This window comes from Carettochelys insculpta, chromosome 2 (assembly GCF_033958435.1).
Source record: "Carettochelys insculpta isolate YL-2023 chromosome 2, ASM3395843v1, whole genome shotgun sequence".
In the NCBI taxonomy this organism is placed as follows: domain Eukaryota; kingdom Metazoa; phylum Chordata; order Testudines; family Carettochelyidae; genus Carettochelys; species Carettochelys insculpta.
In genome coordinates this window covers 216,733,781-216,805,869 of record NC_134138.1, presented here as the reverse complement: position 1 = coordinate 216,805,869, position 72,089 = coordinate 216,733,781, and positions in this window count along the sequence as shown.

Genomic DNA, 72,089 nt, shown 5'->3' with positions numbered 1-72,089 from the left:
TCACAACACAAGAACTGGGGGTCAGCAAATGAAATTAATAGGCAGCAGGTTTAAAACAAACAATAGGAAATATTTTTTCACACAACACATGCTTAACGTGTGGAACTCCTTGCTAGAGGATGTTGTGAAGGCCAAGACTATAGCAGATTTTAAAAAAGAACTAGATAAATTCATGGAGGATAGGTCCAGCAATGGCTGTTAACCAGGATGGGCATGGAGGGTTTTTCTAGCCTCTGTTTGCTAGAGGCTGGAAATGGGCGACAGGGAATTGATCACTTGATGATTACCTGTTCTGTTCATTCCCTCTGGGGCACCTGGCATTGGCCACTGTCAGAAGATAGGCTACTGGACTTGACAGACCTATGTTATGACCCAGTATGGCTGTTCTTATGTTTTTATGTAGCAGTCTGAGACTTACAGATGGCAACACGTCTGGAGATGATGTTTGGTTTATTGTATTTGCTCAGGAAGTTGATGTTGCTGTTAAGATTTCCTTCCTTTTTCTACATGTGGTAGACTTTCCATTTCTGACAGTAAAAGTGGATGGCCATGTCTACACTAGCCAAAAACTTTGAAATGGCCATGCAAATGGCCATTTCAAAGTTTACTAATGAAGCGCTGAAATACATATTCAGTGCTTCATTAGCATGCAGGCGGCAGCGGCACTTCGAAATTGACATGGCTCGCCGCCGCACGGCTCATCCAGAAGGGGCTCCTTTTTGAAAGGAGCCCGCCTACTTCGAAGTCCCCTTATTCCTACCTGCTCATAGGAATAAGGGGACTTCGAAGTAGGTGGGGTCCTTTTGAAAAGGAGCCCCATTGGGACGAGCCGCGTGGCGGTGAGCCGCGTCAATTTCGAAGTGCCGCAGCCACCCACATGCTAATGAAGCGCTGAATATGTATTTCAGCGCTTCATTAGTAAACTTCGAAATGGCCATTTGCATGGCCATTTCGAAGTTTTTGGCTAGTGTAGACATAGCCATTATCTTCCATTGTTGTAAGCAGTGTTGGTGTATCCATGTTGTTCCTGAGGTAGCAGAAAGACAAGATGGGTGAGATAATAGCTTTTATTGGACCACCTTTATTTGACATTTCTATTCATACTCTAGTTTGGTTTTGTTTGTTTGCTTTCTCCTTGTCCTTCCATGACACAGACACATACTGCATGATGGGGTCAAATACACGTACTGCATGATGGGGTCAAATTTAGCTACGACAGATCAGGAAAGGGATCTTGGAGTTATAGTGGATAGTTCTCTGAAGACATCCACGCAGTGTGCAGCGGCAGTTAGGAAGGCAAATAGGATGTTAGGAATTATTAAAAAAGGGATCGATAATAAGACAAAAGATATCATACTTCCCCTATATAAAACTATGGTACGCCCACATCTCGAGTACTGCGTGCAGATGTGGTCTCCTCACCTCAAAAAAGATATATTGGCATTAGAAAAGGTTCAGAAAAGGGCGACTAAGATGATTAGGGGCTTGGAAAGGGTCCCATATGGGGAGAGGCTAGAGAGACTGGGACTTTTCAGTTTGGAAAAAAGGCGATTGAGGGGCGATATGATAGAGGTATATAAAATCATGAATGGTGTGGAGAAAGTGAATATAGAAAAATTATTTACCTTTTCCCATAATACAAGAACTAGGGGACACCAAATGAAATTGATGGGTAGTAGGTTCAAAACTAATAAAAGGAAATTTTTCTTCACACAGCGCACAGTCAACCTGTGGAACTCCTTGCCCGAGGAGGCTGTGAAGGCCAGGACTCTATTAGGGTTTAAAAAAGAGCTTGATAAATTTTTGCAGGTTAGGTCCATAAATGGCTATTAGCCAGGGATAAAGTATGGTGCCCTAGCCTTCATAACAAGGGCAGGAGATGGGTGGCAGTAGATAAATCACTTGATCATTGTCTTCTGTTCTCCTTCTCTGGGGCACCTGGCATTGGCCACCGTCGGCAGATGGGATGCTGGGCTTGATGGACCTTTGGTCTGACCCAGTATGGCCATTCTTATGTTCTTATGTTCTTATGTTCATAAAGAGTAAAGTCACAATTAACTTATTGGGAAAGTTAATTCTGTATTTCATGATATCTGCAAAATTTTAAATCTCAAGTTTTAATTAATATAGGGATTATTTTTCCACTATTTGTATAACATTTGCATGTCGTATTCCACAATTTATTCACTCAGGGGACTAGCTTTTATACATTCCTTGAGATTCCACTTCCTGTAAGCATCCAGATCATTTTGTTACCAATGGAAACAAACTGTAGTGCATTACTGCCTGCTGTTTCACGTTCAGTGAATAACTATCCTCTTCACACTAACGATGCACTCTGAGGGTATGTCTGCAAATCAATGTGGAATCTATGTAGGAAGAGTAGGCCAGGTTGTTTTCTCTTGGTTACAATGTTTGTTTCTGTCTACTTTCTAATGTGATATAAAATTATTAACATTGAGATGACTGTACAGAATCCAGAACCCCATGCCAATTAAAGAAGAATGATGTAAGACTGACAATTTACAGTTACCACAACACCTGCGGTACTTATAAATATTACCTCATAAAATTCCTGTGTCCTTAGGTAAATCCTTAGATTTCAGCCTTATAAAATTAATCACATATGTTGCCTGTTGTTGCGTCTTGACAATCATCATTCTATAAAGCAAGCCATTTTAAACTACTGCAGTATGTAAGGCATTTGTCATGCGCAAGTGTTCCCTACCATTTACCACTGAAAAGCTACCGAACTCATGGTCAGCCAAGGATTATAAGAAGAAATAGGCATATTTGCACCCACCAATGCAATGGGACAGAATTGTATCATCTCAGGGACTATGGAGGAAGATAAATAAATATGACCCTCCATAATTATATTATTATTTCATTCTAGTGCTCTTCAGAGAGTTCAGCAGATCAGTTGGGAACTGATTCCCCCGATATCCAGGTTTGCTCTCAATGTACTCTAACCTCTTGTTATTTGAAGTCCCAGCCAGGAGAATATAACTGAAACGAGTGCTGCAACAGGCAGTATCTGATACCATACTGCAGCAGCAGTGAATGGAATTCATCTTGTCTGAACCTTACCACATGCCAGTAGAGACACATGCTGAGACATCTGCTTTAGAGCTGATACCTGAGAACTTGACTACCTGCCAACACCACTCCCTCCCCTTCAGGGCCCCATTCCACCAGGTACTGAGTAACCCCTGCCACATACTGAGCGTCATGCATTCTATTCCTCATTGACAGCGGTGGGAGGCTTGCCCTTGTATTGAGGTGAGGGTAAGGTTGTGCTCCAGTTGAACTGGACACCTTCTGAAACCCACTTCTTTCCCTTCTTGCTACACTGTGATCCAAGTCATATCACAGCATGTCACATCAGGTAACCTTATGTTAACAGTGTGGGGTGCACCTTGAAACAAGAGCAGCAGGGAAGATAAGAAACCTGATGAGAGCATGTTGCTTAGTCTACATTCTGATCACTGCAGCAAAACAGATGAGCTGCCTGCTTTAGAATCTTCTCCTGAGTGCCCTATGTTAGCTATTGAATGGGGAACAGAAGACATACAGACTGCACAGGGAGGCTAAATACAGAGGCTATTTGTTTTCTTCTTTGTGCTTTGGCTTTAAAATTCTCAACCAAACAGGCATAAAGGTGACTATCAAACAGATATTCTGCTGTTGAGCTCAGTGGAGCTTTGCTTGTTCACACTCACTGGCTTACACTACAGTGGTCCTTTGAAAGAAGTTCTTTTGGAAGATCTCTTCTGAAACAACGTTTTTCAAAAGATCGCAACCACTCTATAGAGAGCAGCCACATCCAGGAGAGGAAGAGGGCCACTGGAAAAAATGTCATGTCCTTCGGATTTGTTATGGAAAGAATGCACTTTTTGTGTAGTTGCTCTGCAGGATTCTTTGAAAGAGCCCTGGCTTTTTCAAAAAAACTAGTTAATGTAGAGGTAGCCACTGAAAATCTTGCCCTCTGAGTTCAGTTGCACTGGGGTACATGCAGAACAACTTCACTTAAGTTATTTGAGATTTATCTCAAGATAGTTAGAACTGAATCCAGTCCACTGTCTCAAAATTCTTTCTTTCTTTGGCTATATCTAGATTACAATGATTTGTCGACAGAAGTTTCTATTAGAAGATATGTTCCGACAAAACTTCTCTTGACAGATCATGGACAAATTGCCAAGAGGATCTGTTGACAGAGGGCCCCCGGCACATCCAGACCAGCTTTCTGTCGACAGATTTCTGTTAACAGAGACATCATGCCTCATGGGGAGCAGGATAAGACTGTCAACAAAAGTGCTGCATTCTGTCGATTTACTGCTCACAGAACACCCTTGGAATCTAGATGCTCCACAGGTTTCATTGACAGTTTTGTACATTACCCTCCAGTATAGCCATAGCCTTTCCCTCTTTCTCACAATAAAATTTCTCTTGTTTTGGTTCTTTTCTCTGCCTCTAACCTATACATTGTGCAACTGCTAATATAATTGGGTACAAGTGGCCATGCCATCTAAAATTATGAGATATGGCCAAGTTGCCTTTTCTGAAGTATTTTGATGATGTACATCCTTGAAAAAGCTGTTAGTCTCATGGTATTTCCACTTCTGTATTTAAACACAAATCAGTTCTGGTGTTCATTTCCATGAATATTGGTACGAAAGGGACAAATCTGAATTTGGCAGTGATTAAACAACTTTACTGGAGTTACTTATGAGTTGTATTATGTAGTGATAGTCATATATAACCAAGACAAAAACCAAATGTAACAAACCGACCAACCAAAAGCCAAATTCTGCCTCACCTAAACTCCATGCAATAAAAGGTTCTTAGGGGTAAGGACTTTATTTTCATTACATGTTTGTACAGGGCCTAGCACAGTGAATCTAATCCCAGATTGCGTCCGGGACACTACTGAAATACAGATCACTGCTTCAATCCTTTTGAATGTTCCCTATGTAAAGAACGTAGATTCAGACACCAAGATATGACACATAGTTACAGTGCAAATGTCACCAAGGCCAATGGGCAGTTCCTTTCCTGGGGGGAAACTTCATCCCTAAAGTTATTCCTAGGTTTCTAATACAATTTCCAGTATCTCTAGTTAAAGGCAGCACCTCTTTAGTAGACTTGTGACTTATGCATAAGATACATTCCTGGGCTACCACACATAAGTCAAATTTCATGTGTCAGGACCAGGTGTGGGAGGGGCTGTACTACCTTCAGGTCCCCCAGTCCTGTCTGCACTGGGCTCCCTGCTCCCATTAATGGCAGGGAGCCCAGAGCCAGGCACAGCAGCACTGGCCAGTTTTCTGGCTCCTGGAAGTGGTGGGGAGCAAGGAACCAGGCAGCAGCCTGACTCCCAGCTCCCCTACTCTTGTAGAAGCCAGGAAACTGACCAGAGCTTCTGCGCTAGTCAGTTTCCTAGCTCCCAGGAGTGGTGGGCAGCTGGCAGCCAGGTGCAGCAGCACTGGTCAGTTTCCCAGCTCCCACAAGTGGAGGGGAGCTGGGAGCCGCGCTTCCACCTAGTTCTTGGCTCCTGGCCACTCATGATTTCGACTTGCATTATTGCAAGAAATGCGTAAGTTGCAATCATGTAAGTTGGGGGTCTACTGTACTAGACAACAGATTCTTCTTCCTGCGCATGGTCACTTAAGACAGGTTTCCTTTATTACATTTACATTCAGTAATGCTGGACCAGCTCTTCAAAGGTATTTTGACTCCTAATTTACTTGGATTTCCCTGGGTGCTTAGCACCTAAATACCTGTGAGGATTAGGGCTTAAATCCCTTTCCCAAGTGACATTCTAGCCTGGCCCACACTTTCCACCACTTTTCTGAATGAGAATGTAGTCCCCATCGTACTCCCATTGGAATGTCCTGGAGATTCCAAGCATCTCTGGCCCTGCTGCCATACGTCTCTGTGGGGTGGAGTTACACTTACTCTGATTTTAATACAATATCACCTGCTTGCAGGGAATTTTAGATACTTTGCAACTTGCTCTTTAAGTTCACTCCCAGGTTCTTTTCCAAACTGGGGAATTTAGGATGCCTTATTTGCCCCACAGATTTTAAGTTTTTCTTGCAATATAAGATAAATTCATGTCATGTGGGAGTCTAATGATAAGAGGCTAATTTTTCCCTAGATCTCAGCCAGATTAATTATTACCCCAATTGCATGAGAGGAGTTAGCAGCCATTGACTCCAGTGGCTGCTATTATAGTAAGTGGAGACTGGATATGACAGGAACGCCAGAGTTGGGCTCTGGCAGTATATACATTGTCTTCCCTGAACCCATCCCGTATGCAAGAACTTTTATGGTATTCTCCCCACTGTCATGCAATATATATGACTCTATGCATATTTATAATGGAGGAGATGGGATTGGTGAGACTTGCTTGAAGATTTTGTCAATCTGCTACAGGAGAGACATATTTCTAATAGCTACAGTTATACAACCGACAACCATGGAGACTTACGTCAAGTGGGGTGAATTTATGTTAATTGCATTATGCATGGTTTTCTGAGGTTAATACTAGATTTTGAAATTTCAGAACAGGCTGCCCTAATCCTGTTTACACTGCCATAAATTAAATGGCAAACTTTTTGCATGTTCTGAATACATTTCACTCCTGGTCTGTACTGTGGCAAGAATGAAGGAAAAGAGTTTCTGGTAGCCCTATCAAATGTCTGAGTGTGAAATATATTCCTAATTCATGCATCAAAGCCTGCATTCCAAGCACCTCAGCAAAGACATGGACACCTGAAAATAATACAGGATTATAAGCAGGATGCACATCTGGCCAGAGACTGAGGGTTGATCATTTTCATTGATGCATGAGTTTCAGTTCTTACCCCAGGCAACTGTGCTCCTATCAGCTATCCATGGAAATTGGTCACATATGTCTGACTCTTCCACTGTTGTGATTTGACAGGCTCCCCCATGCAAACATCTCCCTCAAACCTTTTTAATTCCTTTCACAAACATTTTCTACATGAATAAAAAGGGATAATTGAACCATTTGGGGTAGTTTTGTACAAGGAACATAAGTATGAGTAATGGGATGACATTAAATAGGGTTACCATAGTTGAACTGTTAAAAAAGAGGACACCCCAGAGAGAGAGTGTATTGCTGCCGAAGTTATTTCAGAATAAATGCTTTTATTTCAATATAACTTGGCCATGTAGACATAGCCTTGGAGTCTTTGCTGTGGAGATTTGACATACCATATACCCCATCCTGGTGCTATGAGTGCCTCTACCAAAGTCCATGTGCTATAGTAACAATGGGGTCATACATAAAAAGAGATTAATCTGTGATCAGCCTGTTTCTGAAGCATTAGGCATTACTATCTATGGTCAGCAACAGGATCCATGGATAGGCAGACCAGTGCTCTAATCCTGGCAATGGTAACTGTGATACTCCAGATATCTAGTCTGTTCACTGGTGTTGAATATGCCCAGTAGCAATATCTCAGCTACCACTCTTGGTTGTCAATTCCAAAACGCATACTAAATTTCAGATATGTTAATTCATATTGCACGTGTGCAGAATATGATTTATTTTAAATGTCAGAAGTAAATTATTTTTGCAGACTGTGTGAGAGGGTTTTTTCTTCCTGGCAAAATAAATAATTCCCCACCACCACCACCAGAATTACTGAGTTTTCTCAGGCCTGGGTTTTCCTCTTCTTTATTTAGAAAACCACACAGATGACTACACTAAATATTTATGAAAGTAATTTATGAGCTTGGTTGCCCGCTTCTTGCCAAAAGTAAGAAGTATGCCTGTGTGTGGCCTGAAAAATCCCAGCTCTGAGCAGACTGGAAATATGGAGGTGAACAGCAACTTCACATTAATAGAGAAACACATCAACCTTCAAAAAAATCCATAAATGACTTACAAACGTGCCCTGGTGAGAAAGGCAAAGTAACTCATGTATAAGTACACCATACAGTTTGTTAGGAATATATTATCACATAAACAGGCAAAGTTCTAGACCGGGTGTTTATCAATAAAAATATTAAGGAAAATAGACCTAATGTAGGAAGGTTGGGAAAATAATTCAATATTTTCCTAGTTTCAGTGATATATTTTGCTTATTCCTTTTGCTCAGTGTCTGCCCTGACATCTTTCACCTAAGCTGCTTTGAGCTGCTACGATTTGATCCAACTTACATTAAATCCAATGGAAATCTTTCCATAGACATTACTGGGAGTTAGAGTAGGTCCTTCCATTTGCTGGATCAGAAATTAACAAATGTTGAATAGATTTCTGAGACAATGCCAAAATAACCTTTCTTTGCATGTGTAAGGTGAAATCCCGTCCCACTAAACTAAATGGCAAAACTCCTAGTGATTTCAGTGAGATCAGGATTTCACCCACACTTTTCAATGTAAACCAGAGTCTGGGTTTTGGACTTTTGATATCAGAGTGCCCAAAGCGGTGATTTTCATTGTATAGTACAGCACCATTTCTCACTGCCAAAGAGCTTTTTTATCCTAATATGTACATATATTATATATGTACAAATAGTGTATTATATACGTGCAAATTAATAACTTCCAACCAAAGATAAATTAGGCTTGGGTGAACCTCAAAACTTGATACATTGGCAAAAAGAAAAGAAAAGAAAAAAATAACCTTATGCTTCTAAAATTAACAACTATTAATTTATCTCTGTAAATCTTTACAGTGGCAGGTAGAATAAAAGATAATGATTTTGAATGCACACTTGAAAGTAATTTGCATTTTATTCAGCTGGGTAGTAGAATGGGATTTAACACATTCTGATACCATATGACTATTCTATTTGCATCCTTCAGCCTCACTGGTCTCCTAGGACTAGAGAGTAACAGATTTCTTGTCTCTCCAATGAATATCTTTTGAGCGTAACTTAAATATTTATAACCATATTCCTTTTCTTGTTCCCAGTAGTGCTGTGAATCAACCTGTTTACAAGCTTGTATTAAATAGCAGAATACATTGTAACTCCATAATTAGAAATCAAGAAGAATTTATCCAGTATCACTGTGAAGCTTTGAAAACTTTACTAGACAGCAAAATTTATACACTTCCCAGGACTGGGGGGTGGGAATCTTTCCTATTTACCTCCTGGTAAGAACAAATTACTGATCATAAACTTATTCTCTGAATGAGACAAGTATCTCAAAGGTGTAAAATTTCTGTTGTAACTCTAGAAAGAAAGAGTTCTCTTGACTCTGGGTGCTTGTTCATATGAACAAGGAACAGCTCTCGGTTCTGTCTCCAATTCTGTACTTTCCGTGGCTATGTAAAGGGATAACCTTCAAATACCAGTTGGGTTTTATTTTTGGTAATCATCAGAATTAAACCCATGGACACATTTAAAGGGCTTGTTTCAGTCTAGTCGTTCAGTAGCTGTGAGTTTTGACTACAGCAGTCAAAATGTTTCCATGATGCATGCAAGTTCTTCTTTCGAAAGAGCACATCCACACACAAAAAAGCACATCAGAAGATCAATCTGCTGTTTCTATAGAGGGTGTCCACACAGCCGCCTGTCTTTGGAAAGCACAGGACAGGGATCGAAAAATGTGGCACCTTGAAGATTGCTCTTTTGAAAAAGGACCCAAGGAGCATCTCCGTATGGTTTTTTTCGAAAGAAGCTTTCAAGAAGAGGCATACTTCCTTATCGGGGAGGAGGAGAGGGCTTCCAGAAGAAGAGCCACATTGTCTCAATTTCAAATGGAAAGAACATATTTTGTGTGTGGACTCTCCACTTTCTCTGAAAGTGGCATGCTAATAAACAGCCCAAAATATGCTAATGAGGTGCATATGTAAATTCCCGGTGCCTCATTAGCATAAGATCATATGATTTGGAGTCCAGAGGAGCATCATGTGCACAGATGGTGCCATGTTAGCTTCACTGTCACAGAACTAATTAAGGAATTTCATTCAGCTCACACTTGTTGGTATTGCATATGTTTAGAATAGATACATTCAAGGCACTTCCGGACTCCAAATCACGTGACCTTACGCTAGTGAGGCGCCAGGAATTTACATACATGCCTCATTAGCATATTTCAGGCTGTTTATTAGCATGCCACTTTTGGAGAAAGTGGCATGTGTAGAAACAGCCTCCATGTGTTCTTTCATTAAAGGGCTTGATTTTCTGAAAGAATTTGTTAGGTAGAAGCGGCCCTATTGATTAGCTATTTTACTGCTATTTACTTCAAAGAAAATTTGGTGAAGTTTTGTGGCCTAACTGAGCCCAGTTCTGTAGTATTGTCAGCCTTGGGAAGCGTCTTGGGACAAAGTGCCTTGAATGTATCTGTTCTAAACATATGCAATACCAACACGTGTGAGCTGAATGAAATTCCTTAATTAGTTCTGTGACAGTGAAGCTAACATAGCACCATCTGTGCACATTCCAAGAAGAGAGACTGATCAGAGAGCTGCATTTCATCTCCCTACTTTTTCTTTATGAGATTTATAAATGCCAGTTAAACAAGCTCATTGTTCATGCCTATTTTCTCAGTCATTTAACACATGCAGAGTTGTTGGCAATGGATTGATTATTTAAAAGAAAATCTATGTGTTAATTCCTTTTTATATCTGCTACAAATTCTGCTGGTACAAGCATCTGATAAGGCTGTAATCTCTGTGTAGGCCAAATATCTGTTGGTGAAAACTTTCCTTGATATAAATGGGAGTTTTGCACGCATAAGGATTTAGGGATTTAGCTGAAGAGTTTTGAACTAGAAATAGGTCCTATTTGTTGTGTTTATTTTATTGCTTTACATTTCTGAGTATTTCCATCTATCACTTTTGTTTGGTACCCATTACTTGTTATCCTTGTTTGCCTTTTATCTTTGGCTAACACAGGGATGGTGCATGCAATTTAAGAAGATAGACTCATGCTCTCAGAGACTTGAAAGCTAGGGGGGATCATGGTGATCTTCTAGTGAGACTTCCTGCACATTGCAAGCCACAGAACCTCACCTACACAACCTAGATTTAAGTTCTACAGCTGGGTGGGATGGGGTTTTCCCATCCAATTTGCACATTTTTGAGATTTCAAACTTTTGCCCCTCCCAAATCAGGATATAAAATCAAAATTCCAAATATTTTCATTAATTGAAAAAAAAAAGTGTTTAAATCGTTTTGTTTGGACCATTTCCAGATATTTAATTTTTATTTCTTCCATTTTTTCTGTAATCAGTTAAATTTCTAGATGAAGAAAACTGTAAATTGGAATTTCAAACCATTCTTTTTCAAAATGATTTAAGTAAAAAAACTGCACATTTTTTCTATTTCTTATAGATATCAGTTTGATAAATCTTCATTTTCCAGTGGAATATATTGTGTCAACAAATTCCCAACCAGCCCTACTAACTTCATCCCTATGTATTACAGGGGACATTTAATGTGGGGGATGGGGGAGTCAAGCAAGTGGAACTAAGCTTAAGTCCTTCCAGTTCTGCTTGATCCTTATGTAGCCATGCAAGTAGAAAAGAAAAAAAAAAAGCCTGATAGTCTTAACCTCAGCTGTGCATACAGAACAAGGCAAAACAGAACCCAGCTCAGAACTATTTACTGTCTGTGTCACAATGTATATTCATATCCATAAACTCAGTCCTGCAACCACTTATTACAAGGCACAGTGATTACTACCATGAATTACCCTTTTCAAGCTAATGGGCATTATGCCTCAGACGCAGGATTAGGTATGAGGTTGGAGGCTCTTGAGAATATTTGGCTGTTAAGCACCCGCAACAATCATTCTTGTCATCATCACCGTACATGTATTTCTGTGTCATCATTTAATCCAAAATCTCAAAGTATTTTACAAGAACCCAACTCCCATATGAGTTAAGTAAATATTATTATTTCCCCTTTCCACCAAACCTTATGTTAAGGAAGTTCTGTTGAAGGGCTCATTCTTGCTGATGTATGTCAGAGCAACACTTGGCGTAAATATGGTGGCTTCTTGAAATGTTTTTTCTTACATGTAAGATTGAATTAAGTTTTCCATTAAAGTAGCATATGGAAAATACACATCTTCTATGTACAGTTTGATTTAAATACATTGTGTATATAGATATATATATGAAATATGTCACAAATGACCAATTTGCAGGCTATATAAAGAGGTGATATACTATTAAGTGTAGTATATTTACAATATAATTGATAGTAATATATGTTTTGAATAGCATGCAAACAGGCCAGCTGTGTGATATTTTAGATAGGCATGGACTATCTTTTATCAGACATTTAACAGATGTACAGAAAACATATTTTGTTCTCCACATGAAAAAGCATCTTTCAGAACAAAGACAAGAAAAAATGGGTATTAAACACTTCAGCTGTCTCGTTGTCCATTTTTAGGTCTCTTGCATCACTAACTAGAGGACCCATACTTTCCTTTATCTTTCTCTTGCTCCTAATATATTTATAGAACCTCTTCTTATTGCCCCTTCTATCCATTGCTAGATGTAACTCCTTCTGTGCACTCACCTTTCTGATTTTGTCCTTTCATGCTTGTGCTATTCTTTAGCAATTTGGCCATGTTTCCACTTTCTGTAGGCTTCCTTTCTCATTTTCAGCTCATTAAAGAGCACCTGTAACACTTAGGCAATGCTTTCTTCATTACCGTAGCACAATAAAGCTGTATTGCTCAGCTTCACTTCCAGCCACCAGAGGAAATGATTTCTGTCAAAAACAATGAGAATGAAATTCTGACCCCATTAAAACAATGGGAGTGTTGCCATAGATTTCATTGGGGCCAGTAGTGCATTCTGAATGTCTAAAGAGATAGGATCTGCTACAAATAAAATATAAAAAGACAGAAGTGCCTTGAAGTTATGGCCTTGATCAAGGAAATACTTTGTTTATTTAAGACCTATAGTGTGGGGGTGCACCCTGCGATGGTGGTGCCCCCTCGCGGGTGGGTCACGAAACTTCGGCAGTGGGGCACAGTGTGATTGGCCTCCCCCCACCAAGCCTCCACCACACAGCACTGTTTGAACCTTGGCCTCCCTGTAGCAACCTGGTGACAGCACTGCAGCCCTGGGGGCAGAGAAGTCTCCATGGCCGGAGCTCAGGGTGACTCTAGGGAAGGGGGAGTGAAGACTCTCAGTGGGGCTCTGGCTCTAGGCCCAGGTGATGGGGTGCATAGCAGAGCCTATGGGCTAGGACAGGCAGAGGCCATGGCAGTGAGGGGATAGCTAGTTACCCCCATTCAGAGCAGAACTGTGTGATGGTCATTACAGTACTCGTGATGGCTGGTGCCCTGCTTTGGGCGGGGCGTGGGAGAGAAACAGAGGTTCTGAGCCAGGATGAGCAACCACAGAAAAGTTTAGAGGCAGTTTGTTCCTCAGGCATGCGAGGCGAGTGCCTGGTGTGTGTTTTCTCCTTTGGCTTTTTCGCTTTGGCAAGCCCTGGCACAAATGAAGCACTGGTTGTTAGCAATATTCCCTCTCACCTTTTCGACCTGGGAGCAGATTTTTTTTCCATCAGTTTGCAGAATAAATTTTCTTCTGTGCACTGAAGCACGTGCGACTGTATGCCACCAGTGGAAACTCAAATCTAGCTGTGGGCACGCCACTGATCAGCTGGGAATCATCTGACTCTCTCTTGAGGAGCTGCACAAAGGCACAGCTTGCAACAGGAATGAGCAAAGTGAGGGCCGGGGGGGTGTGCTCCAGCAGGACATTTCATAATGAGGGCACAGTGCAATCTGCCTCTCTGCTGCAGCCACTGCTGCCTCCCCTCCTTGCCCCTGTCATTGCCAAGGGAGTGCAGTGCATAACTTGTGGGAGACTGCTGCTCACTTCTGGGGCATTAGACAGGCTGGGGGGCCTGCTAATTGCAGGGACAAAAAGTGGGGCCCAACATAAAAAGTTTGCTCACCCCTGCTCTGGTGGGTCAATTCATAATACTGTATTAATGATCCTTTCTCTGCATGTCAGACTCACAGTCCCATTCCTGACCATTCTGCCTTGTTTTACACTTTGTCTGTACGTTGAAGGGAACTCAAGGCTGAGAGGCAAGACTCAGGGCATAATTCAACTATGAACTAGTACTCACTCCTTTTATGAACTGGGATGTTTCTCGACATGACTGTACATTGTTTTACATGTGTCATAAACCTGCTGAAATCCCTCTTCTGCTGTGCGGCACTGGCTTTGAGTTGAATTGGTGTTAAAAGATTCATGAAATCTCCCGCAACAAAAACAGTGAGGTTTTAAATCTAATGTAAAGCTGCCAGCTACCCAGCTTTAGCTCCAAGTAACCAGTACTTGGGGTTATTTTCATTTTCAGAAACCTCTCGTTACAGGAGCAAATAGAAGAACACCCACAAACCCCTGTGAGAGGGAGCAAAAGCTTCACGAATATTCATCCCACAAAGGATAAAATCCCTAGGGCAATGCTCTCTCTCCTTTTTCCCTTTTGCCTTCCACTGCACCTCCTTCCACAGCTGTTTCCAATCATCTAAGGTAGCAGTTCATGCATTCTTGTAACTTATCCCAAGGAGTGCGCTGCATGTGATTAGCATTAACTCACCAGTGAACAAAGAACTGCAATTAATCCCTTGTCAAATAAAAAGCAGATTAGATCGGATTAAATACATTAAGTGATAGACAAACCTCCAATGGTTTAGAAGTTAGATTTGGTTGGGATAAGCAGCCAAAAATGTTGGTGTTTACCCAAATCTTATCCAAACTCTCTAAAGGTAATGTGCAAGCAAGACTGGAAACCTCACAGAAAGGCTGCCTTGTAAGAGTTCATGTCCTTCCTGCTTTCTGCTTGAAATACCACAAAAGCAGACCTTCTCATAGTGTTTTGCTTTTTGGCACTACCTACTCTGAATCTGGCAGTAGGGAGGTAGAGGGGGCCGTAAACCACTAGGTGTGGACATAGTTAAAAGAACATTAGCTAACCTCAGAAATAGTTGAGGATCAGTTTGCTTTGATTTTTGGGTTAAGGTTCGAACTGGTTCTGATGATTTATTATTATTACGATAGCTCCATCAGTGCCCCTGGTTTTCTACAAAAGGCAAATAGAGCTGCTTGAAAAGGGGGCTGAAAGATGTTTAATTATGTTCACAAAAATAAGCTTCTGTTTGTTTTGTGTTGTTGAAATTTGAATTATTAAATAGTGGCAACAAGTAATAGATTTTCTGTCCCAAGGCACATAAGTACTATGGGCCTGATCCAAAATCCATTGAACTTGGTGAATCCCATACTCAAAAATGTCTATGCATTTACACCCCTGGATTTTTACGTGCAATTAATTGTACCAGAACTGTGCTTACAGGTCATGTTTTTCCACATACATTTGGTCATTCAGATGGCTAAATAACAGTTTCTTCTTGCAAATGTCCAAACTTTTTTCTCACTTTGTATAAGATAATGTAAATAGATGCGTTCTGATTCTGCAAAGACTTAAGTCCCATTGGTGTCATAGGGAATACTTTCATGCATAAAATGAAGCTCACATAGAAACCTTTACAGAATTAGGATCATGTTTTGAATGTTTTTAATTTTGGACCGAATTGTTTCAATCTTCAACCTTAAAGTTTAATATTTTAGCTGAACTCGCTTGATTCACCCATCCCTAATTCCTATTTATCTCATGATATCTGCTAATGGGTATGTGTGTATACATAAATATACATATACAAAAGCATATGTAGAAAAGTATTATATGAACAAAAATAACTTAAAAATTCCCTTATTAAATACAGGTTTTACAGAACTAGTGCCTAGATACCAAGGAATCTAGAAAGGAATAAAATAGCTAGGTATTTATTCCCACTTTACTGAAAAAAAAAAGATTTAGTTCAAATACTTCCTTAAATGAATCTCTCACAATATTTCCTATTTTATTTTCTTTCTATACGTTGCAGTATAGTCATAAAACAACAGAACAAATAGTCTTTCTCTGAAAAAAATCAAAAGTAAAAATACTTAAAGACAAAATAATGAATTTGATTCTGACAGCTCCTTGGGAGAGTATTTCTTTCATATCACACCTTTTTGCAGTGAAGTGGTAAGCAGAAATGATTAGAGATGGCAGACAGCCTGGGCCTCTCTTGCTGAACTCAGCCAGGTAGTGCTGAAAGCTAGCCTTTCAGTTCACAACACAATTTGCGCCAATAGTGGACTAAACTAGGTATTAAATCAGGCATATGGAAATAGATCCACATACCTCTATTTACATCATCATGGGCTCTGGTCCTGGGTGTTAAGATGAACAAGTCTCATTCATAAGGCAAAGGTGACACCTCACTTCTTTCCCATTTGCTAATTAAATATTTACTATTGATTCCAGGCTAGATTCATGTATTATAAAGCCCGCGTGGAGCTCACATGGATTCTGCCTCCCTTATTCATGAGTAGCAGCGCTTTGCTCAAGGGGCAGTCCCACTGAAATCAGTGGCATTTGTGAAATAAAATGCTGCCCAACAGGAAGGCGGCAGAATCATAGGTGCTAAAAAGTGAATATTTTAGAGTTCTCTGTGCCTAGGCTTTTACTAAACTAAATGAATCCTTTTCTAGTCAAAAACTTCCCCTAAGAAATCATTTGTCAAATACTTCTGCTTTTTTGTAATGAGATGCTAATAAACAGTGGGGCTGACAGGCTCTTGGTATCTTGTTGGAACAATTTTTATAGCGGGGGGTGCTGAAAGCTGTCGCACCAAACTGTAAATCTTGTATATAACGGGAAATACTTAAAGCCAGTGTATGCCGCAGCATCCTCTGCACCCTTAGCTCCAGCATCTGTGGTATCTTGACACATTCACAGGGAATGAGCTTCCAGAATATTTTTTTTCATAAAATGTTTTATTTTGTCAAAATCATCTGTTTTTTATGAAATTGTAAAATACAAAAATTACCTGATTTTGTTTTTTCTTTTAATTCAGCTCTTTATTCACAGATTTTTCCCCCCAGTCCATTTTTCTTCTTCCACCCTTTGCCAGTGGCAAAATGGAAAAAAAGAAGAATGCAAAGAGGGATATTTCCCTAGTTTCTCCACAGTTTTTTGACTTGCTGTAATCAGTGTTGGAGAAAGAAAGAAAGAAAGAAAAGTGTAAAACTGTATTCACAATTGCATAACTGTTTGCTCTCTACACAAAGGAGGCAATTTCCATAAGCACATGTATATTTTATGTGTATTTCAGGCATGTTTTTGTAAACCAAATTCAGGCACCAATTTTTGAAAATCAGTCTTAAAATGACTAATAATTCAATTAAAATTTAATAAGCTCGCTAACAATCTACATGCATTGTTTTAGCATGTAATTCAGTATTGTAAATGAACCTACATGATTTCCCTAGTTCTACATCTATTTTTTATACAACTAATCCAGGGCAGTCAATTTTCCTTTAATAAGGTCTCCATTATGGCCAAGCCTCTGCAAGCAAGCAGGAGATCAAAGTAACTAAAATCCCCCTCTTCCAATTACCACTGTGTAGCCTCTATGGACTTTGTGTCATTGTTTGTCCTGGTAAACTGGAGCTGTGCACCCACTTACCTGAGTGGTGGAGACTGGGTGGAGGCCTGGTCTATACCTGCCAATGCCCAGGCCAGCACAGTACAAAAAGTGAAGATTTATCAGCCTGCTACTAACCAGGACCAGTATTACTACTCCTCAGAAGACAAAGCAACTTCAGCTTCCTGACTCCCTGTCCTCTTGACTTCCTGGCTCTTTTTCCGAGGCAGCGGAGCTGCATCCTGACCCTTCGGCAAGACAGATTTTATAATCTGGCCATCTGAAAATTTAAACACAGGACTATTTCCTCCCATGTTCATAGGTCTACACAATAAACACTCAAGCATGACATCTCTTAATTCAGAGGAAGGCTTTATGTAAACGTGCTTTCTGTCTTCTCTTCTTCAGAACAAAAGAGTGAGAAACAGACATATGTCAAAGTGATGCCAGCTAACATCTTCTCTAACACCAATTACTAATATTATTATAATCGGTTTTAAATTGTTATAAACTCCAGTTACTACTAATATTTTAATCCTAACACCTAAATCTGAATTATGTCATGGCATATGCACATGGGCTGAGGATCTGACTGTGTGTCTGCTGATTTCTGATTGGTAAAGAGTGCCTGAGGTCCAAAGGTGGAAGTCCTTTATCATTACTAAGGCCCTGTGCCTGGTAAGCTAGATGGGGATGTGAGGAGAATGGTGCAGGAAGCTTGGAACAAACCTGCTCTCTAAATTCCTTGAAAAGTAGCATTTGATAAAACTGAAGCATTTTACTGAGGAAATCCAGGTGGGTGCTTTGATGCGGATACAGCAGCAAAAAGAGGACAGATGCACAGAATTAATCAGGAGGCCACAAGTTTTATTAAACTTGAATACAGAGGAGGAGCACTACCCATTCATCATCCATACTCTCCTATACCAGGCATTTAATTTGTTCCAGTGCGGGGTTTACAGAACTCCTTTGCATTGCTCAGGTCCTCAGCCTGCTTCCCAGGACTCCATGCTCTCTGAGTCCTTCCACCCACCCTGTGAACGGTGAACCAAGGGTACAGAATAGTGGGGACCACAGACACAGAGACCACATGGTCTATCCCATGAACACCAAACCCATCAACAAAAGCCTAAGTCTTTGTTCTCTGCCAACCACTCATTTTATTCGCTTAACCACACTGCGAACCAGCTGCCAGGTGAAATGAATAAACAACCCAACCCCAGTACTTCAGTTAGGTACAAAGCACATTCCTACTTAACCCACTGTGGCTGAAAGGTTCTGTGAGGAAGGCAGAAAATTCCCTGGTCCTCTGACAATTGCTCATGGGAGAATATTTCCTTCCTGAAACTGAAACAGGTAATCTGCTCAGACATTCAGCATCTGTCAGGCCAGCTTCCCGTTTCTAGAACAGTGTAGGTAGGATGGGGGGCTGCTGGAATGGAGCTGCCACATGCCCCCATGCCCAGTTAAATCCTGGGAGCTGAGAAATGCTGGTCAATCAGCTCCCTACTGGCTGTTAACATATGTCTCTGTTCCTCATTATTGAGACTTTGCCCTTTCACCACCAGCCCCATCGGGTTCTCCCACCCATGGAGGCAGGTGGCTGGCCTTTGTAATTCCTAAATACACGACACTGGCCATTAAGGGTCAGATTCTCTGACCCATTTATCTTCTTATGCCTTGACTAGTCCATTGGAAGGTACCGTAGTGCCCAACACTAATGGCACAATCAAGTCCTTATCCAGTGTTGGTTTGCTCAGCATTATCACATTTCTCACCTATCAATTCAGTTGATTTTGCCTTATCATCTTTTTAACCATAAACTCTGTAACTAGGTAGCACATTTTCCTTGCTGTCCTGAAATAGCTTTAAAACATTATGTTCATACTTCATGCCAGAAGGAATCTGTATTCTAGAAAAGTATATTACTCCACTGAATGAGTCTTTGGGTAAGACTGGACTCAGACTCAAATTTAAACCTAAGCTCTCCTGGTGTTAACACACAAACCCTTCTGATTTGCACCAGAAACTTCTCAGGTCTAAGTGTTGGGGACTTGCTGGAAGTTGTGGGCCTGAGTCCAAATACTGCTGTGTCCAAGACAGTGTAGCTGCAGCTAAAATCCAGGTCACCAGGCTCAAGTCTGAAGGGTTCTTTGAGACTGTCCCACAATTCCCTATGCCTGTGTGTCTCAGCCCTTCCATCCACAAACTTCTGAGTCAGTTCCCAGGAACCTAAAGTAACCTCCCGCTAAAATGTAAATGCCTACATTTAGCCTTCTTTTTTACATGGGCTGCTCAACTGTAAACACAGTTAACCTTGTCACATATTAGGTAAGGGCAGCACTACAAAGCAGCCACATACCAAGTGTGCTGCTAGCTGGCCAAATGAACATACCTGGATTCTGGTAAATCCGTAGTGTGAGGTACGCAAGGCATTTGACTTCAGCAAGAGCACAAGAAATTAGCATGAATATAAAAGTATTTTGGAGCAGCTGAAGTCAATGATAGGGAAAAAAACAGATGTCTCAAGACCCCTTAACCCAAAGTCAGAGATGGTAACTCCACCTCAGGGAATTCCTCTTCTACCTGCCTTTTCTACAAGGAATTTGATGAGGTGTTGGGAACTGCTCAAAGCCCTGAGCCCATACTGGTGCATGACAATCTGCTGAGCAGAGGTGATACCCTTTATAGCATCAAATTCATAGGCACCATAAGAAGGCAGCCTACAGCCACCAGACCAAGGACCTGGACAAACCCTAGTGTCCACACCAGTCCTGAATCAGGCAATGCTGTCAAAGCAGCTATAGTCCATCCTGGGTATGTCAAGATAGTAGTAGTAGTAGTAGTAGGCATCCTTCAGTCTGCATAGACTATGGATCACGCCCTTTAAAGTTTCAATTGAGGACTTCATTTACAGCGTCTATTGTGACTATGAAGACCCACACGAGAGTGACAGTCCTTGCTGCATCTCTTGCAGATGTAGCGGGTGTCTGGCAAGTCCTTATTGTGCTTTCTGTGCGCTCGCTTCTCCTCTGCTAGCTGTCTGATCCTCATCTCGCCCTTCTGAAGGCCCTTGTGTAACCCATGCCTCCATCTGCTGCGGTCATCTGCTAGTTTTTCCCAGTTGTCCAAGAACTGGTTTGAGAACAGTGCTGGAGAATAGACTGTAGCTAAGTGGGAGCCAGATATATTTCTGCTGCCATCTTTGTTGTTATTAATATAAAAATTGGCAAGATTTCTGGATTGTGTTAGATTACATTATTATTATAAGACGGAAGATGTCTGTGCTTTCCACACCATTTCCCCAGCTTCCCAACCCCACAGGACCCCATGGCATATGGGGAGCGGAAAAGAAGTTAAACACGCAATTAACATGACATGTTTACATGCTTACTGTTTGATGTCCAGACTGAGGCATTACACTGAAGAGACTTACAGTCCCTTCCCTGAAAGTACAACAAAATTTGGAAATCAGCAATGCTGAACCATTCTGGGCTATCTGTATTACAAGTCCAAACAGTAGCCAAGGATGTATTTAGTACATAGCTGCCTGGCTTATGCAGCTACTTGTAGCAAAAGATGTGTTTATTCCCAGGTTATCAGTTAAGTCAGGTGCTTGTAATGCATCTCCATCCTGTATCAGCATCTTACTGATTTTGCCACAAATTTTCACTCATTCCTCCTCAGTGATGAATGCAAACTTCTCACAGAGTAGGAACTCAAGAGGCTTGGTGCAATTCTAGGGCAAGGCATATATACTGGGACTGCTCACAAGTCTCCTCTGTTTGTAAATGTGATGCACAGTCACCAACTGCCTAAAAATCTCCTTACCATGACAAAGAGACTGCTCGTCCCTGCTGGCTTTAAACAGAAGTTTGTTCTTCCACTCAGGCACCTCAAAAACCACAACACCCACAAGAGCTTGCCCTGCCAGAGAGGAAACTCTCCACCCAAGCGTGCACACACACACACACCCCAAAAAATGTTGAGACTGTAATTTGCTATGTGAATCTTATCATAAGATGCGTTGAGATGGGTAACTTGCAAGACCTTGGGATCTGGGCATTGATTTTTGTATGAATAAAATAAAACTGAATGACAGAAAGGAGTATCTTTTGACCCTGAAGTGATATAGCTCCCGGAAAACAATCAAAATAGTTGTTCTTTTCTTCTCTCATGGTCACACAGTTAATATACTCTTTCATTTTCCTTCACAGACCCTTTCACCTCTGCTGGGAAGAGACAAGAGCCCATGGAAATGGACTTTCAACCAACATAGATGAAGGAAAAAGAGCAAGGAATAAAATGACAGCAGGCATGTTGGCTAAAGCCAATCAGCAGATTGCATAGGAGAGGGAGAAAAAGACAGAAAATTTGGTAAGAGAGAAAGGTTGCCTGGTGACAGGAGAGATTGGTGGCATGGATCCTGAAGCATGACTGCAGGTTGAAGGAGGAAGATGAGTCTGAACAGCAGAAGTAGCTTTACAAGAGGTTACTTGCTCTCATGGTCACCAGACTGCAGGCTTCAGCTCCTGCTCTATCACCATGTGCTAAATCCTCAGCATGTGCAGCCTTTGGACAATCATGAGATTGACTGGTCCATGGCTTAGGCAATGGATGCTGTAGGGAATAGTCAAATGTACCCTGTGCATACCTCCACTCCTGTATAAGATGGTCTACATGTGTGACAAACATCAGAAGGGACACGGAGAACAAGAGAACAGGGGACACAGAAACAATAAAACTGTAATGATAAAAAAAACCACTGGCCCCAAGTTCTAAGCAGGAGGTCTCTAGCCTCACAAGATGTTACATAATTTTAGCATTGAGCATGTCTAATTTATTATTATTTTTAAACATATGGACAAGCTGGAGTTGCAAAAGGGTTGGGAGTTGAATCAGAGCCTCATAAAAGCTGTAGTAAAATTTTTAAACAAACACATGAAGTCAGATGAGGCTGTGAGTTAATCTATGCCATTGCCTCATCACCCTCAGCCTTTTGCCTGATGTACAAGGAAGAGGCTGGGATGATGTAGTTCAATCTTGGCAAGACATTTTCAAATGAACATCTTGAAGCATATTTTTAAAGCTGAATAACTTCTTCCATGATAACAGAATTCTCTTTAGCCTCTTATTTTTCTCAACTGGGGAAAGGACATTTCAAAATTTCAAAGTTGTTTTCATTTGACAAAATTGCAGACGGCTCAGTTTTCTCATTTGGTTGAGTTATTTCTGAAAAATTAAAACTTTGTAAATTGTTCTGTGCTTAATGTTGTTTATTTTCCTGTCCTTTCTTTTTCTTCTGCTCCCACTCCCACCACCACCTTTTCTTTTTATCTTTCCCCTCCCCATTATATAACCAGAAGAAAAAGGAAAGAGGAAGGAAAGCAAAGGGAGGAAAGGAATACAAGAAAAGTAGAGGAAATGAAAATGGAACAACTATTTGGACAACTGGGGGAAATATTGGGGCAGAATAGGCAAGGTTTTATTAAAAAAATTGAAAATGTACAATTTTTGCCAGAATATTTTATTTGGTGGAAAAAAGGTGATTTTTTGGTATAAAGACTTTCAGAAATGTTCAGCCAGCTCTAGATCAGCTCCTTTTCTACACATCTAAATAAAGTACCTATTACAATCAATTCCAAGTGAAGTTCCTCATAGCTTATGCTTGTATCTAACAGTCAGTCATCTTGGCAGGAGAAACTCTGAAGATAGTTAACCTGAGGGTAATCTGCAACAAAACAAATTGTTGTCTCTCACTCTTCCATGGACTTAGCGTGAGAGCTATTAATTTACGTGGTGTTAATTTTAGGAGTGGGGAGTTGTTTTGTTTTACTGAAGTGACTGTTTCAAAGAAGAGCCTATTGAAAGTAACAAGACTTTCTTTCACTTGTAAGGAATCTTTGGTTTTGTTTTGGTTTGGTTCCGTCATTTCCCTGGAATTAGGTTTCAGCTTTTGGCTCCCAGGCCTGAAGTCATTCTACACTGTGCTGTGACCTCAGAACCACTAGGATTCCATTGGGCATGGCTGGTCCTGCCCTAAAGAATCTGTGTCTGATAGAAATCTGAGCTGATCGTGTGCTCCTTTTTGAGCCAGTGAGATGAAAGTCTTGACCACTTGTGACCATCAAGGGCTGAGGTTTGAAAGCCAGCCTCAGGCTGTGCATCTGTCTAGCTTATTTAGTTTTTGAGTGCAATCATATGTGCATAAGTGAGGGGACAGACACATTTAGAAGAGCACAGTATTGGAAGAGACCTGGGGTCATTGAATCAAGGCAACAACATCAGATGATCAGTTTCAGCCATACCCATTCTTCTCCACATATTGGTCTCCTTGGAATTTCATGAAGGTTCTCTCCTGATTTTCCACCTGCTTTGCTGGTCATTCTGGCTATGTTTACACTGCAGGCGCTATTTCAGTATACAAATGTATTCCAAAATAGGAACACCACAGCTTTTTGCAGTGCCTGAAATAGCGCATTTTGGGCACGCTATTCTGGTCCTGCTACCCCTTGTTGTACGAGGAGTAACAGACCATTTGAAATAGCCCCTTATTCTGAACTTCAGTGCCCGTTTGGATGGCACCAAGTTCAGAATAAGGTATTTTGAAATAATGTATGCAATTTGCACAGCGCAAATTGCATATATTATTTTTTTTTAAAAATGCAGTGTAAACATAGCCTGTGTATTTCTCTCGTTCAGTGGGCCCTTTACCTCTTTCCTGCTCTCTTTGAGCCCCAGAGGCCTCCAAGCTTGGTCCCTTGTTCTCATCCCATTATACTCTTTCCTTGGTTGATCATTCATTCAATGGTTTCAGGTATTTTTATGCCAATATCTTGCAAATCTCCATTTTCCCACCTCATCTGACCATGACAACCGAACTGACAAATTTACAAAACTAATCACAAGATCCTTATTTGTTGTAAACCTGTTCTCCCCTCTATGTGGTGTAAAACGGTTTCTGCATTGGTGTCTGTTGTCATCATGCATGCTGTTAAAGCTTTCTCACTTTGTCAGCTTTGTGGTGAGGGACCTAACTTTTCATAGGTTTGCATTCAGCCATGCATGTCTTCAGCACTGCATAATGATGACAATAATACTGCACATTGTGTATGTTATTGTGTCAGCAGGTAAAATTCTTCCATAATAAACCAACGATCCAGGATGGTTTCAGGGTATGTGCCGTCTCTTAAAGAAATGGTTCTCAACCAGGGAAATACACGTCTTTGGTGACATGCAGAGGTCTTTTGGGGGATATATCAACTCATCTAGACATTTGCATAGTCTTATACCAGGCTACATAAAAATTCTAGCTTAGTTATTAAAAAGTACAATTTCATACAAGGACTTGTTTATACTGCTCTTCACACTGAAATGTAAGTACAATATTTATATTCAAATTGATTTATTTTAAAATTACATGACAAAAATGAGAAAGTAAGCAATTGTTCAGTAATAGTGTGTTGTGACACTAGTATTTCTATGCTAGTTTCTTAAATGACTTGGTTAAAGTGAGGTGAAACTTGACGTACACAAAACAAATCAGACTCTTGACAGGGGAACAGTAATATGGAAAGGCAGAGAGCCATTGTTTTAAGGAAAGCATAAAACAACTTGTGGTTCCTTGAACATTCAATGGCACTTTTACAAGAATGCTGTATGCATGTTAACCTGAAAATCCTGATCAAATGTCAACATGGGCAAACTCTTGCCTTCTTACATTTTCCCCTCCCGTTACATTTAAGAGTTTTTTTCCTTTAAAAACAGTTATGTAGTTATAATAGCAAAAGACACACAAAACAAATCAATTAAATAAATAATAAGCAATGATGAGTCTGGCTGCTTTCTTAGAGATTTGATTGCATCTGTACCCACATATATTATTTTGTATTTGCAGCAGTATAATTTTGAGCAGAATTTGGCCCTGCATATGTACATAGTTAGGGTTACCATGTTTGACCTTTCAAAAAAAGAGGACACCCCCATGAAGGAGTGTACCTGTATCAGTAGCTACCACCTCACATTGTATTAATATACTATATATACTAGAACACATTAATACAATGTGAGGTGGTAGCTACTGATACAAATGCACTCACCTTCAGGGAATCCTCTTTTATATATGGTAACCTTACATTAGAACAGTTCGGGCACTTTTTGATGGAACTGTTTTTTTCACCAGAAAGGGTCTGTCAGTCTAGGATGACATTTCTGGTCAAAAGCCAATAGACACCATGTTCGAGCCAATTGGTTAAGAAACTTAGTTGGAATATAGGAGACCCAGTGCAAATCTTGACCTCAACAGGCAAAGAAGGGCTTGGAGCCCACATCTCTGCTGAGTGCTCTAAGCACTGGGCTCTCAGGAAAGCTGTAATTGGACTCTAGTTTAGACCAGAAATTTCATTGTATATGAAAAGGTTCAAAAGGTCTCGGTTTTCTTGGAACAGACTCAAATGTCAACACCTCAATATTCTTCATTATATGGAATTCTTGGTTTTCAGTAAGCCTGACTAGTTCTGCTCCTTTTCCCTTGGTGACAAATGTGTACATGACAGAGGGCTAAGGCATTGCAACATGTGAAGAGTTACAAGGTTTCAACTGGCTGATATGAGCGAGGTTATACAAGGAAAAGGTAAGCCCATGCAAAGGAGGCTGTGTCACACGTAGGTCGGGGAGGGAGGCAATGTTATGGATACAGTAGGAGCTTCTGTGCAAGAATCTGAAATCTTGTGTTAGCACCTGTATGCAATTGTGCCAGGACAGACAAAGTGAAATATGAATGCAACGTGAAGTACAAGTGCCGATGCAGGAAGGCAACCACAAACCTATCATGCTGGGCAGCAGTACTGGTAGGGACCCCAGAACTGACTGTCACAAGTGGCCACCACAGGACAGAAGCACTGTCTAAAATACGGAAATACAATTTATTCGTTAAGACAGTGAGTAGAACTTGTATTGGGGCAGGGGAATGTTTATTGTATGCCAGAATGTTTGAAGTCAGTAAGGGCAAAGGAGACAAAGAGAGAGCAACACAATGGCTTCCCAGATAGAATCATGGAGGTACACTCCTATGGACAATGGACTGAGGTGTTGGCTTCAAGAATTCTGTCTTCTCACCCAAGCCTTGTTTTGCCAGGGTGGGAGCTATGGGACTGAAAGGATTCTAAGCAGTTCCTCTCCTATGGAGAGAGAGGGGTTATCAGGCAAATGGGGCTGTCCAGTGGGCACTTGTCAGAAGCTGTCTGGGGGAATGGGATGAGACTGAGACATAGGAGTTGAAAGGACCTGGACCTTCCAAGAGCCAGGGAACAGTAAGAATTAAGGTAAAGCTAGCTTTTTTTTTTAAGGGTGCATTTTCTCTGCATCCCTTTTGTTCTAAATAGATACTTTGCTTTAAGAAGGCTTTTTGGTAACTAAATGCTGCTTTCATAGCCCCAGCTGGTACAAACCTGCAAGGTCTGAACCAAAGTCTGATGTGAACACAGCTGCTACACAGGAAACGACAACCCAGCATTCCAGCCACTGGATAGAAGTAATGGCCCAAGCACTGAGGCCTAGAGGGGATGCATTCAGATAGACCACTGGGGTCAGAGGTGGCATTTTCCCAGTAACTGTGACAGAAGTAAGCATAGGAGGAAAGGTGTCTCCTCTCCCTTCCCTGAGGACTGAACCTTGAAAAGTCTTGAATAGTTATTATGGAGTAGGTTGAGTTGATTTGTTCTGGGGTTGAGTTTTGTTTTGGAAATAAAGCTAGCTCAGAGGAAAGAGATGTGAAGTGACCTGTAGCTGGAACTCATACTTCTCCCCAATGTCTGTGTCTGCACATCAATTTACAATGTAATAGCATACTAAATCAAGTGCACATTGGGCCAAATTCTGCTCAGAATTACACCATTGTAAATCCAGAATAACTCCAGTGGTCTCACTGGAGAGTTATTTGGAATGGATTTACACGTGGGTCCTTCAAAGCTGTGTTTAAGACACAGTCTGAAAAGTGCTTCACCTCTGGGGTGAAAAATGTTACTAATGTCAGTTGCTATTACATTTAAAATAACCAGAACTAATTTCACCAGGATGAAATACATTCACAAGGTAGGGCATTACTTGAATGTTTTTTCTTGCCTCGGGTTCCAGTGGAAGACAACAGATATTAATTTACAATGAGCAAATACATTTTGTTTTGAAAGAACTGCTATGCCTCAGATAGAAAAATCAATCATTACTATGAGGTATCTGTATTTATTATACATTTGTCATTGAGTTTCTACAAGACATTCCTAGAGAGAGTTCTGCTGAAGCCATTCATAACTCTAATTATCAACACATAAGAAATGGCTTATACTAATGACATTACATGAATACAATACAGGATGCTTGAGGGCAAACTCTGACCTCAGTTACATCCCTGTAAATCCACAGGAGCTCTAAAAACTTGCACTAAGGTATTCCAAAGTTATTCTCATGCAAGTATAATTAGAATCTGGCATTTGGTGTATACACTGTTGACACGCAGAGGAAAGTCCCCTAGCAGTTGCAACCTGGTATACATTAAGAGGTTATGGTCACTGCGGATGATATATTTCAAGCTAGTTTTACATCCATCCACACCTAAGCTTGTTTCCCACTGACATAATCACCCTGTTTCATTGACACAACATGACTGACAACATGACAGGTTGCAGCAGATCATCCCTGAGGTATTGTTGGCCCTGCAGAAGACAAAGTAACATGTTTTCACCAGCAGACAAACAAGGATGTGGAACAAGCACCAGGTGTACGTAAAATAAAACTGGTTATGAAAAGCACCAGCTGGAGTGTCAGGAATGATCTTTTGCATGAACAGATTGAGATCGAGGTGTGAGAGGATTTCTGGCTCACTGGATTCAAAGGATAGTTGCTGATGTCTCCCAACCTCCTTGTGTCTCTTTGTGGGACTTACAGGGAAGAGTCTTACACGTGTTTCATGTGGATACAGCAGATAGGTCTGTAAGTTTGCTCTGTGGTCTTAGTAGAGCCCCTGCTTATCCCCAAACCAGCTTTGGTAAGAAATACAAACTTTGTTCTCCCAGTAACCTCAGCATGAACCCAGTCCTGGAAGGACTATCTTTGAGTTCAAGTAATACTTAGCAATAAAGCTTCCTGCAAACAGAAAACTGCCAAAGTTTAAGTGCGTATTTTATTAAATGGATTATTGTCCATTGGAGTTTTCAGATGCAAACACAGACTTGTTTCATTTAGGTCTCCAATTCCGACTTTAACCAGAATCCAAGTTTCTAATAAAAGTACCAAAAAAGAAAAACTAGATCTTTATGCCCTACCTTGTGAGCCTCAATGGCTCTTTTCTAAAGAAACAGAGTACAGTTATAAAGTCAATTGATGTTTGTGTAAGAGCATTAACAGTCCACTGAACGTCACCTTCTGCTATTTCACCTCTTTCAGTTCGAATCACATACAAAATCATGTGTGCATTTTGATTTATCAGAGGTGCTAGCTGAACAATGATTGTGCAAACAATCAGCAACAGTAAGAACTGAAAGAAAATTGTCCTGGAAATATTTGTAGAAATGAAAACATTTCCACAAAAGATTTTCCAGAATAAATCTACTACTTGAGAGCATGAGGGAGAATAGTTAGTACAGTAAGTAAATGCCATTTCATCAAATGAAATAGGGAAATTCATGTGCAAGATATGTATCACAAAGTTGAGTGCCTGAATCTAAAAAGTATGTGCCTAGTAAAAAATAAAAACTATGTTTGCCCTTTTCCTACTGGGGGTGAAGCTCACATGAATTGGCTGCAACTTTCTTGTCATGTGCAGCCCAGGAGCAAACAGCTCCAAAGAATATTGACTAAAAACCATTACATCCTCTCACTGATTACAAATGGTCTATCAAAAGAAAAAAGCAGTCAAGCAGCACTTTAAAGACTAACAAAATAATTTATTAGGTGATGAGCTTTCGTGGGGCAGACCCACTTCTTCAGACCATAGCCATACCAGAACAGACTCAATATATAAAGCACAGAGGTCCAAAAATGGTTATCAAGGTTGACAAATTGTTGTCAAGGTTGGCAAATCAGAAGAGCAGAGGCGCGGCAGTCACTATTCAACAGGCAAGGCACTACAAATGGTTTAGGGTTTGGTTTTTTGGGTTTGTTTTTTTTTTAACCCCAAGGTAGTCAAACTCACTTTTAAATATCCATTTTTTAAAAAAAAATCTCTAAACACAGGCCAAATCTCTAAAAGGAAATAAATAAGAAAGCCCCAATGTTTTATCTCATTTCATCCTATACAATCTGCTGAGAGAAATAAAATGCAATAAACTCTTCCTTAATGAGGAAAAGAAGAGCAACTTGCATGCTCAGCAGAGTCAAATGTACATAGAACCCAAGGGCTAGTTCTGCCTTTAGCTTTATTCTGCCCTGAGGCGATGCAAAGCTGTACTGCCCCATTGCCAAATTAGAGGCATTGTACCTCAAAAAAGGCAGAACAGCTCCCAAAGCACCCTTTCACCCAGAAAGAGCCCCCATAAAGTATTAGGCAGACCACCTCACTGGTTGGCAAGCAGGGGGACAGAAGCTACACCTTCTAGCTGTGCAGCACCCTCCTCTCCCAGAGTAAAATGGGGCTAGCCCATGAGCTTCCCAGGGCTTGGTTTATAAAATGCATGGGTTCCAGGTTTGTTCAGTCCTGACACAGGTCAAACAAACAGTGGAGAGTCTTCCTTACTCCTGCCATCGCTCACCTGCACATGGGCACAGGGGCTAGCCTAGTGGAGGGGTTAGGAAGTTTGGACCATTCATAAAAAGAATCTCGATTTCTACAAATGGATTTGTTAGTCTTAAGTATTCATCCAGTTGTTTACCTAAACAAATTTTAGTTAGTGGCTTGTTTGAATTGACTGGTTATTGTTATTCCTGGCACATGATGTGTCACCTGCATCTCTTTGTTTTCTTTCTGCATCCTAACTGGAACTTTTTAATTGGTAGATAATGAATGATGAGGAATTGCAAACCTCCTCACAGCTTCATCTGCGATTGTGTGAATATTTGGGAGCCACAAATAATGTAACCTGAGATTTAAAACAGAGAGAACGCAGTATGTTTACTTACAAAGTTATTTGTAAATCACTATCCAAGCAGCTCTACTTGCCATTCTGTTTCTGTAACACACAGTTGGTTACTAAATAGTTCGTTTGAGGATGAAAATCAGAATATTGGCCTTAATGTGTATTACTAGTTCTGCTTTATTGAAAATCCAATAATTTGAACTTTATTACTCGCTTTCACAGTTTAAAATCAGACTATACTGATATTTCATTCCTGTTGGGAGTACCAGTATGTTAATTATTCTGAGAAATTGTGATTCGCATTCTTGACTAACGAGGATGGGATTTACTCTTTCTCCCACAAGACCACGGTAAGTGGATTGTGTGTAGGGAATTGAAATGGAGATGGGGGAACAAATTCATTCCCCCAATCTACAGGGGAGTCATGGGCTTGCAGTATATGTAGAAGTTTGAGGTCAACGTACCTACAAGAGGATAGAAATGCACTGTGCATTATTTGCCATTCCTCAGTCCTTATTCTCTTATTAAAAGTTTTCAGTCAACCAACCAGAGGGAGAAGACACAGAAAGTGACCAATTACAGTCGCAAACAATAAATTATAAACCCCATAGTCTGAAAAATATTGATCCAAATTCTTTGGTGAATACTTCTGAATACCTGCCCCGCAAAGGTAACTAGCTTGTGGTGGATTTTCCAAAGCTGTATGATTTTACTAATATATGCATGGCAGAATATTTTCCGCAATAAAAACATATATTAAAAATGTCAGCCGTATAGAAGCTATACAAATCCACCACTTTTCTGTTCACAACCTCTCTCAATCTCGTTTCAGAACCCAGACCTCAGCTGCATTCCTCAAGAATTTACAGGGCACAGGAGAAGCAGAAATCATCTCAAAATGAATATGTGTATTCAGAAATATAGTGAGGCTTTTCCAGCTTTTCAGGTTCCTCACTCAAATTAATCTTCTTGAAGGCACTGGAAGTACTTGCAATACCACTTTAACTATTTCTTCACTTCATCATTTTTTCAGCACATCCATTATAGTCTCTTGATGGGAATAACTGCACGGTAACCAGAGATGAAAGGGAAATGGAGTCAGAGTACAGGAGAAAACCCACAAAATCAGGCAGAAAATGCACTTTGTTTAAAAAGACGTACTGCCTCTGTAATAATTATGAGCCAAGGCCAGGGACCAGATTTTGATCTCAGTTACTCTAATGTTATTTTGGAATATTTCCATTGATCTCAATAGAGTTACTTCAGCTGACTTCCATGAGCTATAATCATCTGTACCAATCTGTATGAGCCAAATTTAGGATGATCCCAAATTTTTTCAAAAAATGGTAAATAGGAAAAATGACATGAGACACAATCCCATTACTATAGCTGGAGATTTTAACAACAGTCTAGTTCCAGTCCCTGATAAATCTTCTCCATCTTTTCATTCAAACAGCGCCATTCATCATGGACTTCACACATACATGGCTGGCTCAGGCTTACAATGTATATTGAGATAGGAAAATCCTATGGCCTGAGACTAGAGGGTTTTTTTCTGCAGCTCATTTAACACATTCAAGAATAGACTATTCTTTAGTTTCATGAAACTTGAGCAATTCTTTCACTGACTGTGGCATTGATATTGTTGATATCTGAGTTTGTCTACACTAGCCCCTTCCTTCGAAGAGGACATCTAAATGAGCCTGCTTGGTGAATAGCAACGAGGTGCTATGCTGCATATGCAGCACCTCATTAGCTTAATTCTCACTGTGCAGACTTCAAAGTTAGCAACTTTGAAATGCCGGCTAGCCATGTAGCCGCAGGCGCTTTGAAGCACCCGCACAACTTCAAAGTGCCCACAGCTACACAGCTTGCCGGTGCTTCAAAGCTGTCAACTTCAAAGTTCGCACTGTGAAAATTAAGCTAATTAGGTGGTGTATATGCCGCATAGCGCCTTATTGCTATTCACCAAGCAGGCTCATTTACATGATCCCTTAAAAGGAGAGGGCTAGCGTAGACAAGCCCTATGTGACTACATCCCCATGCATCAAAGGTCGCATCATCTCTTATGCCAGCTTTAAAAAGAAATGAGAACACGCAATTGGTAACCACGCAAAGGAAATTAAGACCATGGGTATAGACTATGCTTCCACACCCCAGGCAAAGGTAGAACCTTCATAATTTAAGGTATGAAATAAACTTCTTTTCCAAATAGCTGACTTTGAAACAAAACTTCTGGGAATATGATGAAAGAGCTGACAGCTGTTACTATATAGACTTAAGCAAAAGGCTCACAGAATCACAGAATTAAGTGCACTGCTAGTCAAAATATTAGCAATAAATTGTGTGCAACACGGTCAGTAGTCACCAGTGCAATAAACAGTTTCAACGGTTTTATTCAAAATTTTATTTAGCTGAAGTAAAGACACCCCATATAACTTCTTAGCGTATTGTGTCTGCCAGAGATTTCTGACTCTCAGAAGGACCTTCTAGCTACCCTTCTAGAAATCACAGACCTGGCTCTGTCTATAAAAGAAATGAAGTTTGGAAAAACTCCTGGAATAGACAGGTTCCCTACTGAATTTTATAAAAAGTTCTCTGAAACTTTAACACCTAGATGATTGAATATATTCAGCAAGGCCAAAAATGAACAAACTCTCTTATCTACTCTAAAAAAAAGCTGTAATTCTGTTAATCACAAATTTGGGAAATACCTTGGATTATGCAGTAATTAGAGACCCATTTTTCTTTAATCATTTGTGACACTAAGATTTTAGCTACAGCTCTTGCTAGCAATTGAACAAAGTTCTCACACACATTATACATATAAATCAGGCAAGCTTCCTTTATAATAGACAGCTCAAATAATTTGCATCAACTGACTGAAATTATTGCCGCCTTGAGTGATTTGAAAGAACCCTTAGCTGTCATTTCTTTAGATGCCGAAAAGACCTTTGAACACATAGCCTAGAATATCTTTTTCATATGTTAGCAAAATTCCAATTTGGTAACCAATGTATTGCTTCCATTAAGCTTTTATTCTCCATTCCAGGTTCCAGAGTAGTTATAAATGGTATTATTTCCACCCCACTTCCATTACAGAGAAGTATGAGGCAGGGCTGCCCCCTTTCTCCTTTTCTGTTTGATTTAGCTTTAAAATCTTTAGCCATTGCCATCCAAGAAATTCACAGTTTCATGGTAAAAAGGTGCATGAAACAGAACATAAAATTCTGCTCTGTGCAGATGATGCTATAGTATTTGTATCAAAGCCTGGGGACTTCCAGCCACTGATAAATTTGGACAACACTCAAGATATAAAAAGAGCTGAAGTAAATCAGAAATGGTAGACATTAACAAATATGCCCACAAAGGTCTTTTCTCACATTAGGATTTTCAATGGCAATCCTCTAACACAAAATATATAGGAATACAAATACCTAAGAATATTCAGGCATCTCTAAGACAATCACAGAACTAACTACAGATTGAACTTCTCTGGTCCAGGACTCTCTGGTCTGGCAACATCTGTGGTACAGCATCCTTGGTGATCCTGTGGGTACTCTGGGGTTGGAGCACTCGGAGAAAAAACTTCACAGCAGGAGCATGGATATTGGATACTGAACCAGAGAACCCCAGAGCCTGGTGGCCGGGTGCAGAGCCCAGCAGCCACGAATGGTGACCGTCCAGGAGCTTAGTGGCAAGAGGGAAACAGCAGCAGAGGAGCAGGAAGCTGGTGGGGGGGCTGCCTGGAGCCCAGCCAGGACTGGGAGTGGAGTCAGGCCAGAAGCAGGTGCCAGTGTACGAGGCTGGTGGCCAGGAGGGGAGCCTAGCAGCCCCCAGGAAGCAGAGTCCTGAGGCCCGCGGCAGAGGATCCTTCAGTGACTTCCCCGGTCTAGCAAATTCCCTGGTTAGGGACCAGTCAGGTCCTGAGGGGGCCAGACCAGGCAGGTCCAACCTTTACTGCCTTGTGGTTACCAGTTTGGAGAGATGGAATTTGTTAAACCTAAGTCTATCAGGTAAAACGAATATACTGAAAATGAATGTTCTTCCCAGAATTTTTGATATCTTCAAGGAGTCTCCCTATTTCCATTCCTTAAATTTATTTTAAGACATTCAGTCATTGATATTACCAGAACGTTTCTTTGGGGTGCATGTAAGAAACCTCGACTGGCTTGGAAAAGTGACAGCTCTCCCTGTCTTTGGGGCTAGGGAAGTTCATTTCAACAATTTGGGAAATTATCGTTTCTCCTCTTTGCTGATCCATGCATCTTAGCGGCTGTTAGATATGACTGCACAGGCCCTACCTTCAGTTCAGATTGAACAAGAATTGGGGTACCATCACCCTCTTTCATCTAATTATTATAGATTTGATGCTGCAGAGGTCCAGAAACAATAGCTGTGAGGCAAGCTGGGTCAAATTTGGCTAAAAAGTTCTGCTTCCATACATACTTCTGTTTAGAGGTATTCCTATGGTGCAATCCTAGCCTTAACACCAGTGGCAAAACCTTGGCACGGAGAACAAAAAAGCAGTCCAGGAGCACTTTAAAGACTAACAAAATAATTTATTAGGTGATGAGCTTGCGTGGGACAGACCCACTTCTGGAGAGAGGAATTATGACTGTGTCACAGCTAATTGGCAAGGATAAATTTAAACCACTTGTTGACCTTCAGCAACAGTTTGGCTGGTCCTTCTCCAGAGCATGGAAGTAATATATTTGCAATGGATGCACTGGGAGCTCCAGAGCATAGAGAATTTTTCTTATCTTGGAGGAAACTTGCCGGATTCACTTAGGCAGTAATATCCTTTTATGATTTTCTGACCCACAAAAAACTCTACCAGAGACTGACAATTTGAAAATTTCTTGGACTAGAGATTGGGTTATACAGTTATACCATTATATGTAATGTTAAAAAAGCAACTATAGACCTAACACTCTGGCTTCTTCTAAACATACACAGGTCCCTGCATAAGCTAATGGCCATGGATTTCATAAATGCTCCATCAGCTCATAAGCTGTGGGAGTGGTTTGTATCAGTAATTTGTTGTATAAGACAGGTTAAAGGACCTATTTGATAGTAGGTGCTAGGTTGAAGAAAAGACCCTTAAAATTTCATTTTGGGGCATATTCCTGGAACGTGGAGGTTACCTGGAAACAAGGTGACATGGTTCCAATGTGCAGCTTTGGTTACTAATAAGTTAATCTGCAAAAACTGAAAGTCAATCCCCACCAACTATTGATGTCTGACTCAGTGATCTGGATGACCTCCCAGCTAACAAAAGATTAATATTACACAGATTGGGAACCACCGAAATAATTCAAAACCATGTGGGCTGTCTGTTAGAGGTCTATGACTAATGTAGACCCTAAGAACATTTCTGTCATGTTCTCTCTCTTTTTTCCAACCCTCTTTACTTATTGTGTGTTTTATGATGAATTTGATATTTTGGCATATTTGTTGTATTTGGAAGCATTAATAAAAAATTATAAATGAAAAAAGAAAAGAAACCAATTATTATAAACCCATATTATTTTTCTTTCCTCCTTTGCACTCCAGAGTAGTAGCTCTGCAGTTTATTTAGGATATGTTATTATTATTTTATTAAATACTATATTATATTATTTTGTTAGGTACTAAGAAGCCTACAGGCACCAGCTGTTGAAAAAGGAGAAGTTCATTAGCATTTCTATACTATCCACTTCTGTATTTTAAGCAGAAACAATATTAACCCCACCTGAAGTGGTTTTAACCCAAAGCTACCAGCAGTGATAAAGGCATAGATATTGTGCTATGTCTTTTAACTGCTCCCCCCGTGTGCCAGCACTAGTCCCACTCCACCTACCCCCACTGGCACTGCAGCCCAGGAGCAGGCCTGGGGTGCTGGGGCTTACCCTGCTCCACCCAGAACTTGCCCCCACCTCCCATCATTAGCCACCTACCAGAAGTCCGGGCCCATCCTAGTAGGCCCTTCTGGCTACACTACTGGTTCCTACCACCTTGTTCACCTCTGCTCAGGAGCCGGGCAGGAGCTACACCTAGTACTGTACTACCAGGAGCACGAGGTAAGGACCCAGCTGAAGGTATCCAGTAGCATTTCACAGCCAAAAAGGGGCTGTCACAGAGGTCTTCCCCTCTCCCCCATGGCCACGGAAATTTTGGATGAAAAACCAATAAAAATAAAAACAGTAACTAATTCCCAAAATGTCATGGCCAGGCCATCGAGTTGAAAACCATTTTTGTTCTGTTGAAGAGCTCTTCAGGGAAATACTGGAGATGTCCACGTTGTCGGCCGAGCCAGGGGTATGACCAAGACCGCACGTGTCCCTGGGAGCCAGCAGCAGGGGGCAGCATGTTGTGCCTTTCTGAACCAACAGTGAGAGAGTCTTCAAATCACATTGCTCTGTGGCCTTCCTTGGCCCAAATCTGACCTGCACAGGGAGAATTCCTTTTCCCAGGCTACCCAATGTACACCTCCACTAATGCATGTCCCCCACCCCTGACTCACCTAACAGACCCCCCAAAGATGGAATGTTCCTGTTAGATGGGTTCTGGTTAAGATGGACAGCAGGAGAAATATCCACATTTCCAATACCCGGCATCCACTTGTTTTGTCTTTTGGCCTTATCCAGGGGGTTGCAACTACCTGAAAGAAGAATACTTTTGAGACAGCCACTTGGGTAGTGTTAGCAAACCAGCATTCATTCTCATATAGTTGGTAACATGCTCTGACGAGGTAGGTAGGGAATGTCTGTATCACACCAAAGAAAAACTCACACTGACGGGATCTGGTATCATAGACATTTTCCAGTGCCAGGAAAGAATGGATCACAGTTGCCTGCTAGCCCTTCGGTGAATGTTGTTAACACTACATCTATGCAGGTAAAATATATTTCAGCCATCTTACCTTTTTTACAGAAGGATTGGAAAGAGAGAAATGTTTTTTAAACCATCGCGGATGGAACTTCTCTCTTTTACACATTTGTCAGCCCAAGGCATATTAGGAATTCTAGTTACATAAAGATTTAACACTCATACATAGTTTCTTTTAGTTCCACTGCAAAGTAATGACTCCTTCATGATAGAATTTAAATGCAAGTCCTCCATGTACAGCAGTGCCAAAGAGTGTGGTTTCATTTTATGCAACCGTTAAGTAGGGAGGTGTGTTGACTGACAGCACACTGTGGGTAAAGTGTGGATTTTATTGCCCAATAAGAGCTGATGATCCATGAGCGGCGAGTTTTTGCCTCTTGTAAAGTCAGCCATTGTAAAGGTGCCACCAAATGAAGACCAGGATTCACAGACCAGCTTGCAGACAAGAGTCACTGAGCACAATTCTTACTGGGTTGGCCATTGCTAGGCTCCTCCTGAGCTCCCAGACTAACTGCAGCGTGAACACACATAAACCTGGAGAGGAACATTTTAAGCTCCCTGGACATTCAACAATGGAATTAAAAGTAGCCATTCTTCTACAAAAGAATTTTAGCACAAGATTATAGAGAGAGACATCTGAATTGGAATTCGTTTACAAATTTTATACCTTTAACTTTGGCCTGAAGAGAGATCATAACTATTATATGCATTACAAGGGCAATTTCCCTGCCTTTGATGTTTGCAGGAATGAGACACATCCTACTTAATTTGCTACACTAACTGGTTCTACTAATGACAGATAACCCTTTTTTTCTCACTTCCCCTCCCCCATCCCTCACCAGCTACATAAACCCTGGAGTCTGTTTTTTTTTTTTTTCTCTCCATTTTATATCTGAGGAAATGGGTTTTGCCTGCAAAAGCTCATGGCCTAATGAAACTGTTAGTCTCTAAGGTGCTACAGGACTGCTTGTTATTTGTAAAGCTACAGACGAAATGAGATCCCTCTGAGATTTTTTTACACATAGATGCTACATGCTCCAGTTTCAGCCTTAGTGTTGCGGATATCCCAGACAGATGCATGCTCCTCATGAGTTTAGGCATGGGAGCAAATGCTCCATTGACGGGCTAAGTCTATTCAGGGTGTTTAACCATTTGGCAGGTGTAGCAAAAGCACTGGCTGTTTCAGACTGAAAATAAAGCTTTGGGTTCCAGTCCATGATTGCGCAAACACTGCCATCTCCAAATGATTCCAGACTCACAAAAGATGCTTTCTTGTGAGTTTTTAAAATCCAACACAATTGCTTTTTCTCTAGGCATGTTGCTAGGATCAGTCATTAAGTCTTGTCTACGGTTGGTTTAAAAAAAGCTTCTGTCTCTTGCATCTCATTCTCCATTTCATTTATAAGGCTACATTAAAATCACATTTGTGAAATCATATCTTAATACAGTGACAAGAGGATCCCAGTGGTGGGACTTTAGGGCTGTGTCTGCACAGTCAAGTTCATTCAAAAGATTTTTCGAAAGAAGGTGGCTCTTTCAAAAGACCCAGCTGAACATCTACATGCAAACGGTGAAAGTAAATCCAAAGAATGTGGTGCTCTTTTGAAATCACTCTTCCTTTCCTGTTTCAGGAAGAGCCCCCCCTCCCCACCTTTGAAAGCTTCTTTCAAAATAGAACGTATGTAGATGTTCTGCAAACCCTTTTCTTCAAAAGAGCAGTCTTCATGGGGCCTGATTTTTCTATCACTGTCCCTTTCTTTCAAAAGAGCAGATCACCCTTTTGATCCTCTTTTTTGCGTGTGGATGCACTCTTTCAAAAGAAGCTCTTTCGGAAGAGCTCTTTCAGAAGGGTTTCTTTTGAAAGATCTCTGTACTGTAGATGTAGCCTAGGGCTCTGTTTATACAGCCAAGTTATTTTGAAATAGCAGTTATTTCAAAATAACTTTGGCAGCATCTAAATGAGACACATGCTATTTCAAAATAAAATCAAAAGAGCAGGTGTGTAATTCTGATTCTGGTAAACCTCATTCTGGCCATGTCTACACGAGCCCAAAACTGCAAATGGCCATTTTGAAGTTTACTAATGAAGCGCTGAAATACATATTCAGCATCTCATTAGAATGCCGGCAGCTGCGGAACTTCGAAAGTGACGCGCCTCGCCACCGTGCGGCTCGTCCAGACAGGGCTCCTTTTCGAAAGGACCCCAGCAACTTTGAAATCCCCTTATTCCTATCTGCGGAATAAGGAGATTTCAAAGTTGCCAGGGTCCTTTCGAAAAGGAGCCCCGTCTGGACGAGCCACATCAATTTCGAAGTGCCGCGGCTGCCGGCATTCTAATGAGGCTCTGAATATGTATTTCAGCGTTTCATTAGTAAACTTCGAAATGGCCATTTGCATGGCCATTTTGAAGTTTTGGGCTAGTGTAGACACAGCATCTATAAGGAATAATGCCTATTTTGAAATAAGCGCTATTTCGAAATAAGACATAATGGGCTGTAATGGCACTATTTAGAAATAGCGCTATGTGTCCAGAAATGCTGTTTCAAAATAGATGGGTGATATTTCGCAATGCATTTTGCATGTGGTTGTGTTATTTCAAAATAAGGCTGTCGTGTAGCCTAGCTATGGAGGGCTCTGAGTTACTAGCCAGCACTTTTTTCCCTAAAGTATCTAGCTGGTGCATCTTTCCCATATGCTCAGAATCTGACTGACTAATATATTTGGCATCAGGAAGTAATTTTCACCTAGGTCAGATTGGCAGAGATCTGGTGGAAGAAGGGTTCACTTTCTTCTGCAGCATGGGGCATGGGTCACTGCAGGGTTTAAACTAGAGTAACTAGGGGAGTCCCTGTAATGTGATGTCTTTAAAGCATGATCTGAAGACTTCAATAACTCAGCCAGAGGTTATGGGACTATTACAGGAGTGGTTGGGTGAGGTTCTGTGGCCTGTGATGTGCAGGTGGTCACACTAGAAGATGATTGTGATGTGCCCTTCTAACCTTAAAGTCTATGACTCTGTGCTCCTGGTAGTGGCTGCCTGAATGATTGCACTTCCTGGAAGGGTGGAGCTGGCTACTATTGGCCCAGCAGCTGACAGAGTTGATCCTTGTTTAGCTCATTGTATGCACTACAGTGTTGGAAAGCTCTCTAGCACATGGGTTCCCAAAATGGGGCCATGAAGAAATACTTGGGGGGGAGGGGGAGGCAACCCAGGCCGCCCCACCCCTCATCATTCCCCTCACCCCAATAAAGAGCCAGCTCTTGCTTCCAGCTCTCAGCCCCTGCCATTTCATATGGGCGACCCAGCACAGCCGTTGTTAAAAACAGACGGCTGGGGAAGGCCCACGTGGAGCTAGCTGCCTCCTGCAAAGGTGAGTGAGTGTGGGTTGTGGGGGAAAGAGGAGTATAGGGTTAGATCAGGGTCTGGCAGTGCCTGGCTTTGGGGGAATGGAGGGGGTCAGGCAGAGAGCTTACAGGCCCAGCCCTATGGCTCGGGCAGGCAGCTCGTGGGCAGCTCAGGCAGCTGGCCCCAGCAGTTGCAGGGCTCAGGCGGGTGGCTCAGGCAGCTGGCCTATGGTTTGGGTGGGGAGCTTGGATGGCTGGCCCACAGCTGGTGGCTCTGGCAGAGCAGGGGCTCAAGCAGCTGGCCCTGGCAGTGCAGGGGGTCAGGCGGGCAGCTAAGGCAGCTGGTCTGCGGCTTGGATGGCTGGTCCATGGGGGCTCAGACAGGTGGCTGACCCAGGGAGTGTGGGGGCTTGGACAGGCAACTAGCCCCAGCAACGTGGGGGGCTCGGGAAGACAGTTTGGGCAGCTGAGCAGCTGGCCCCAGCAGCGCAGGGGCTAGGGCAGGTGGCTTGGGCGGCTGGCCCGTGTCTGGTGGGAAGGTGGTTCGAGCAGCTGGTGGGCGGGTGGCTGGCCCCAGCAATGTGAAGGCTCGGGCAGATGGTCTGGGCAGCTTGGCTGCTGGCACCAGCAGGCCAAGGGGTGAGGCAAGAGGATGGCCCCCACAGCACTGGTCTACCCAATCTCATTGAATGCCCTGGCATAATGAGGAAATTGAGGTTGGGGCATATGTTTAAAGTTCATTGCTTTGTATGACCTGTTATAGAATCATATCATGGAACACTAGACTGGAAGGGACCTCGAGAGGTCATTGAGTCCAGTCCCCTGCCCTCACAGCCGGACCAAGCACCATCTAAGTCATCCCCTATAGATGTCTATCTAACCTCCTCTTAAATCTCTCCAGTGATGGAGATTTCACAACCTCCTGAGGCAATTTATTCCAGTGTTTAACCACCCTGACAGTTAGGAAGTTTTTCCTAACGTCCAACCTAAACCTCCCCTGCTGCAATTTAAGTCCATTGCTCCTCATGCTATCCTCAGAGGCCAAGGAGAACAATGTTTCTCCCTCCTCCTTGTAACCCTCTTTTACGCACTTGAAAACCACTGTCATGTCCCCTCAAAGTCTTCTCTTTTCTAAACTAAACAAGCCCAGTTCTTTCAATCTTCCCTCATAGGTCATATTCTCTAGACCTTTAATCATTCTTCTAGCTCTTCTCTGGACCTTCTCCAATTTCTCCACACCTTTCTTGAAATGTGGTGCCCAGAACTGGACACAATACTCCAATTTAGGCCTAATGAACACTGAGTAGAGCAGAAGAATGACTTTTCATGTCTTGCTCTCAACACTCCTGTTAATGAATCCCAGAATCACGTTTGCTGTTTTTGCAAAGGCGTTGCACTGTTGACTCATATTTAGCTTGTGGCCCACTATGACCCCTAAATTCCTTTCCGCAATACTCCTTCCTAGACAGTCACTAGCACAGTGCAAATTGCATATCTTATTTTGCATGTAGGGTGCAGTGTATGTGTAGCCTCTCTGAAGTATTTCATTTATGTACCATTGTGATTGTAAACCTCTGCACTGCTCTGAGGTAAACACTGCCCCTTGGTCATTCATAGGTTTCCCCTGATGTCAACAAAAGTTGTGTGTGTGCATCAGAGGGCAGTATTTGTCTTGCTGCTGTCAAAAAGAGAGATCACCTGGGCTGTTCCTGGTCTAATCTGTTGCAGGAGTAGGTCATATACCCAACATAATCATTGAATTAGCCCTACTGGCTGCTGTAATAATGGGATTAATTCCTTGTGGTTCAGCCTTGTGAACGTGGCTATATCACACTGAGGCTACATCTACACTAGCCCCAAACTTCAAAATGGCCACGCAAATGGCCATTTCGAAGTTTACTAATGAAGCACTGAAATGCATATTCAGCGCTTCATTAGCATGCGGGCGGCCGCGGCACTTCGAAATTGACGCGGCTCGCCGCCGCACGGCTCATCCTGATGGGGCTCCTTTTCAAAAGGACCCCGGCTACTTCGAAGTCTCCTTATTCCCATGAGCAGATGGGAATAAGGGGACTTCGAAGTAGGCGGGGTCCTTTCGAAAAGGAGCCCTGTCTGGACGAGCCGAGCGGCAGCGAGCCACATCAATTTCGAAGTGCCGTGGCCACCTGCATGCTAATGAAGCGCTGAATATGCATTTCAGTGCTTCATTAGTAAACTTCGAAATGGCCATTTGCGTGGCCATTTCAAAGTTTGGGGCTCGTGTAGACATGGCCTGAGGGTGCATCCACGCTAGCCAGATACTTTGAAGTAGCTGGCGCAACGTCGAAATAGCATGCGTCGCATCTACATGTGCCGTGCGCTACTTCGATGTTAAACGTCAATGGCACCAGCCCTGGAGGACATGTAGATGATACACGTTGAAGTAGCCTATTTCGATGTTCTCACTTCGAAATAGGCTACTTCAACATAGTGTGCTAGTGTAGACGTAGCCTGAGAATGAGATAATGGCTACAGTACCAGAGAAACAGGCGGTAAAACAAGGCTGATGGTATAGGGAACACAGGGCTTCATTGTACTGAGCTGTTGACCCAGCTGTGGTGTTCCAGGGAGCCACCGGCTGTGTGCAGCTCATTTAGAAGAGCAATATCTCTGCCGGTCCCCCTAAGTCTCCAGAAGAAAAATAAGCCAGAGAAATGTTCATAATTCTATACGGACATTTTCAGATCCCAGTGAAAGCCTGAGTTCCACAAGAGTCAGTAGCAAAACTCTCATTGACTTCAGATGAGGTTACCCCCCCGCATTTGCGACATACAAATCCTGAAACCAGAGAGTGACTGAGACTATGTCCACAATTGAAACACTACAGCATAGAAACTTATTGCACTGATGGTAAAGAGTGTCACTGAATCCATATGTGTGGGAGGTGGTACCTAGACCAATGGAAAAATTCTTTCATCCGTCTATCTTTGCCTGCATGGGAACTTAGGTTAACTATATCAGTCAATGATGGGACATCAGGAACCTTCTTATTCCCCTGTGTAAGTTATCTGCACCAAGGGTCAAGGGCTGACAGCACAGTCATCTCACAAGGGACTTACAGGCACCTTAAACACCTACCAGAGCTGAAGTTCTCTGACACTGTTCCATCTAGCTCTGGGGGTAAGTATAAGCAAGCTCTGTGACCAGTCCATATCTGGTACAGAAGAACATGACATGGACTGTGCCACCTCTGGGTTTACTTCTTTGCATCAGTGAGTGTAGCTTCTTTAAGCCAGCTTGATTTACAAGGCAGTTTACTAAGTATCTCACAACTTTAATTGACGTAACGGAAATCTTTATACTCACCAGGTATGATTTAATGCTGCACATTACATACTGAATGATCCCAAAAGTGCTTCTCAAAGAAGATACATAAAACACAGGCGTGCCACTGCTCTTGCCAAAGTTGCCATAGGATCCGTGCAAAGCTGACAAGCCCATTTGTTTTCCAAGGTCTCATCCAAAAGATTCCCTCACAGTAAATGACACATTACTCAGTTTAGCCACCTTGGCTGGAGGAAATTCTGATCTGACCCTGCTGGAATCTGGAAGGAGGGTGGAAAACCAATATCCTGTGGTAAAGCCTTGGTCTTACGCTTGGCTTTTATTATACAACATTGTTACTGAATCACAGCATTACTGAGGTCTGTTTTACACGAGCCCTTGGCAACACAATTTTAGCTACAGCTACTAAACAGGATCCTTATGTAGAGACTCGACGTTACTGTAAAAGTCACACATCATCTGGTGTGGTTAAAACATAAAAAATGTATGTAGGGGAGATGTCGGACAACTGCCATTCACCTGGAAAGATCTTCAGTCCCAGTGCTACCCTGAGTGGTGAGCGATATGCAAATACTTTCTACGCTGGTTGCCTGAGCTCAAGAGAGACAGCTCATGGAATAAAAATTATCTCCTCGTGTCAGCTCAGAAGAAACTGAGTCAGGGAATTTGCAATGGGGACTACGTGGGGATGGCATCCCACCAACCAGTGCACAGGACCAGGGACATGCAACCTCTGTGTGGCCAGCACATCCCATCCTGGTCTGCAATAGGGTCTCCCGATGTTGGGTTCCAGCCAATCAACCCACCTAATTGTGGGCCCAGCTGCCATAACCTGGCCTATCCTGTATACTTGTTCACACCAAGTGGAAATGGGATGGAATCCAGCCCTGCCATGAGCAGAGTTTGTGCAGTCTTCTGTACACCTACTCCTCATTTTTCTCACTTCCTGAGCAGTGAAGCTGTTCTAGTTCCACTTCATTTGGGTGTCAACTGTAATTCTGGGTGAATTTTGCCTTATGTGTATGTTTTACGCTGTAAAGTTGCTAACAAAGAGCCAGTCTGAGCAAACTGCAGGGACTGAGTGATAGTAAGAGGTGTGGAATCAGTCTGCTCTTGGGATGTATGTGCTTGATGGAACATATATGCAAAGGCTTTGCTACTTGTTTCTGTAACTTCTGCATGAAAAGAATGAACACAGTGTTAAAAAACACCTCAATTAACATGTTTGGAAATGGTGTGACAGATTGACTTGCGGTTCGTTTCATCCCTCTTGACTGCCCTGCCTAGTATATCTGGAAGGAAGGCAAAGGTTGCATGAGGAGCCTGATCCACAGTTCTGTTTCAGAAAGATGCAGTGTCAGAGCTGTTCTATACACCTAATATGTCTTCCTGCAGGCACTAATGGCATGTAAAGGAAACCACATAAGGGCAAGGACCGGGGGGGAGGAGAGGCGCAAAAAAATGTATTTTTCAGGGAGGGCTCTAGCTTGAGCACTGAATGGGGCAGGGGTCACTCTAAGATAATAGTATGTAATAATTAATGATTGTGGCATAATTAGATCAGTGTGAATAGCTGACGTGTTGGTTCACCATCGATCCCGAAAAAAAAATCATTGTTGATCAAATGAAAAAATAATATTTTCTAAATGTTTAGTAAATCAATAAAATTAAATAAAAATCATTTCAAAAGTCAAATGAAGTGTTACATTTGTCCTGAAACAAAACATTGAATTTTTGTTTCAGGCTTTTTAAAAATCTTTCTGTTTTTTTCCCCTCCTTTCAAAACAAAAACTCCTTTTGAATAATAAAAAACAAAATGTCTTGTTTTCAAAACATCCAAACAAAATTTTTTTTAAGAATTTGCATTATTGTTGCTATTATGGCTTCTTTTTTGTTTTCAACCAAAACAATCTGGTAAATTCAATATGCATTTGTGAAATGTTTCAGGTAACCAACATCTGCATTTTTCACCCAAAAAAGTTTTGGTAGAAAAAATTGCCAGCTCTTCCTATAATGTATATGCATGCAGGAGGGTAGAGTGAACTTATCACAGGTAACTTTGAGATTGGTATTTCCTATTGTAAAGGTTTCTGTTTTACAAACTCAATAGCCTTTTAACATAGACACACAAACACAAGCGGAGATAGTTTAGTTTCAAGAGACTATCCTTTGCCAAGGACCCAAAGGGTTAAAATATCTAGTGAGGTAAATCAGCAGAAAAACAGCCTTCAGGGTGAATAGAAATATAAGATTAAAATATCACTACTTGAGATTCCACACGCATCTTACACCAGAGCAGGGGTTGGCAACCTGCAGCTCCAGAGCCACATGTGGCTCTTTAAGGAGCCACTTGCGGCTCTGGGTGCTGCTGCTGCTGCTGACTCCTCTTGTGGCTCCCTGTCCTGCCCCCACTGAAATAATGGACTAAACTGAATTGGTTTAATGGCTGGCATTAAACCAACTCAATCGAGTTCCATTATTTCAGTGGGGGCAGCACAGGGAGCTGCCTGTGCTGCACGGGGGAGGGGGGTAAGTGAGCAGGGGCAGGGGTGGCCGAGTCTTCCCCTGCTGGAGCTGCCCAGCTGCACTAAGGAGGAAGAAGGTGAGGGGGGTGGGGAGGGCCTCCTGCGATTGCAGCTTCCCTCCCCATGGGGCTAGCACCTCCTCCCAGCCAGCACAGCGCTCCCCAGCTCCTCCTCGCTCCACAGGAGCTGCCAGAACCTGGAGCTGTATCTAGTGGTACAAGCTCAGCTCCCCCAGGACCCCGCCCAGCTCCCTGCCCAGACCTGGAACCTGCTGAGTCCAGTGCCAGCACTGCTGGGGGGGGAGCGGGGGGCAGGGACTCATGGTGTGTGGGGGAGGGAGAGCAGAGGGTGGGCAAGTAAGATCTGGATTTAGCAGGCTGGTTGAACAATGCAGCTAAGGTGGGTTAAACATAGGGATATGGGGTGATATGTCACGAATTGGGGTTAAGCCTGGAGATGCGGAGATGGGATGGGGGGTAAATTTGGGGATGGAGGGCGGCTTTGGGGGCTGAAGTGAGTAAAGCCTGGAGATGGGGGTAACTTCAATTTCTAACTGGTACAAATTACTGCGTGTGTGTTGCTCTTAAAATAGGGGGTACAAAAAGTATAGTTTGACATTATTTATTAAGGACTGTCTCATAGTCATATGCACTGCAGCTCTTGAAATATTGATTTTGTAACTGAATTTCAAAAAAATGGCTCTTCTTGCTATTTTGGTTGCAAACCCCTGCACTAGAGCGAGCAGCAATGCTACTATTTTTCACCAGGTTCTAACCACCCTATTGCAGATCTAAGCCCTCTTCCTTTATAGACCTCTCCTTCAATGGTCATATTTAACTTGTCAAAAGGTGTCAACAAGTTGTGAGGGCGAGCAGTAATTACAGAGGGCAATGATCAATGGGGGTCTTTTGTTAGCATTGCTGGATCGCTATTGACACAGGGAGTGAGCGCCCTGGTGGTTTAGACTGATGCTAAAATGGACAGTCAGCCTTGTCCTTGGCTGTTCACAAGCCACTAATCTACATTTAGCCCATTAGTTATTCCTGCCCAAAAGGCAGTAATCCTTATGATCCGCAATCAGTTGAGGAAAAGGAGGTCACAGGCAAATACAGAGGCTCCATTGATAGAACCAGGAAGTGCATCCTTCCTCCCATGTGCAGAGGGGCTGTTGTTTGACTCCGGGGTGGTTTCTTTTATGAACAGGTACAAACCCACAATGATCTTGTCAGCTCCTGCTAAAGGTAATGCTTGAATACATTCGACATGCTTTTTTTTTTCCTTACTTTTAAGATTAAGTTTACATGGCACAGCGACCCAACTAATTGCAGGGTTGTGAAAAAAAGATATTCTTCACATTCCAGTGCATCCACATGGCCGGGATCATCACATAGTCCGCTGCTTGAAATCATGGACACAGCCTGCAACTATTTACAAGGGACTTCACTCCATGTTGCGACAGTGGAACTACTTGTGTGAGTAAAGTGAAGTGCAAAAGTATTTGCAGACTTGGTCCCTAAAGAGTTAGGGATCAATTCTCATTCACGCTAACTTCTTTTTCCAGTGCTCTGATGTAAACTACATTTATACCCACTTACGACTCCAGGGAGTCTTTGTGTAAATGAGAATCAGGCCTGTTATCCATTTTAAAACACCACATTGTTGTACTTTTCCTTTACATTTCATTGCCCAAAGGGCAGCATGTTAAGTTGATTTCTGTTGTGATTTTTTTTAAATGTGGGTTGATATTAAAGGCAAAAATAGATAGAAAAAATAAGCACAAACAACACTTCGCCCAACCCTGCCCCTGTTCAAGGTTTGCCATTAACTTCATGGAGAAAAGGTTCAAGAGTTTGAAAAGTGTAATTGCCATGTGTATTTGGATGGGGAGGAAAAAGGTCATCTGCATATTGATTTAATAAGTGCGGCTTGAGTGTTATTGTGTTTGCAAAAGGTTTACTCTACGACAGCTCCTCCTTCTGAGAAACTGGGCAGCAGCACTCAACCAGGGAGTTCAAAAATACACAGAGAAGTCCCTGCCAGGGAGCCATTTCCTTCTGTAAATTGCCTTTGTGGAAAAGGATTTTTTCTTTCCCCAAAGGTGGATGAAATATGAAAAGAGGTCACTTTCCACATCTGCTGTCGTTTGGAGTTTGCCTTATGAGCTTAGTGATTTTTTTTCAAGATGCACATATATACCTTGCAATACACATGCAGTTCTTATAGCTTAATCAGGCAGGGTTTTCATGAGCCTGCATGGAATTAGCGGGTTTTGTATTGTTTGTTTAATGCAGATGCCATCAGGGCTTCCATCTGCATAGCTACATTTTTTCATCTAGATTTGTGCCAAACAGCAGTGTACCAAAGTTCACGAGATGTCAGACCTGGTAAGTAGTACAAGAAACCATCCAAGTCCATGTCTGAATGGAATTCCAGTAGACAAACCTCAACAGTGGAGCTTTCGGGAGACAGAAGAGAAAAACGTGATAATATTCTGCTGGGTTCTTTTTTCAGAGTCCCAGCTCCTTACTCCCTGCAACAATTGAATGAATAGTATAGTGTCCAATGGAGAGCATCACATGCTCAGGAGCACTGCAGTCAGTTCGTAATGATCAACCTCATCCTTCCAAAGCCATCCCGACTCAGATGAGTAGCACCAGCTTTGCCCCACTATTACCAAACATTTAAGGCCAGGGTTTGCCTCTCTTCCCACATGGTAAAATCAGTGGGGTTACTCATAGAGCACTCACTGCCTCAGAGATCTGACAATAAGACTCTCTGTTAAACTACCCCAAGAACGCTCTGGTGTACGTTACTGACAACTTTCTGCATGTCGTAGTGATTTCTTACTCAATGTCTAATCAATGGTACGTGGAGTCAAACACCTGGAAAGATTCTGTCTTACTGCGGGGAGGTGGGTGTTTAAGTGTCACTCAAGAGTCTCTATACAAGTTGCAGAAAGGCTGCAAGCAACAAACATACTCGATCAGTGGGCAGCCTGGGTGAACCTACACTGATTAGTGGCAGATAGGGGCTTTACCAATGCGGCTGCATTTTACATATAGAGGTTCTATATAGGGGCTCTGTAGACACCCTTATGTGAGCTCCCCCAGATTAGATCAAGCTCCTGCAAGAATGAAAAGCATTCTTAAGATTGTGTTAGCTGATAGGAAGGATGTAGCTAAAGCCAGAGATTTGCAGGGGTCAATTTCTGGTTCTGCCACAGACGTCCTGTTTAACCTTGGGCAAGTTGCTTAACAGTTTGTTCTTCAAAATTCTGTTCTCAAGTTCTTTGGGGTAGGGCTGTCTCTTACCATCTGACTGGGATAACACCTCAGTAAGGACCTCTAGGAACTACTGTTCAACATTAATTAGAATGGAAAACATTATCCATCTACTTGATTGTAAATCACCAAGATCCACCTCACAGGACAGCTGGTCTCTGTGCGTGGGCCAGGCTCAGCAATCCTATGTCAGAGCAGGTGGGCCCAGGGTGACATCTGGGGTCTAAAGGCCTGTCAGGGGCAGGAAAGGGAGGAGTGGTTGCAGCAAGCTGTTCCCATGGAGAGGAACAACAGCTTCTGAGATGGGCCCCTGGAACAAGAGGCCAGCTGTCCAGGATAATGCTGTTGCAGAAAAGTAACAAGCTGGCTGAGACCAGAGCTGTCTGAGAAAGTTCAGGAAGCACGTTACCAGCCCCCTTGAGAAGAAAGGCTCTGACACCATGGGGCAAAGAATGAACTGACAGACAGTTTGGTTTGGTTTATTTGCTTGTGTTTGGCCAGTAAATCTACTTAAAGGAGATTGGGCAGAGTAGGGCATTCTTGAAAGCCAACATAGAAGCCCTGCTAGGTCATGCCATCTTAAAAATATACCCAGATGCCATCCAAAATGGGAATCCTTGTGCTTGCCCAGCATTGTGTGAAACAATTCTTTAAAGCAAATGACCAATCCTTTTCAAACATTATCCACCCACTTAGAAACCTGTCTCTAAGTCTGGAATAACTCCGCAGTCTGGAATAACTGCAGTCTTTCCCTGTTGTGTCCATAGTTCTGAGCCTGCAAAATTACATGGAAGCATGTACCAGTCTGTATACGCAGGGGATGGCCAATTGCTTCCCTCTGAACACTTCCTTAATTTCTCATAGGCTCACCAGCCAGCTCACTATTCAAGCAGAATTTGTGCATTTCCAAAGCTATTTACAATTTGGAATCTTTTCAAGAGCTCTCTTTGGACAGCAATTCTGCTGCTGCGTAGGTTTGTTCCTCCCAGAAGGGATCAGGCACTGGGAGCAATTCCAGGGATGAGGGGCATATTTTTCAGAGCAACTTAACTGCAAGAGCTAAGGACCCAGGCACACCTTCAAAGGCTTGTTATTCTGAGCTATTCATACCACTTCGCTTGTTTATATAAAACACTTTTTGTTTTCTTTTCCAGAAAGCGCACTGCCAATCGCTAGCGGCAGACGTGTTTATCAAGCTGTGTATCTTGAAGTCTGACATAAAATCTGTGGCCTTTGGTACAGCTGAAAAACATTCTGTCAACACCTCGGAGAGAGCAAGTCGGCGGGGCTGGCTGGGGACCAGGCAGTTCAAGGGAATAGACAAGAATTTGGTTCCGAGCCAAGAAATACAAGATGGGGGAAAGTCAAACTCAAGCCGAACAAACCTTTTCCATCCAGTCTGTTTAATAGCGGGGACGGTCTCCAAACCACAAATCGGTCAGTTCTTAGGTGAAAAGGCAAGGGAAAGGGGTCTCCTAGTTGGAAAACTACTTTGCCTGCAGGCCCATGAATATATCATGATGTTAGAGCTACAAGTTTGTCAGCGAGTGGGATGTTAAAGTCCAACCATGCTCAAGATTGACCTCTTTAGAAAAAAATACCCTTCAAGGGATCTCTGCATACAATGATCAAATTGATTTTAAAAAAAACAGCTTGGATATTTCCAGGTGATGGGAAGGAGGAGGGGAGTGAGCCAGAGGTTAGAGGAACTTTCCTTGACATTTTCAGACAGAATGTACCTTTGACAATGGCCCTGGTGAAGACGGCATGTATGACAAATGGATCTCCTGGGGCTGGAGGTGTTGGGTTTCACTGTTGAATGGCCCCAGGCAGTCAGTGGAGACTGGGCTGGTTGGTCTCAGTTAGTGGCATTTCCGCCTGCAATGCTGCTGCCCCCTTGTTTTCCAGAAGGACCAGAGCCCTGGGCGCTAGGGGAAGAAACAGATCATCTTTGGGGGATTCATCTTACAAAAAATCAATCTCTCCTGCAGAAGGCAGTTGTTACGCAGGCCTTTTCCTACTCCCTGGAAAACATTGCCTGGGTCTGTGCAAAGCTCCATAGACTTCTTGCATATCTGTCAATTGCATTTACACTCAGCTCACCTTCTGGAATTGGAGCAATCTCCAGGCTGTCATTTTTGTAAATCACTCTTTCCTTTCTATCGTCCCACTCCCCTCCTCCACTGCATGCTTCATCACTTGCATTGGGCCCCTTGCCCATGACAGGAGAGATTGCTTCTCTCATGCTGTATATACATAGCCAACAGTTGAGATTTATGTCTTTCAAACCTGTGAAAATGACAAACAGCGGGGGAAATGCACACACTCAGAAAATGCTAGAACAACTTTAACTGTTATTGAACCAAAGTAACTTGGGGCCACAGCTGAACAGGCAAGTTACCAGCTCCTGAGCACTGGAGGACACCCTTAAAACAGGAATTAAATATTAAAATACACCTTTCAAAACCCACCATAAAGCTGATTTCACCTCAGAGCATCTCACTCTACTCTTAGCCTGCCCCCTTGTGGCTGCTTGTTGCAAAAATAAGCCTATTCTTCACAATGACATCCATGCTTTCTACCACGCAGTCCCCTACATGTATGTTCTGCCTGCCTCAGAGGCCACAGGACCCTTTCTCTGTCCACATGCACAGCCGTGTAGTACATAGAACATAGAAAGGATACATTAACTTAAATCGGGAACTTCTAGTGCACACCAACAGCGTTTGCACACACCAGTTAGTGAGCAACACATTGGGGCATTTTTGAATTCACACCAATCTGCAGCACATTGCCATTCTGGATAGTTAAGCCTTTATGCACAGTTCAAAGTATTGATGTGGCTCAAAACATTCACACAGGGTGTCCACTAACTGCTCCCAAATGTGACATTTCAAAAGTATATGACAAATTAATTCTCTTACAAATCTCTGGGTTCGTGCACGTGGAAGGAGCTTCTTACCTTATCAAGTAAGTATCAACAGGTTGATCTGTGTTTCCATTTAACTAGCAGGAAAAAAATATTGGAGCAGAACTGCATTTGTTCCAAATGATGAGAAAAAAAGAAAACAGGTTAAACAAAGTTCCCAGACGTTATCCCAAATACACATAATTTTGTGCCAGTATTGCCATAGAAGCCTTTACATTAGCACACTTGTGAAAAAAATAAAAACAGGCAGATCCTTGCCTGGTCTAAATCAGTGATGCTACCTTCATTTCACTTAGACAAGTTGAGGATCTGGTTCAATATATCTAAGCCATCTTTACAGTAATCTGAAGAGAACTCAGAGCCTGTAATTCCTTCCAATATTACTGTCATCTCTGTTTGGGGGAAGGTCTGCAGAACAGTGTTTTTTAAAGGACTACCATTTGTAAATACTATAAGTCACGCTGTTAAACATGCCTATAAACTTGCACCTGCAATCTTGCACTTCCCCATTTTTGCATGCCACTCTCTTTTTTTCATGCACATTTGAACATCTGGGTACCACTTGAGTACCTTTCCATCTAGCTGCTTATTTTAAGTGTGATCCATGTTTTTGGTATAATATCAGGGCATGTGTGAAAGATCTAGTTATATTTAGTTAGGCAGTTGAAAATTTAGTCCTATATGTTTTGCCTCATATATGTTCCCTGACCTGTCAGGTGAAGAGGCAGTTCTCAGCTCTTACATCACATGAGATGTATTATATAACACTTTGCTAAGATCTCTGCTGTGGATGTCATGGTAGACTCATGTCTATGCTTTATTTCACTAGGTGTCATAGAATATTTTCTCAGACTCATGCATCACTAACAACAGGATGATGGGAAAACATGGAGGTTTCCTTCCCTTGGAGTTCCTGTTTCATTAGTTTCTTTGTTTTCAAGAAGAAAAAGACAATCTGTCTTGAGTATCATGTAGGAGAGACACTGGATCTGAAACTACTGAAGTCCTTTTATGCAAATCCAGGCAACTCCAGTCTTAGTGGCCCTTTATCTGCTGGTCATTTACATGGCAGAGACTACAGCTATCATGTTGCCTCTTGTCAGCTATCACAAATCGTTAGGGATCAGGCCCTAAAACAGCAGGTTATGGACTCCATACACTTTTATAGAGCCCTCCTAATTCCAGGCTTACTAATGCTATAGAGTGCAACAGCGTGCAATTATACTTTGTTGTATTTGACTTATATGAGCTGAATGAAATCTAGTTACTTGGCCTTCTTTCTACATATTAGAAGAAACAAGTGCGATGGGTTGGATCACAGAGATCCCCTTGGTGTTCTCCCTCGCTGTGCTAACCAAGTCACTGATATCTGCCTTCCTGCTTCTGGGGCTCCCCACCACCCTGTCCTGCTGGGCCAGAAGCTCTGGTCTCCCCCAGCCAAGGCACAGAGTTGGAATAACAGCCCCCAGCAGGGCAACAGGGACACTGAATCAGCCCAGATCTGGGAGGACTCAGCTAAAGACTTTTGACAACACCCAAGAAACCAAGACCACAAAAGGGACCAAACATCAAATAAATCTATCTTACCCTGTGTAAAAATTTTACACAGGGAAAGCTCATAAAGATGTCTGCCCTCTTTATCAATGAAAGAGAGGGATGCACAAGTGATTGCTCCCCACTAAGTAACAATTATTTAAACTGGAGCTGACAATAAACAAAAGTGTGTTATTAAGTTTAAAAAGTAGGACTTGAGCAAGTGCAAGGGAAAACAGACTGATGGAAATAAGATACTAAGTTAGAATAAATACAAGTTGCCAGCTCATTGTAATCCAGTAAGAAACTTTGTACCTGTAAATTCTTACCCTAAACAGTTATTCCTGTCTCAGGCCAGAGTTGATCTCTTTCTGACCTGGGTTCAGCAGCTTTGCCTGAACTCCTTCTCTACAGTTCTTTGTCCACTCGTTGCTTCGTGTGTATCTGTTACCACACAGGTGGACTCAAACCAGGGAGCACTAGAGCACAGTGCAACAGCATCTGCAATCTGAGCTAAAAACAGCTGTGCATCAGCTAAGGCTATGGAGGAGACCCCTTCTTTCTCTGTGTAAGTGGTCTAAGTGCCACTACATGGGACAGTGACCCACAGGTTACCTATTACCCCTAGCTGAGGAAGCATCTTCCAAGCTTCAGAGCCCCAATTAAAAATCCTGGGGGAGCTCCCACCTGTAAATACTCACAGGTGGAATGGAACCTAGGACCTCTGGAGCTTAGTGAAATCTATAGTTTGAGCTAAAAGCTAGCAGACTTTCAGCTAAGGCTGTACGAGGAGACTCGTCCTTTTTCCGTGTAACTGGTCTAACGGCTGCTACATGTGAACCACACCCAGGAGATGTGTGGGTTGCATATCCTCTGAGGATGGGGATGCACTTTCAAAAGCCAGATGAAAATAAAGACCTGATTTATTTCATTTCTTAAACAGACTTTCCCCCAGTGTGGAACCCTTTGTTCAGTCTCCCCATATCCCTGGAAAAATATAAGATTCAAGATGGATTTCAATACCAGAAAGCACGGTCGCATGTCTTTCTACGACAAACCACAGTTTGAGCTTACAGGAGAACAAAACCATTTATGGGCTATTGCTTTGAGTACTGAGCCATTAAGTTCCTAAAGTATCCCTAATGGCTCTCATAAGAACATCCAGAATTAAAACCTGATTCACACTTCATATTTCTAACTTCACATACAAGACTGATACATGCACAAAAATAGGATATACAGATTCAGCAGATTGTAACTTTAAAAATGATATATTGCATGATCCATTTTGCATAAAGGTTTGAATTATGCATATTCATAAGCCAATTTTCATAACGCATGGGGGGGCATGACAAAAAGTATTCACATTTTTTTCTTTTGTGTACGTATTTATGAGCCTACATTTTTATTAGAGACCAGTGAATGACTTGTAATGAGCAATGGATTTGATGAATTCGGTCTGTTTGATGTCGTCTCTGATTTAGTCATTATTTGAAATTATACCATTTTTTTCCTCTTAGTTAAGTTTTGTCTATAGCAAGCGAGCAGAGCTGGATTACTTAATTGTAATTGGTTATATAAGTCACCTGGTTTTGTTTCTGTGTCTTGACTGTTTAAGCATAATTCATGATCAGGTTTCTCAGTGTGAGTGCTCTCAGAAAGGAATTTTAAAATTCATCTTTTATGAGAATTTAAGATTAATAATTGCTTTTTTGCAAGTGTGTTAGAAAGCAAAAGTTAATCACAGAGATGTTTGCAGAAACCAAACAAAAGAGACGCCAAAATGGCTGATGAAAATTTCTTTAAACATTCAAAAAGCCATCCATGGAAAATATTTTTAGTATTCATCCAGATCTAATTTGCATGTAGCTGATTTCTGCTTTGCATCCTGACTGATCTTGTGAATTAAAAACAGATATTATCCCCAGGAATTAGCAGTCCTTTTTACACTTATACATTTAAAAAGCAGCCCTCTGCTTTTTTAGTATTCTTTAAAATTTCCTTCAAGTGAATTACTGTAAATACCTCTTTGATTACCCAAAATCAGTTCTAAAACTTGCTCCACTACCTTGCAAGCTGTAGGAATATGGTGTAAAAAATGTTCCCTCTGGAACTGCTTCAAAATGCTTTTTGCAAAAATTTGTTTCCATAAAAAAGGGTGTTCAACTAAATGGACTTCTTTCGCAAAGAAAACCCCAAAAATGACACCTATATTTTTATTTAGTTTGAACTGGACAGTTTGGGGTTTCAGTTGCCAAGCATCAGGTGTTTGATTATTTGAATTATTTTCATTTTCATCAATTTTTCATAAGAAAAAAATTTCCTAATCAGCTGTGGGCTCAGAATTTCATTTTAACTCCAGGAAATGTAGGAAAATAAAAACTTACTTAGGATTTTCAATTGGTGAGAAATTAAGGTTTAAACAATTCCATTCCACAAGGGAAAATAATGTAATTTTTATGAGGAGTTTACTTTTCAGGCATGCATTTTTTAATAAATAGCTTATGCAAAAAAATATGTTTTAAACAGCTGTCACTATTACACTCTATAATCCTGGAATTAGAGGGACTCTGAAAATGTAATAGGTCTATAAATTGCAGAAGTAAGATCAGCTCCCTAATAGTTTGAGAACTGAATTTTTGTTTGGCAAGCCCAGGGCAAATATTTAGTGCTGAGTAATAAAGCTTGACAAATGAAAAAGTTGGCAGTCATGAAAATGCTGTGACCTTGTGTGTCTATATCTTTCCACTCATAGAACTGAATAACAGTTCTCAGGTTTGAAGGCAAACCTGCTCTAGCAGGATCATACATGAAGAAAGTTGATATCTCATATTTTTCCTGTTCCTTCTATTGAGGCTCTGAACTGTTGTTTGCACTCACTAGTGCAAATGTAAATGGTGTAGCAAAAGGAATAGACAATTTTTCTTCACAAAGGCCGCAGTAAGATTAGTAAAACCCATACAGTTACATCAATGTGTCACCATGTTTCTGAATTTTTTTTGTCCCCAGTTTACATGAGGAAAACATTTTCTTGATTTCCTTGCAAGCTTCGTTGTAAAACACTACCCCCATGCTCAGTCTCTCTGCCTTTCTTTGTTCTCCTTCAGGTCTGAGCTGAGAGTCTTTCCCGTAGTCAAGTACAGAAACCAAGCAGCGCTGTCTCTCTTTTTTCTTAATCCAAACACAGTTCATACCTGAAAGAAACTGGATTTTAATGCATAAGCCTGTTTCTACCAAGACATGCAGGTTTACTGGGGGGTGGGGGATGAAAGAACATCAGATTCATGAGTGAATTTGCCTGGTTCTCATTCACAGGTCATTTACTCCATTCCTTGAGCTCCTGAACAAACGGATCTGCCTTTCTTCTGATAATCAAACGGGCCTTTTGAAAGAAATATTTCTACGAGCCATTTATAAGTCACACAAACTGCAGAAATGAGTCACCATTACTTGTATGGGGAGCTGCCTTTGTGTAGAATGAAGTCTGTGCAGCTACCGGCCCTTGGCCTTCTGCTGCGGTGTTTGCTGCCGCCTAGCGGTCGCATGGAGTCAGAGCGCTTCAGCGGGGGTTGAGCAGAAGAGTTGAAGAGCATTAAACCAAGTGCCTGGCTCGGGGTATACACCTCTCCTTCTGCTCATCAAGCCGATTAATGAATCATTTGACCCAGGAAGCAAGTGATCGATATAATGTGCGACATTTTAAAAGAGGTGGAAAACGGAGTTCTCCTAGCTGCAAAAAGCACAGACTCTTGACTGACATAAACCAGCATGTATCTGTGAAAATGATATTCCCACACCTTCCCAGGGTTCATAAACAGCCTTTAACTTTAATGACAGTGCATAATGCTCTATAACCAGAGCCAATGCATTCATCCATCTCCCCAGCGGACCAACCAAGGCTCCTCAGAAGGACTTGAACGGTAAATACTGTGGCAAGCAGAAGCAGCAACTACCGATTTTTTTTAAACTCTCCCCATTTTAAACTCAAAAGAACCCAGTTCCTCCCCCTTTTGAAGCAGTTATGTTTGCGGGGGGATGGTTTCTTTGCTCTTTTGCTTCTTACGAATTGTCTAAAATTACTTAAACCTGGAAACTGAAAGTCCAAGGTACGGGGTGCGGGGGGGATTGAGGCTTTCCCCCATCAGACATACTATACCTTTCTGCTTTACCAATAAAATAAGGACATTACCCATTTGAAACAATTGCTGTCTTCAGACACAACCAGTAGAAAGAAAGAAAGAAAGAAAGAAAAGAAAGAAAGAAAAAGGCACAGATTTGGTAGTCAAAACCCTCTAGTCAAAAGCAAGGCCAAAGAAGCAGGAGCTGTGAGTCAGTGAATCCTTAGCAAGACCAGAACCATCACCAAAGCAGTAGGTAGAGGGGAAAGGCTGGTGTTTGACTGAGAAGTACCAAAAACAAGGGGTTGGCTAGGAAAGATTTGAAACTAACTGGGGACTGAGAATCAAAAGAATGCTGGGGATCTCCACAGGGCCTGTATAAATCCATATGCTCTCTGGGGGAGCAGCCCAGTACTCGAGGAAGATGAAGAAAAGACCAATTTTACACAGATCAATTGTTCAATATTATTTGGAGGGAGGGGGAATTCTTCCCCAAGTCCCCTGGGTAATCAAACCCCTGTGCTGAAGCATACAAAGCTTGCTTTGCCTTGTCTCTAGACACCTTCCAGTAGTTTACCTTATGCTTGTTCATTGGCACCCAGTCGCACAAAGCTACCTCACTCAGTAATTTCCGCCAGGGTATTGTGGAAGGTAGAGGGGAATGCCAGGCACAGATTTATTCCCTAGGGAACCTTCTTTATTTAGACCGAAACCACACAGCCCCAGCCCCGGGAGAGCTGGGGAAAACAGCGGGAGAGGAGAGCTCGGAGTTGTTTGGGAGCAGGCAGCTAAACAGCTGGGAGAGCTGTCACTTGGTTTATATTTCTAACTCTGTTTGGGTCTTGCTTTACAACCTCCAATGAAAACAACTCCGGATTGTTTCCCTCTTCTTTGAATGTCTGCTTATGATTTAAAAAGGGGGCAAGCTCCCCCTGGCTTTCCAAAGTCCCTTTTCCCAGCCTCCTAACACGCACGCATCACATCGCCCCAGCCCACAACCGCTGGTCGCTGAAGCAGGCGCTTGCTTGTTGCCCGGGCGGCTCGCTGTGAAAAGAAACATGTGTCTCTTCCCCGGATTGGCTCGTTGCAGCGCTTTGAAGAATGGCAGATTGGATGATAAGCTGATGTTTTGCTCCACTAAAATAAACTGTGTTGATTTAACGTGATCTCGGCCACAGAAGTAGGATCCAAACGTCCCCATCCACTCACCCACTCGACCTGAGGGTCGCGGTTGACTTTTTTTTTTCCGTGCAACCATTTCCAAATGTTTTCCCGTGCACGGAAACACGTTACTTCGTGTCTATTCTTGGTTGTCCAGCGCCCTGTGCTATTTTATCTATTTCTGCATTGTTTATACCGCGGACAGCCACTTGAGGTTGTTTAGCTCGGGAAATACTTGCCTGAGCCCCGCAGGGCCCGGTGTGCTAAACAAACTTCAGCAAAAGAAGGAAGAGAGTTTAAAAAAAAACCCTGCAAGCTGGGGGAAGGGAGAAGAAAGCAGGGCCAGAGTCAGGGGGAAAGGAGAGTGGGTGCTCAGCGTTGACTAAAAGGAGGAAGAAAGAAGCAGTCCTGTGGCACCTTAAAATAGCAAATTAAATCTGCCAGTCTTTAAGGTGCCACAGGACTGCTTAGTTTCTGTGACGCTACAGACCAATGTGGCCACCCCTGGAAGGGAAAGATGGTAATAAGGGCTCCAGTTGGTCTGGGGGGAGGGGGATATGCGGGGGGGTAACTGATTGGGGTTCTTCAATCTTCTCTTTGGGCGGGAAAATCCCCTGGGGATCCCTTTTTGGCCCAGGCAGGCTCTGGGGCGGCTGCGGCCGCAGCTACCGCCCCCACCTGCCTTTGGCGTTCCAGCCACAGCGGCTGGGGGGTGCGGTCCGTGCGCCTCGGGGCCAGGCGGGGGCACCGGGACGCGGTGTAGGACGGCAGGGCCCCGCCCGATGAGTCACATGGCTGCGGCTTGTGCCCAAATCCACACCCGGGGGGTGGGGGCTAAACCGCTGCGATTGAAGCCCCCGCACTCCAGGCCGCTGCTGTTGCCCGTGGGGGCTGGCAGTAGGGGTGCAGCAGCCCGGAATTGAAGCGGCTCCCGCCTCCCCCCCCCCCCCCCCCAGACAGCGCTGTGTGGTTCAGAGGGTCTCAGCACCCCCCTGTCTAAATTCCCCCCCCCCCGCAGCGGCCCAGGGTTATGGGGGAGCCAAGCTGCACGCGCAGGGGCTGGGCTTGCTGCCCTCACAACAACCGCGGCTTTGGAAATGGGGGCCGGGGAGTCGCAGCCGGGCCCCAGCGTGGGCAGTGTTGACTCTCTAGTCCCAGACCTACACGCCGGTATGGGGAGGCTGGGCCGCCCAGGTCCCCCTCTCTGTAAGCGCTCCAACTCTCCCACCCCCTGCAAGGACCGCCCGGCCGCCCACCCCCCAGATCTGAGGGGTCTGGTCAAACAGAGGCTTAGGACGCACAACGTTTTCCATGACGTGTTTTCCCGCCAAAAAGCTGTTGGGGGTGGTGCAGTGGTTTGAGCTTTGGCCTGCTAAAGCCGACGTTGTGAGTTCGGTCCTTAAAGAAGCTATTTAGGGGTCTGGGACAATCGGATCTTAGGCGGGGAAAAAATGTGCAATTAGATTTTAGGGGGGAAAAAAACATACAGTGGGGTGGGATGGTGCTTGGCCCTGCTAAGAGGGTGTGGCGACTGTACTCGATCTCCCAAGGTCCCTTCCAGCTCTATGAGATGTGTACGTGTAAGATCCACCCTGAATGTCCGTGTGTCTGCGGGGCTGGTTGGATTAGCTGGCAGCAGTGCTTCTGTAGGCTGGTCCTTCCAAATCTGCTCCCCTTGGGGCAAAAAACGGAGTCAGTGGGGAAAGTAGTTTCTTTTCACTTTCCCTTTGTTCAAATAACTCCCACTGACAACAGAAAGGTTTATAAGCCAGAGCCAGGCCAGAAGTTTGTGTAACTGATTGGTACAGTACCCGGTAACAATGAAAACAACAGACTTGGGGAGTGGAGGGGGGAAATTGTTTGTGTGTGTGTGTTGTTAGGAAGCCCTCCATAACACTTGTATATCACATCTAACCAAGTAATTAATTGTTAAAACTAGTAAGGGACAATCGCGAGGTGGCTCCTACATTCAGGCTTTAAATCGGGTTTAAACCTTATCAGTAGACAAGTTTCAGGCAATTGAAGGGTGCTTTCAAACTTTTTTAACTACACAGCTGGACACTGACAGAAGCAGCTTGTGCTAGTGCCCAGGACTCCGGAAGTAAAAATAGCCTCTGCTCTTTTCATAGAGGCACTAAAATATACAGCTAAAAGATGAAGTGAATTCGCTTTTTAAGTGTCCCGCAGTTTTCAGATATAAAGCGGCGTCGCAAGGATACCAGTGGGGGAGTCTCGGTGTGCATGATCAGGAATCTGTGCTTTACAAACTGGTTCTTCTCTTGAGGGGTAGATTTCGCTTCCATCATTGGGAAAACTCCCTCCGTTTGATTTAGCTGGTGAAGAATCGGCCCCCTAAACGGTGCACCATCTGGCGGTGCGGAGCTGAGCTTTCATGCAGGCTCGCCCTGGGAAACGCAGCCCTTGACAGACAGACGCACAGTGCCCGGGGAATGTCAAGCATTTAAAACCCAGCAGACACCCGCAGGGCAAATAATGAAAGCGTAGGTGTCGTCCCCTAGGCCAGTCTTTTCGTTTGCCTTGTGCATGCCCTTGCAGGATCTCCTAAGGAAATGACAGTCTGTTACAGACCTCGACTTGTGTGTGTGCTCAGGACTCCCAAACCCTTCCTGCTGGCGGGAGCCCCGCTCATTTGGACAATGGAAAGCAAGCTCAAGCATCTCTCCCATAGGAGACAGGGGTCCGGGGGATTCGGCGTTGTGTCACTGAGACGTTTGAAATCCTACTGGTCTTTGGTTTTAATTCCTTCCCGCGCATCTTGCCCAGCACCCTGTGACGACACTAAAAAACAGCGCAGTGCAAATCTTTATGGACGAACAGTGTGAGCTGTTACAGAAGCTGACCCTGAGCGTTAGCCGGGGAGGTCAAAGCACGTTTTACACTTTATTCAGTTTAGGATCAGCGAGCGATGCAATAATCTCGACTGAACGCACCGCGGCGCCCGCGAGCAGCCTCGGATTTCCCAAGAAATACGACGCCCTCCCTGCTTTGCATATACAGCGGTGATTGGTTGTTCGTATTATTAACGTCACCTGTGACGTTGAGCTCTTTGCCAACCAATAGCAAATGAGGCTCCCTGCGATTGGTTTCCTTGACGGACATCAATCAGCCTTAATTTGCATAGCGGACCTGCGGCGGCTCGCGGGTTCCAGTGAGTAGCTGCAGCCGGAACCGAGAGCAAGGGACGGATAAAAGCAAAACTAGTCGGCACCCAAGCGTCCCAGAGTAAAGGCAAAAAGGGTCGGGCGAAACAGCTGGCGGAATAATGAACTCTCCGCGCTCGGGACTGATACGTGCCAGCGAATTGCTCCTGCGCCTGAAACTGTTCTGACAACCCCAGCCCTCCCACACCGGGAACAAGAGCCCCTTCCTGAGGGGTGTTTTCCTTCGGTGTAGAAAATGTTTTACAGCCCGCATGTATATGATGACCCTAAAAATTACACATACGTATATTACATTTAGCTATATATACATAGGCATAACATTTATAGGCACCCTATGAATAAGATACATTTTTACCTTTAAACTAAATTCCCATGCAGTCTAATAATGAATCTATGTAAAATGAACAGTTACAGTTACACACAGATCCTTCCTAAAACACCCTTGGTAATACAGTACTTCGGTTTCTAATATATAACAGGTATCTGTGCTTTACACACTGGTTCTTCTCTTTAGGGGTAGATTTCGCTTGCATCGACTTCCATCATCGGGAAAATTCCCTCCGTTTGACTTAACCGGTGAAGAATCGGTTATATATATATATACCTAAAAAGCCAGGGGGAAAGTATAATGCCTGATCCTCCATCGATCACGAAAGTGGTTCTTCACACTATCGGATCATTTTCTTTCTCTCGCAACTTAAAAGGTTACTTTTAAGGGCCATTACGCATAGGCAAAGGGACGGAGAGACAGCCTCTCTTGCCTAGGGCCAGCTGCTTTCCACAGCAAGTTTAATAACCCGGCAATCCTTCCCCTTCCGATAACCAATACATAGCTCCCCTGCGGTTGTGATATAGGTCTGCTGCCGGGATGACCATGGCTGTAAATTGCAGGAAACCTGAGGTCTCAGGGAGCAGCAATCGCTCACCAAACGCTCATTCAGTGCCACAAAACAGACCGTGGGGTGTTTATTTTTTCCGAGTGGGGGAAATCTCCCGGCTGTCTTTCCGGGCTGGGAAGCGGGGAGGGAAGGTTTCCTTTTGCACCCAAGGCTCTTGCCCTTTGGTTTCACTCGCTAGAGAGGCCGATCCTGCCCCAGGCCGGGCACTCTCACGCTCCGGGCCCGTTTGCTGGACTGTGACTTCCCCGCGCGTCTCTTCCGCCGGCTGGGCTGCAGCCGAGGCTCACCCCGCCCCTCTGACAGTGGGAAATGCCAGCGTCCCCCAGCGCCGGCCGGCCCGGCGACAGCTCCAATTCGGAAATGTCAATCATTCTTCCCCTCCAGTACGGCTGCGCTACGTCATCCGGCGTCCAGCTGCCAATGGCCGGGCGGAACAGAGGCGGGGGCGGCGTGCTTGGGTGGAAGCGGGTGGGGAGCCTTGCAGAGGGGAGTAAATCCATCTTGCCCGTGCCGCAGCCTGGGATGATTTATGCGCTAGTGTTATTATTTGTAACACGTTGGGAAGTTATTAAAGAAAGATCTACAGCTTCCTCTCCTTACGTGGCATGGCCTGGGAGCCTTCCCCCCGGGGCCAAGCGACAGGCCAGTACACTAAGGCGCTGCGCGAGTCTGGCTTTGATTGTTTTCAGGTTCCTTAAACTGAGCGCGGATCGTGTTTGGTGAGGAGACACAAGCCGTAAAGGCGATCCAGCAGTCTGCCTCGCTTCCGGTCCGGCACTGGGCAAGACCAATAAGCCAGTGCTTGTTGGAACAAACGCTGGGCTTCCCGAGCGTGTAAGATGGGCAGCCCAGTCCGCCTGCTGTTGGAAATCATTTTGATGGTTCTAAAATTCCTGGCTTCCTCCCGCAGAGGGGCTGGAACCCGGAGTGCGAGGGGTGGGGCACTGTCTTGGCAAGAGGTGGTTTCCTTTATAGACAAGGTTTACAGCTCGGTTCAACGGTTCTTGGCAACCCCGCTATAAAAATTGTTCCGGACCCCCGTCCTCTCCCCGTGAAATAACTGTTTCGGCAGAAATCCGAAGGCCACCCACAGGCATAGCAAACTGCAGCTCCCTTAAAAAAACTGTTTTGTCTGTGTCTGGAGCTGGTTGGGTAGAGCAGCTAATGAGGGCAAGCTGCTTGGTGTCGCTGTTTGAGAGCTGGGTATAGAATTCACTATAAAATAGGTCCGGTCAGTGGAAGGTGGGGGGCTCTTCCCAATCTTTTACCAGCCTCGCAACTGAGAAAAACGCCCCCATGTAAAATTACTCAAGTCTGTTTTGGGAGGGTCCCGCCCTTGAGTAAATCTTCCCGACTCGCCTAACCCAGCGTGGCGCAGGTTCAGCGCTCAGAAAACGCAGATAGCATCTCACAAACAAACCTCTATAGCCGAAAGCTTTCCGAAAACTCATCTAAGGGATTTTATCTTCCACTGAACATTTGGTTTCTGCAGCTTTTCCTCCTGCTGCTCTCATTGCCTTCTTGAGCCTCCCACACACACCGAACACCAGAGGGCGTGTTACGCGTTTGATCGCTGATCTGCACGATAAAGGAAAACAACCCGGGCACTTTAAAGCAAAGAAACGAGAGGCATGCTGGGGTTAATTTTGTTTCCTACGTGACTGGCCATGATAATAAACCATAAGTGTCTCCCCCTTTACGCCCTCATCTCCTTAATCAGTAGAAAAGGCACCTACGCAGAATAAGCAACGGGCTTGGGTTATTATCTGACAGCTCAAGATTGGCGTAGATAATATTATAAATCAACAGGTTTAATAAATCTTTACCAGAGACGTTTACGCGTAGGGAAAGCTCCTGACGCGCTATGGCTGTGTGGAACGCATGGTTCCTAGCCACCCGACCTCAGCGAGTAAACCTAACACCGAAATGTTGTCCGCCAATCTGGCGTGGAGAGGTTACAGCGTGTTAAAGATTCGAGAAGCTCCGTGAAAGCCGTAAAGATTATGAAGTGCCGTGTAAAGTTGATCGAATGACTTCCCCTTTAAACTCCAGGCAAAACCTGAGGTCTGTGATCTCTGCAGCCTGAGCCCATAAATGCGTTTGAAGGGGGATTCTGTTTTCTGGGGGTTTATAGTATCACTTCTGGAACACGTAATTTCAATCTACTTTTCAGGAGTAAATATAGCTGGTAATAAAACTAATGCTATGGAATTAGACATGGTCCTTTAAAACCAGCGAGGGGGACGCAGCTGGGGGTGAGGAGAGACTATAACGTGAACTTGGATTTGGAGATTAGGGTTGTGTAGAGACAGGAAGTGTTTTTCAATCCAACCCAACCACCGAGTTTTCCAGCTTTTCGCGCGTTGTGTTGCCCATTAGGGAAGGAAAACAAAGAACGGGGCTGGTAGAAAGGGAGTTCATTTATAAGGAGAGGGACTGAGGGCCCGATTCTGCATTCACGACTCAGTCAGAATGCTAATGGAAAGCCACCTGAGATGGGGGGAGGAATACAAACTCGGGCTCCACATTGGTATTACTCCAAAAAAACCTCGTTCCCTCCTTCGAAATGTTTAGCGAGCTCCTGTTGGTTCCTTATTTGGAAATGATTTTTTTTCTTTAACGACCAGGAGTCACAACATCAAAGTGGCACTGAGCGCAGGCAGAGTTTATTTTTTTCAAGACTGTAATTTTGCACGACATTATATCCGATGGTCGCCTTGCTTTGTTTTGGTTCTTGGTTTTTGATTCATTGGGTTCTGCACGCCCACAAATCGGATCACAGGACGTTTTAAGAGGGAAATCGCCGGGGAACTGTTACACTAGAAGGACCCTTTGATCTGATAAATTGTCAGTTGCGCTGACATCCGTAGCTCAAATAACACGTCGTTATGCCGAACAAATTTCTGCGCAGTCAAACTTCATGGTTTTATTGTCTAGGGCAGGAATAAACGAACTGAATTAACAAATTGGGGGAAGGGAACAAGAAAGATCTGTTGAAAGAAAACGAAATCTGTTTTCAGCAGAAAACATAAACCAATGTGTAGCCGCCTTGGGCAGTGGAAAGACATAAAGTGTGGAATATCTTTGAGTATTAGCTACTAATTAGTGGTCAGTGTTTACACCTCCGCATATTTTTATGCTCTGTATCAATAAGCTCCAGATTTTATAAATTAAACTTCAGTTGCCGGTTTAGGAAAGTAAGGCATAACTCCCTACATTCCAGCACGTGTATATTGTTATGTTTACACCTCCTAGAAAGTCTGAAATGCTAAACTTGTGGAAATAATGGATTTTAGCAGCTAAAAAGTCCTTCCGCGTGTCCTTCTCAAAAAGAAGTCTCTCTGAGACTAAAACGAATTTTAAAAGCCTTAGGATTCCTATATGGGTATTACATAGGTTAATTTGGCACAAAAATATATACACGTGTTCATGGTTTGACATGGATTACAATCATGAAATTGTAAAGATCTGTGTTAACTGATCTGAAATGGGGTCTTTCCTTTTGCAGAGGTTATTCTAGTCGGAAAACTTCGAAAACCAGTTTCAGTTTAGTCACATGGAACAAAACAGCGTCCATTGAAGTATCAGTGGAAAACAACCAGATGCTTTTAGCCAAAAACCTGTCATCATGCTTTAGAATTATGTATTGCTGCCTAATTCCTCGAAACGCAAAGGGACAGCCATCTCATAAAATTAAAGACTTGTAATAAGAAGTGTTTATAATAAACAGATCTGTTCAGTTTCAGGAGAAAAATTTAGCTACCAGACACTGTTTAACCACAGGTGGGACTGGGCAGAAAAAAATCTTTATTTACCTAAAGTAAAGTAAAATGCAAAGTGCACGTAGAAATACTAGCAGGATATATACTTTCGAACACAAGGGGAAATGTCGAAGTAATTGAGACATCAGTCAAGACACTGTGCCCCATTTATTCATCACTGTAACTCACAACTTTCAAAGTGCATCCAAAGGTAATATTTATACCCGTTTAATTTGGACAAATATTTACCATCTATATAACTATTTTATGTGGCTATATGAAGGCCAGTAACCTTTGACAGGGTTCGTCACGTAACACTCCTCTGTAATGGACCACAGTGCATGTACCTTTAATTTATTGGGGTGGAAGTTATTGCGAGGACTAAAAGGGAGAGAGGGGGGCGATTTTCCAACCCACAAATAAATGTTTTGCACTAAACTAAAAAAGCAGCCCGAGGTCAACCTTTCACAGTGATGGTAATATCCAATTCTAGCCTCTGAAGACAATAATTGACCCTGTTTAATATCGCTTTCATGTTTTTAGTAAAAACACAGGATATTGGAACGTGATACACGGTTAACGTGCAAGTCAATACCGCGACTGCATGTTTAAGATTCGAGTATCTGATAAATTGCAATGCTTTATAAATGATCTGGGAAGGAAGTCGTTTGAAATTAAATAGACCCCATAGGGAGTACGTTAGCATCGGTTCCAAACAGCATGATGATGCCAATAATTGGAACTGCTCAATCTGTCTCTTCCTTTCAGGTTGGACTCTTATGTAAATTCATTATATTCATATATCCCTTATACCTTTGTATAGGATCTTGTTTATTAGGTTTCATGAAAGAGCGCTTACGCCACTGACGTAAGGCACATAAATATGTCTTGCTGCTGCTACCAAAGATGCACGGGAGTGTCCTGATTGAATCACAGCAGAAGCGAGAAACACTCCCCCTTTAAAAGTCCTGAATAATACTCCTTAATAAACAGTATTTCCAAGTGCTAACAGTGTCACACAGTCGCTTCAGACGAACCAGTCATGGGGTGGAGCGGAGGAAACCCGATGGGGTATTATCCTGTTTTGTTTTCTCTTTGATCTATAGGAAATAGGTCCTGCACCGCGTGACCCATTAAACTAATAAGATTATAAAGATCAGCAAAAGAGCTGGGGGGGAGGTGAGTAATTGTTGCCACCTGTGAGCGATGTCTGTATTATTAAACACGGTCAGGCAGGGGGTTGGGATTAGACAGCCGAGGGTGAAAGCTGAGCGGCTCGGACCACACATCAAATCAATTAACGCGGCGCAGGGGGGAAAGAAAAGGTCTGGTCCGGGGAGGAAGGACATTTATGGTGCCCGACCCTCCCCCGTTCTAACCCAGAAATGCATCGCACGGGGTGGGGCGAAGGGGCAGAGCGTTACAGCCAATGGTACGCGCCTCCCGCTGTCACGCGGCAGTGAGCGTTCCCCGTCCCGCCCATAGATGAATATGCAATTTGATCTCGGCCGTATGTAAATCGCCCTCATGACTCAGCGGGGCCGGATTGGAGATTCTGCGCGGAGGGGGGACAGAGAGCGTCACCCGCCCACTGCTTTGCCTAGTCCCACCTTGTGCCTGAGCTAAATGAGCTGTTTCGCCAATCAAAGCGGCTTCTGGCTCAGGTTACAGTGACACGGCCGGCCTTGTCATGGCACGCCCACCTCGACAGAAAGTGAGCCTATCACAGGGCCCCATGTAAAGAAGGAAGGGGTGGAGCCCGCCAGATCGGATTACAAGGTGCCTTGCCGCTCTGTTTTGTGTGGCCGGCAGCCGGGGCCGACCTTTGCAATCGCGCGTGGCAATTGGCTCCTGTGGTTGCTGCCTGCAGTGAGGGGCTAATAGAGCCGCTCTCCAGCTTCTCAGATGGCCTTTACGTCGTGTTTAAAGGACTTTTTAAAGGCAAATTCTCTCCGCTCAAATCCCTCCCCCTCCCTCTCGCTCTCGCCTCACACGTGATGGGAGGAGACTGCAGAGAAGGGGGCAGAGTTAAAGAACGTAAGTAGGGCTTGTCGGCGTTTGCATTACAATCTAATCCTTCCCACAGATTTATTTTACATATTAATTAATTGCATCTTAGAGGTACAGACACCACAAGCTCAACGTACCTTCATCCCTAAAGATCATTCTGTCCCTATGAGATGTAGATTGAATTACATTTCCCAATTATTGCTATGGCCCTATTAAACTTACCCATTACGTCTGCGCTACAGAGATCTTGCAAAAGAAGCTCTTCTGCAAGAGCTCTTTAGAAAGTGTGTGTCCGTGTGCACATGCAGATACACATAAAAGTAGATAAGAGCAATCTGCTCTTTTGAACGACAACCTCCACACAGCCCACACTCTTTTAAAAGAACAGGACAGTGATCCAAAAATCAAGCCCCACGAGGACTGCTCTTTAGGAAAAATGGGCCTGCACAGCATCTACACGTTTTCTTTTGAAAGGGGGTGCTTCTTCTGAAACGGGAAAAGAAGAGTGATTTCAAAAGGAGTGCCACATTCTTTCCATTTACTTTCGAAAGAACACTTTTGTGTGTAGATGGTTTGTGGGATCTTTGGAAAGAGCCCCCTTCTTTCAAAAGAACTTGCTAGTGTACATGCAGCCATATTTCCTAAAACATAACCATATAATTACACTGCTCTCAGTGTCTGTTTTCAGCTTTGAATGTAATACTGAGTAACACAGGTTGTTTTTTTTTATTCACATCATAATGCCTGCTTTGGAATCCTTAATTATCATTTGCCTTAAATGCTTACATTTAGCAAACAAAATAATTAAAATATCGAAACAAAACTGTGTTAAAACAAACTATCATTATAAAAAACTATGAATACATTGATTATAATAACAAACTTACAGCACAATGTATTTGACTTATAAAATTACCATTGTGTGGTCAGACTTAATTTGTCTATTTTATTATGTTATGAGGGATAATTCCAAACAAATACAGCGCAGCATAACAAAATACACAAATTAAGTCTGGCCATACAATGGTTTAGTTATTCTAACCCAGATAAGGATAGGGAGGAATCCTGAATCCTAAAATAGTGTCCAATAACGTGTGTGTGCATTTGTGTAATGTTGATTATGATGCATGTTTACAGGCAATTTCCAACTGACATTGCAAGGGACTATTCGTTGGCTATTTCAACCACCTGTTTGTCAACCACCTCAGTTCAATGGGAGGTACGTTTTTAGTGTTTTGTGTGCGTTATGCCACTATGTCCATCATTCACCTTAAACACTACTGAAAATGTCACAAGTGTACCGGAAATAGCTTTAGGATGTATCGCTTGCTTTCTTGAATAAATTCAGATATTTAATGGAAAGCAAATGAAAAACATAAGCTGTTATTTAAGGACTAATTCACACATTTCAACAACTTCAGTACAATAACTTGAATGACAAAACATATTACTAAACTATGCTCAGCACTTTACTGGCCTTTTTAACTCCCCAAAGCTCATCTCTGCCTTAGCTACAGGTTTTCACTATTTTTGTTGAATTGTGTAAGTAGTTTACAAAATAAGATCTTGAGCCTGTAAGGACTTACATCTGTACTTTGCTTCTCTTACTGTGAGTACACATATCTCATAGAGCTGGAAGGGACCTCAGGAGGTTATGGAGTCCATTCCCTTGCCTTCATGGCAGGATGAGCACCATCCTTTTTCTTTTAAAATCCATTTGCCCCAGATCCATAAATGGGCCTCTCAAGGATTGAGCTGACAACCTGGGATTTAGGTAGTCTAATGCTCAAAGCACTGAGCTATATAGTTACATTAGTGAGTCATAAAGCTAAAGAGACCCATAAAGGTTTGCAGAACTAGAATCTGAAATAATTTAGTATAGCTCCATTTTAAAATGTCTATTTTAATTTTTATTCTTGTGAGGAGAAGAACATCCTTGCTTTGGGGTTTTTACAATTTGCTGTCATAAAGTAGATGCATAGGATTGAATTGATCCCCAGGGTTGGTCCAATGATGAACATTACTAGGCAATAAATTGGCCTATATCCTAGAAAATAAAATGAAATAAAATATTTGATCCTGAAAAACAAAAATTATTACAAAGCTCAAAAATTACACCAAAACCTTTTCCTTTAGAATGGCAATCATTCTAGCAAACATTTAGATGTACATTACTGTAATGTACAAGGTTTATACATTTTGGTGGTTCAGATTACACTTGTCTGTTCTTACAGACTGTTAGGAATCTCCATTGTAAAAACTAAGCAATAACACTCAACAATTTACTTTAAAGCATGCATCCATGCATTTATTATTTTTCATCTGGTTGGTAAGCCAGGATGAAGTGTTTCAGCACTGATATTCTGACCAGACATCCCAGACCTATGCCCAGATCTACAAAACTATTTATACCCCTGAATTGCAATGAAATAAATTTAAGTGAGGAACCTAAGTACATTTGTGGATCAGAGCCTTACTGCTTACAATTTATGAGCACTTTGCACATTTGGTACCTCATTCCTCAGAGAGACCCCAACACCTTTTTTAATCCTGACAATGACCCTATAATTTCTAGAATTTTATTCTGAC